This window comes from Staurois parvus, unplaced genomic scaffold (genome assembly GCF_062004578.1).
Source record: "Staurois parvus isolate SC_StPar_1 unplaced genomic scaffold, SC_StPar_1.0 ptg000682l, whole genome shotgun sequence".
Taxonomy (NCBI): Eukaryota; Metazoa; Chordata; class Amphibia; order Anura; family Ranidae; genus Staurois; species Staurois parvus.
In genome coordinates this window covers 3,304,845-3,376,933 of record NW_028318478.1, presented here as the reverse complement: position 1 = coordinate 3,376,933, position 72,089 = coordinate 3,304,845, and the positions used below count along the sequence as shown (strand labels likewise).

General features: G+C 40.7%; 1 protein-coding gene across 1 annotated transcript; it reads left to right on the top strand.

Annotated features, from left to right (window-relative positions):
* The first annotated feature begins 24,951 nt into the window (after positions 1-24,951).
* LOC149447547 (neuronal acetylcholine receptor subunit alpha-5) lies at positions 24,952-54,820 on the top strand. Its single transcript, XM_089652416.1, has 6 exons — positions 24,952-25,369; positions 36,402-36,559; positions 43,977-44,021; positions 45,714-45,823; positions 48,023-48,854; positions 54,481-54,820. The coding sequence occupies exons 1-6, from the start codon at positions 25,303-25,305 to the stop codon at positions 54,652-54,654; spliced, it is 1,386 nt and encodes a 461-aa protein (XP_089508542.1). The 5' UTR covers positions 24,952-25,302; the 3' UTR covers positions 54,655-54,820.
* The last annotated feature ends 17,269 nt before the right edge of the window (positions 54,821-72,089 follow it).

Genomic DNA, 72,089 nt, shown 5'->3' with positions numbered 1-72,089 from the left:
ATGCTGCTGCTGCTGCGGCTGGTTAGTAGTTTCCTCACTGCGCTGGTGAAGAAATCTACTCATCATCGACTGCAGACTGAGGCAGCCGCTGCTGGTGGAGCTGCCACTGCTCCTACCACCCCACCCCTCCCCTGCTGCCATGGCAGCGGAACGCGAGCACACAGGGCCCACAGTGTCTGAGGATGGACGTTGGCGCAGAAAGGCAGATACCAACTGACTACATAGGTGGTTTTTATAGTACGTTATTTTGGCCTCCCTCTCAGCAGGTGTGAAAAAGGCCACCATTTTTGAACTGTAGCGAGGGTCCAACAAGGTGGGCAGCCAAAAGTCATCCCTCTGTCTGATGGTTATTATTCGGCTGTCGCTACGCAAGCAACCGAGCATGCTATGGGCCATTTGTGCCAAGGAATGCGAGGGACTCCCTGCCTCCATCTCCACAGCATACTGCCTCCTCCTCCTCTACCAGATGCTCCTGCTCCTCCACTCCTGTCCACTGAGTGGAAAAACCACCCATTTCACTCAATAATTCCTGAGCACCAATGTCCTCCTCTACCTCCTCCTCTTCTTCCTGTCCTGCCCCCACAGGGGTCATGTGGCGTTGAGATCTGTGCGCCACGTCTACCGCACCCTGACCAGCCATTGTTAACAGCATTTGTTCCAGGACGTGCAACAGAGGAATGACGTCGTTCATCCCATAGTCCTGCCGACTCACGAATAGCGTGGCCTCCTCAAAGGGCCTGAGCAAGCGGCAGGTGTCACGCATGAGCTGCCAATGGCTGACATCGAAGTTACAAAGGGGAGTACCTTTATCCGCTTGTAACATCAGGAAATCGGTGATGGCCTTTCGCTGTTCGTAAAGGCGGTCTAACATATGTAGGGTTGAATTCCACCTTGTTGCAACGTCGCAGATCAGGCGATGCTGTGGAATTCCGTTCTGCCGCTGCAGCTCAAGGAGGGTGTGCTTTGCGGTGTAGGAATGGCTGAAATGCATGCAAAGTTTACGTGACATTTTAAGGATGTCTTGCAGTGGGATGGTGGATTTTAGGAACCGCTTGACAACCAGATTGAACACGTGAGCCATGCATGGCGCATGGCACAACCTTCCTTGACGCAGAGCAGACACCATGTTCTTTCCGTTGTCGGTCAACATGGTTCCGATTTTCAGTTTGCGCGGAGACAGCCATCTGTCGATTTCTCTGTTCATTACACTCAGAAGTTCCTCCCCTGTGTGACTACGTTCGCCAAGGCATACCAGGTGCAGCACAGCGTGACACCGTTGCGCCCTGCACATGTGATATGCCGGTCGGGTAATGGGACTTGGCACGGGGGTGGCGGCTGAGGACACGGCGGAAGAAGAGGTGGTAGACATCTTTGCTGGACCAAGGACGTGCAAACGTGGAGGCAAAAGCGTCGTGACCTGTCCAAGTTGCTGGTGCGGCTGTGCCGGCACCACGTTCACCCAGTGGGCCGTAAATGACATGTACTGTCCCTGACCGTAGTTACAGCTCCACACGTCGGCGCTGCCGTGCACTTTGGCAGAGACCGACATGCTCAAAGACTGGCCCACCATCTCTTCTACATGTGAATGCAGGGCTGGCACTGCCTTTTTGGCGAAGAAATGCCGGCTTGGCACTCTCCACCGCGGCTCGGCACAAGCCATCATTTCTCGGAAAGGTGCTGAGTCCACCACTTGGAAAGGGAGGGACTGCAGCACCAGCAACTTGGACAGGAGGACGTTCAGCTTCTGCACCGTCGGGTGCGTGCTCGCAAACTGTTGTCTCTTGGAAACGGATTCCAAGAAAGACTGCTGGCGGAATCCGTGAAGAGGAGTAGCAGGAGAAGGAGCATCTGAACGAGCGGAGAAGGAGCATCTGAACGAGCGGAAGATGCCAACGAGCGACAACTCCCCTCAGCAGAGGTGTTGGAGCCTTGACTGGCTGATAGAGGGCGATTGACGTCGGGTGACGGAGCAAGTAACGGAGCGGGTGATGGAGCGGGGGCTGGGGCAGGCAGAACCGCCGTATCTTTATCACGGTTTTCCCAGGCCACCGAATGGCAACGCTGCATATGCTGACGCAACGCTGTAGTCCCAACATTGGCCCCCTGGCCACGCTTGACTTTCTGGCCACATAGTCGACATACGGCTACGTTTACTTCCTCGGGCGGCTTGACGAAAAATTGCCACACCACCGCTACTCCTCACTGGCTGACTGCTACTTCCTCCGTGCACACCGGCACCACTACTGGCCGTGGTGGTAGGCTGCAGTGGAGCTGGTGCTCTACTCCGTGGCCGTTTGCCTCCACTGACACTGCTGCGACCCTGCTGCCTCCTGGGCAACCCACCGACTGTTTTGCTCGCTGCCAAGCTGGCACCCTCTTCTCCTGATGATGCGGAAGCAATAGTCTGATGACGACGAGGCTGCCAAGTGCGATCAGCCTCATCATCATCAATTAGGGTCTCCTCCTCACTACTAGCCCCCTCGGCTGCGTGTGGGTCAGGAGACAGACCTGTCTCTAGACCGGCTACCGAGCCACTCTCCTCACCAGTACTTCTTCGCCTGGCTGCTGAAGAGGCGGATGTCTCCCCCCGTTCCTGACCGCCCTCTGTTAGCTCTTCCTCACTGTACAGTGGGGCTGAGCCCAAAGCATGCGATACTTCGCTTGGTGAGGTAACACCAAAGGACAGGGGCAGGTAGAGGACACGTGATTTCAGTGGGCTTGCTCCCGGGCCATGCCAACTAACGGTTGTGTCTGACGTACCCACCGACCGTTGGCTGTAGGTGTCAGAGGTGACCTGGGAAGAGGAAGACGACCGAGCCAACCAATCGATGACGGCAGGGTTGTCGGTGGAGACACGACCGCTGGATGACACCGGGAGCACTGGCCTCTGGCTGCGACTAGTGCTGCCTCGACCCCTTCCTCTGCTGCCACGTCTGCTCGCTCCTGAAACATTGCCTCCTCTGCCACTCCTCTGCGTGTTGTCTGACATACTCTTTAATTCTATAAGCACCTCAAAAATAACGTAACGATTCTGTGTCCCTGAGTAACAATTCTGTGTCTGTCCCTGAGTAACAATTCTGTGTCCCTCAGTAACAATTCTGTGTCCCTGAGTAACAATTCTGTGTCTGTCCCTGAGTAACAATTCTGTGTCCCTCAGTAACAATTCTGTGTCCCTGAGTAACAATTCTGTGTCTGTCCCTGAGTAACGATTCTGTGTCCCTGAGTAACGATTCTGTGTCCCTGAGTAACAATTCTGTGTCCCTGAGTAACGATTCTATGTCTGTCCCTGAGTAACAATTCTGTGTCCCTGAATAACGATTCTGTGTCCCTGAGTAACGATTCTGTATCCCTGAGTAACGATTCTGTGTCCCTGAGTAACAATTCTGTGTCCCTGAGTAACAATTCTGTGTCCCTGAGTAACAATTCTGTGTCTGTCCCTGAGTAGCAATTCTGTGTCCCTCAGTAACAATTCTGTGTCCCTGAATAACAATTCTGTGTCCCTGAGTAATAATTCTGTGTCTGTCCCTGAGTAACAATTCTGTGTCCCTGAGTAACAATTCTGTGTCCCTGAGTAACAATTCTGTGTCTGCCCCTGAGTAACAATTCTGTGTCCCTCAGTAACAATTCTGTGTCCCTGAGTAACAATTCTGTGTCTGTCCCTGAGTAACAATTCTGTGTCCCTGAGTAACAATTCTGTGTCCCTGAGTAACAATTCTGTGTCTGTCCCTGAGTAACGATTCTGTGTCCCTGAGTAACGATTCTGTGTCTGTCCCTGAGTAACAATTCTGTGTCCCTCAGTAACAATTCTGTGTCCCTGAGTAACAATTCTGTGTCCCTGAGTAACAATTCTGTGTCTGTCCCTGAGTAACAATTCTGTGTCCCTGAGTAACAATTCTGTGTCCCTGAGTAACAATTCTGTGACCCTGAGTAACAATTCTGTGTCTGTCCCTGAGTAACAATTCTGTGTCCCTCAGTAACAATTCTGTGTCCCTGAGTAACAATTCAACAATTCTGTGTCCCTGAGTAACAATTCTGTGTCCCTGAGTAACAATTCTGTGTCTGTCCCTGAGTAACAATTCTGTGTCTGTCCCTGAGTAACAATTCTGTGTCCCTGAGTAACAATTCTGTGTCTGTCCCTGAGTAACAATTCTGTGTCCCTCAGTAACAATTCTGTGTCCCTGAGTAACAATTCTGTGTCTGTCCCTGAGTAACAATTCTGTGTCCCTGAGTAACAATTCTGTGTCCCTGAGTAACAATTCTGTGTCCCTCAGTAACAATTCTGTGTCCCTGAGTAACAATTCTGTGTCCCTGAGTAACAATTCTGTGTCTGTCCCTGAGTAACAATTCTGTGTCCCTGAGTAACAATTCTGTGTCTGTCCCTGAGTAACAATTCTGTGTCCCTCAGTAACAATTCTGTGTCCCTGAGAAACAATTCAACAATTCTGTGTCCCTGAGTAACAATTCTGTGTCCCTGAGTAACAATTCTGTGTCTGTCCCTGAGTAACAATTCTGTGTCCCTGAGTAACAATTCTGTGTCTGTCCCTGAGTAACAATTCTGTGTCCCTGAGTAACAATTCTGTGTCTGTCCCTGAGTAACAATTCTGTGTCCCTCAGTAACAATTCTGTGTCCCTCAGTAACAATTCTGTGTCCCTGAGTAACAATTCTGTGTCTGTCCCTGAGTAACAATTCTGTGTCCCTGAGTAACAATTCTGTGTCCCTGAGTAACAATTCTGTGTCTGTCCCTGAGTAACAATTCTGTGTCCCTCAGTAACAATTCTGTGTCCCTGAGTAACAATTCTGTGTCTGTCCCTGAGTAACGATTCTGTGTCCCTGAGTAACAATTCTCTGTCCCTGAGTAACGATTCTGTGTCCCTGAGTAACAATTCTGTGTCCCTGAATAACGATTCTGTGTCCCTGAGTAACGATTCTGTATCCCTGAGTAACGATTCTGTGTCCCTGAGTAACAATTCTGTGTCCCTGAGTAACAATTCTGTGTCCCTGAGTAACAATTCTGTGTCTGTCCCTGAGTAGCAATTCTGTGTCCCTCAGTAACAATTCTGTGTCCCTGAGTAACAATTCTGTGTCCCTGAGTAATAATTCTGTGTCTGTCCCTGAGTAACAATTCTGTGTCCCTGAGTAACAATTCTGTGTCCTTGAGTAACAATTCTGTGTCTGCCCCTGAGTAACAATTCTGTGTCCCTCAGTAACAATTCTGTGTCCCTGAGTAACAATTCTGTGTCTGTCCCTGAGTAACAATTCTGTGTCCCTGAGTAACAATTCTGTGTCCCTGAGTAACAATTCTGTGTCTGTCCCTGAGTAACAATTCTGTGTCCCTCAGTAACAATTCTGTGTCTGTCCCTGAGTAACAATTCTGTGTCCCTGAGTAACAATTCTGTGTCCCTGAGTAACAATTCTGTGTCTGTCCCTGAGTAACAATTCTGTGTCCCTGAGTAACAATTCTGTGTCCCTGAGTAACAATTCTGTGTCTGTCCCTGAGTAACAATTCTGTGTCCCTCAGTAACAATTCTGTGTCCCTGAGTAACAATTCAACAATTCTGTGTCCCTGAGTAACAATTCTGTGTCCCTGAGTAACAATTCTGTGTCTGTCCCTGAGTAACAATTCTGTGTCCCTGAGTAACAATTCTGTGTCTGTCCCTGAGTAACAATTCTGTGTCCCTGAGTAACAATTCTGTGTCTGTCCCTGAGTAACAATTCTGTGTCCCTGAGTAACAATTCTGTGTCCCTGAGTAACAATTCTGTGTCTCTGAGTAACAATTCTGTGTCTGTCCCTGAGTAACAATTCTGTGTCCCTGAGTAACAATTCTGTGTCTGTCCCTGAGTAACAATTCTGTGTCCCTGAGTAACAATTCTGTGTCCCTGAGTAACAATTCTGTGTCCCTGAGTAACAATTCTGTGTCTGTCCCTGAGTAACAATTCTGTGTCCCTCAGTACCAATTCTGTGTCCCTCAGTAACAATTCTGTGTCCCTGAGTAACAATTCTGTGTCTGTCCCTGAGTAACAATTCTGTGTCCCTGAGTAACAATTCTGTGTCTGTCCCTGAGTAACAATTCTGTGGCCCTCAGTAACAATTCTGTGTCCCTGGGTAACAATTATGTGTCCCTGAGTAACAATTATGTGTCCCTGAGTAACAATTCTGTGTCTGTCCCTGAGTAACAATTCTGTGTCCCTGAGTAACAATTCTGTGTCCCTGAGTAACAATTCTGTGTCCCTGAGTAACAATTCTGTGTCTGTCCCTGAGTAACAATTCTGTGTCCCTGAGTAACAATTCTGTGTCCCTGAGTAACAATTCTGTGTCCCTGAGTAACAATTCTGTGTCTGTCCCTGAGTAACAATTCTGTGTCCCTCAGTAACAATTCTGTGTCCCTGAGTAACAATTCTGTGTCTGTCCCTGAGTAACAATTCTGTGTCCCTGAGTAACAATTCTGTGTCCCTGAGTAACAATTCTGTGTCTGTCCCTGAGTAACGATTCTGTGTCCCTGAGTAACAATTCTGTGTCCCTGAGTAACGATTCTGTGTCCCTGAGTAACAATTCTGTGTCCCTGAATAACGATTCTGTGTCCCTGAGTAACGATTTTGTATCCCTGAGTAACGATTCTGTGTCCCTGAGTAACAATTCTGTGTCCCTGAGTAACAATTCTGTGTCCCTGAGTAACAATTCTGTGTCTGTCCCTGAGTAGCAATTCTGTGTCCCTCAGTAACAATTCTGTGTCCCTGAGTAACAATTCTGTGTCCCTGAGTAACAATTCTGTGTCTGTCCCTGAGTAACAATTCTGTGTCCCTGAGTAACAATTCTGTGTCCCTGAGTAACAATTCTGTGTCTGTCCCTGAGTAACAATTCTGTGTCCCTCAGTAACAATTCTGTGTCCCTGAGTAACAATTCTGTGTCTGTCCCTGAGTAACAATTCTGTGTCCCTGAGTAACAATTCTGTGTCCCTGAGTAACAATTCTGTGTCTGTCCCTGAGTAACAATTCTGTGTCCCTGAGTAACAATTCTGTGTCCCTGAGTAACAATTCTGTGTCTGTCCCTGAGTAACAATTCTGTGTCCCTCAGTAACAATTCTGTGTCCCCGAGTAACAATTCTGTGTCTGTCCCTGAGTAACAATTCTGTGTCCCTGAGTAACAATTCTGTGTCCCTGAGTAACAATTCTGTGTCTGTCCCAGAGTAACAATTCTGTGTCCCTGAGTAACAATTCTGTGTCCCTGAGTAACAATTCTGTGTCTGTCCCAGAGTAACAATTCTGTGTCCCTCAGTAACAATTCTGTGTCCCTGAGTAACAATTCTGTGTCTGTCCCTGAGTAACAATTCTGTGTCCCTGAGTAACAATTCTGTGTCCCTGAGTAACAATTCTGTGTCTGTCCCTGAGTAACAATTCTGTGTCCCTCAGTAACAATTCTGTGTCCCTGAGTAACAATTCTGTGTCTGTCCCTGAGTAACAATTCTGTGTCCCTGAGTAACAATTCTGTGTCCCTGAGTAACAATTCTGTGTCTGTCCCTGAGTAACGATTCTGTGTCCCTGAGTAACAATTCTGTGTCCCTGAGTAACGATTCTGTGTCCCTGAGTAACAATTCTGTGTCCCTGAATAACGATTCTGTGTCCCTGAGTAACGATTTTGTATCCCTGAGTAACGATTCTGTGTCCCTGAGTAACAATTCTGTGTCCCTGAGTAACAATTCTGTGTCCCTGAGTAACAATTCTGTGTCTGTCCCTGAGTAGCAATTCTGTGTCCCTCAGTAACAATTCTGTGTCCCTGAGTAACAATTCTGTGTCCCTGAGTAACAATTCTGTGTCTGTCCCTGAGTAACAATTCTGTGTCCCTGAGTAACAATTCTGTGTCCCTGAGTAACAATTCTGTGTCTGTCCCTGAGTAACAATTCTGTGTCCCTCAGTAACAATTCTGTGTCCCTGAGTAACAATTCTGTGTCTGTCCCTGAGTAACAATTCTGTGTCCCTGAGTAACAATTCTGTGTCCCTGAGTAACAATTCTGTGTCTGTCCCTGAGTAACAATTCTGTGTCCCTGAGTAACAATTCTGTGTCCCTGAGTAACAATTCTGTGTCTGTCCCTGAGTAACAATTCTGTGTCCCTCAGTAACAATTCTGTGTCCCCGAGTAACAATTCTGTGTCTGTCCCTGAGTAACAATTCTGTGTCCCTGAGTAACAATTCTGTGTCCCTGAGTAACAATTCTGTGTCAGTCCCTGAGTAACAATTCTGTGTCCCTGAGTAACAATTCTGTGTCCCTGAGTAACAATTCTGTGTCTGTCCCAGAGTAACAATTCTGTGTCCCTGAGTAACAATTCTGTGTCCCTGAGTAACAATTCTGTGTCTGTCCCTGAGTAACAATTCTGTGTCCCTGAGTAACAATTTTGTGTCCCTGAGTAACAATTCTGTGTCTGTCCCTGAGTAACAATTCTGTGTCCCTCAGTAACAATTCTGTGTCCCTGAGTAACAATTCTGTGTCTGTCCCTGAGTAACAATTCTGTGTCCCTGAGTAACAATTCTGTGTCTGTCCCTGAGTAACAATTCTGTGTCCCTCAGTAACAATTCTGTGTCCCTGAGTAACAATTCAACAATTCTGTGTCCCTGAGTAACAATTCTGTGTCCCTGAGTAACAATTCTGTGTCTGTCCCTGAGTAACAATTCTGTGTCCCTGAGTAACAATTCTGTGTCCCTAAGTAACGATTCTGTGGCCCTAAAGTCTCTGTGGCCCTAACTCTGTCCCTAATACAGAGAGGTCTGTCTCTCTTGAATGACCGGAGGCTAATGGAGAATTCTAAGATGGCCGCAATTTATAGCTCCACCATTACACAGTGCTGGCTGGCTGGCTGCTGATTGGCTAATGTGATCACATGTCATGAATGAATGCATTATGGGTCAGCGCGCCTTGTCTGCGTGCCTTCCCAGAGATCCCCGCTCCGTCGCCACACATGTTGCCACCATTTTTGGAAAAAATTGATTCACTGCATCCGAAGTCTGCTAATTTTCGGATTCGGCGCGAATCGAATTTTTCCTAATCTTCTAAACGAATTCCACTTCGCCAAGTTCGATTCGCTCATCTCTAATTATAATGATTATACAGAATATTTACCTGATATGAATGACAAAGCATAGACAAAATCCCATCATGTTTTCATAAAAACAAACCAATTTACATTTTTTACCAATGTGCTTAATAATTTGAGTGCAACTGCCTCCCCCTACGCCACAGGGTACGCCTCGAGGGCCACAAACTAACCCCCAAACATGGCGGTCCACACAGGGATACACCAGACAGCCTCTTCACAAGCCACTGACAAATAGCATCATGTAAAACAGCACAAATATACTGTATATGAAGTATCCATATATATAACTTCCCACACAGCTATCCATAAGTATCCCCATCTAACAGAGGGCTATAGAATACCATGAAAACCATTACAAATAATATATGAAAAGAGATCTATATAATCTGATTCATTCAGTTAAGTCCATTAACCTCAAAAAAGATCCTACTGAGGCCTTACATTTTAAGCCAATTCATGACTTATCTCGCAAACCTCGCTCTTTGGTCAATTTGTATTTATGGCTACTTAGCAGACTATTGCCCATCCTTGGAAATCCCCTACTCTGCAATTTGAGGAGGTCAGGTCCAGAACCCAAGGTTTCTTCATCAACGAAAAATTGACGGCGGTGTTGGAAGATAAACATAAGTTCCTCTCTGTTTGGCAACCGTGGGTGGATTTTCATCCAGTTCCACGCTTTACCACGAAACTTACAAATCTCTGAAGTGTTTGGTTTTGGCTCTCCATTCCCCTTATGTGGGGATCGCGTCTCCCGGCTCTCCCCCACCTTGGTGAACTTCTTTTCTCTGCTAGCCTGTTTCTTCCTTTTCTCTGTTCCTTTTCCTCTTCTTGTTTTTCTCTTTTCTATGGTTTGGGGGGGGGTCTGAGGGGGTCTTCCTTTTCTTGGCCCCTTGGCCCTCTCTAGATCTACCTTTCTCTTTCCTTCCATATAGTTTGTTTATATTAGACCTATTGTCTACCATTTATTGTTAATTTACAGGCCTGTTATTGTCAGAGACAACATTGCTTCATGAGGGCGTGACTCTCTATGTGTCTTCTCTCTGCTTTTTGTATGTATTTCTTATACCTCTGCACGTGGTTGTGGGCCTACTGGCCCTATGCCTTATGTAGTGTTACTTAGACCCTACTGAGGGTCTTATATGGGTATCTCTGTGTCTGTTGTATGATGTCTCCCTTTTGTTTGCTGTCTGTTATCACGTTGTATCATATGACTTGTAATGGTTTGTATGTTACTTTTAATAAACTTTGAATATCACTACAAATAGCAAGCTAACCAAATACTGAAATAAAAGAGTGACCACAACATATGCATAAAATGACATATCAAGATCATGTGACAGTGCTGACCAATTATAGTCTGTCTGGTCCGTAATGGTAACACTGAACGGAGAGGCGAAAATACAAGTCCAGTTCACATTGTATATATGTATATTCCATATATATACAGTTGTGGGATGCATACCTGGACTAGACATTGTTATACTGTGGTGGAGAGGATTGCACAAATCACTTTGAGGACTCTTCACATAAGACTTATTACAAGAATTGTATGTGCTTTATCATTACCACTGGTTTTGTGTTCTTACACAGGATTGATGAATTTTATGGATTTTATATGTTTTACAATTATTACTATGTATTTATAAGTATATATTTATGGTGAGGGATGTACATGGAACACTTTATTTAGCACATTCTTGTTGGATGCACTTATTTAGGGTGGCACTGTATATTGTTTTATAGAGGTTCTTGATGATCCCATCCAGTGTTGCTGCAAAAAGTTAGAGATCTTGTAGTCTCCCAGGTTTCTAGCCAATGAGTGCATGCAGTTCCCTGTGAATAGAAGACTTGAAGATTGCAAGCTCCAAGGAGCAGGGCCCTCCTAGCCCTCTTGTATTGAACTGTATTGTTGCTGTATTGTCTCTCATTATATTGTAAAGCGCTGAGCAAACTGTTGGCGCTATATAAATCCTGTATAATAATAATAATAATAATAAGAGCATTTTTAGATATTTGGCCAGCTGACCAATACTTCAGTACCAGCTGCTCCACTAAATCTACTTAAACCTGTGAATCACGTTCTTCCAGTATACCATTGTTTAAAAGTTTAGCCCACTTGGTCAAGGGCAAATAAGTGCTGAGTCCAAACTCGGGCAAAGTAAAATTAACTCCTTCTTTTGGAGCACGTCTGCAGAGGAAGCCTTGTTGTCCGTCTTAGAGAAGTTGACCCAAACCACAATCCTTAATAGGTACTGAAAAAATATCTCTTCCCTATAAATAAACACTCAGCACAGTAAAGAAGAGAATGAAAGGAAGGGGGGTGAATGGGAGAGGGGAGGTTTTACTATATACTACTTGGAGTCGCAGCCTTGGTCTGCCTTGGTGATTGTAGTAGGACACCAACTGAAGCCAAGGTGCTGCCAGTCTGCAAGAGGAGACACTGTAACACATGAGCACACATCTGGCTGGTCATATGTATACCCCCAGGTAAAAGATCCCATAGGCTGTCTACAATGAAACTGTGCTGACACAGCTGAACCTGCTCACCACAAGGAATTGCCTGCAATCACTGGCTACTAACTGGGGAGACTACAAGATCTATATTATCTGTCACCCAGCCAGCAATTTGCTTGCAGTAAAACTACAGGAGTCCTAACTACTAGACACTAGGCTAATAATGGAGCTTGTTCCAGACTGTGGGAGATTTAGGCCATCAGCACGGGCTGCTCCTGGGTTTTTTGTTTTTTTTAGTTGTACCTAGTGTCCTACTCTGGCAGGTGACTTATTATTAGTATTTATTGCAGGTATGTATATAGCACTGGCAATTTACGCAGAACTTTACACATATTGTACATTAACATCAGTCCCTGTCCTCAAGGAGCTTTTAATATTCAACCTAGTCCTCAAACTGGGGCCAATTTAGACAGGAGCCAATTACCTACCAGCATGTCAAGCCATTGGTGATGATCTAATGTGAAGCAGAGCTGTGTCCATCAGTGAACAAACTGACATTTGGTTTATATGCTAGTAACCTGTAGTTGGTTTCATATAATCAATACAATGCAATAAGCATTAGAAAGTAACTTCTGACCAGCAATACCATGGTCATTTATTAGAACTAATAAGGTACCTGAAGACCACCATATATCACCAGCATGCCAAGTATACAGCTGTAATATTTGCTGTGCTACTGGAAGCCTTGACTTTGTCCTTGCTGCAGTCACAGAGTGAAAGGAGTTATTATTAGAAATGATTATTCAATCGAAGCTCGGGATGGTTACAGACCACTGTCCTAGAAACACTGCCAAATTAATGTGAATATTTGGAGAGGATATCTGAGCTAAAATGGTAAAAATAAAAACTCTTTATGGCCCAATAAAGAGTTTTTATTTTTAACATTTTAGCTTGTTTTTTTCAGTAGAATGACCAAAATAGTATGTGTACTGTACTATATGCCAACCTATTGCTGTATTGTGTTCACCATGTTAATATTCATTTTCCCAGGCAAAAAAAATAGAACAATCAATTTTCTAGTAAATATGAGCATAAAAGCAGTGGTGTATTTAGTTCTTGTGCTGCCCTGGGCAACACTAAAATTGGGCACCCCCTGACCCTGGCTGGGAGGGGACCTAACTGACCCTGACATCGCTAGTGGCAGGAATACAGTGATCAGTGAAAAATTCTATTTACTGACCCTGTACTAATTTGCTGGGTGATGGGGTGATCAAACTGTTAAAAGGGGTGTTCAAAGAGTTAAATGTGCTAATCTAACATGTGTGTGTAAAATGTAGTGCTTTTACTCGATGCTATGTTTGTTCTTCTCTCACTGGACAGCATAGAGGGCAGCGGGGGGCATACGCATGCATATGCACACCCGGAAATAGAAAGCGACGTAAGATTACATCACTTTGTGGACACAGCAGACATGGAGGGGGGAGTGGCAGCGCCCCCCTGTGTTGGCAAAAGACCAGCAATGTAACTGCCGCCCATCCGCAGTACATTGCGGGCGGGCGGCCCGAAAGAGGTTAATGGGTGTTCTTATATGTTAGAGAATTAGAGTAGGATTGCATGATGCAAATGTTTGTGACTGAGACCTTTGTATTTTTATTGATAGAAAGTGTAGGTAGGTCCTTTTCTTAATGGCTAGTAGGGGTGAATTTAGTTTGCCATTGTATTTATGGCAAACTGCAGGCCATATATAGGCTTCAACAGGTTTTCTTGGGTTTATCCTTGTCCATCCCTGTGACATACACCACTGAAATATTGAAAATTTTGAAAAAAATACCTTATTTTTGTTTCTGTTATAACATTTTGCAAACAAATGTTCTTTCTTCATACATTTAGGCTAATATGTATTCTGCTACATTTCTTTGGTAAAAATAACACAAATCAGTGTATATTATTTGCTCTGTGTGAAAGTTCTGGAGTCTACAATTTATGGTATATTTATTTTGAAAATTGATATCCAGAACTCATTTCTTGAGGCCCTAAATTGCCAGAACAGCACAAATACCCCCTAAATGACTCCTTTTTGAAAAGTAGACAGCTCAAGGTATTTGGTAAGAGGCATGGTGAGTTTTTTTTAAATTGTAATTTTTTTGTCACAATTTTTTGGAAAATGAAGAAGTTTAACTTTTTTTGTCACCGGTGCAGTACAGCATCATTATATAACTGGTGTGGCAGTGATCAAGGATACTGACTGGAAACAGTATGTAAATAAATAAATAAATTAGAAAAATATTCCTCCTGCGCTTCAATGGGGCTCTAACCCTAAAAGCTGCTGACACTATCCTTATACCCAATAAGTGATGTGACTCATATATACAAAAAGTGCAGCGCTAAATAAATACTGAACATCAATATAAACTGTGATACACTCAATCCCCTTAAATGCACAAAAAGGGGTATACAAACAATTGTGCAACATGTGAATTCCCTCTACGGGAACATAAGTGCAAGTGGTAAATAATGCAATAGTGATTCACACAAACAAATCAATAAAATATATCACATAAATCAAAACCAGTCCACACACGGTGCATATATATATATAGACACTGTATTACTCTGAGGGAGGGGGGTATCAGGGTTTTTGGGATTTTCTTCACACTGTTATTGCCGATGATCACTGTTATAAGCAATACTTTTAACTGTCAGGAATGGTTTTCGTTCATGACAGCTTCCTTACTATTGTCATGCTGTGATTGGCTGCAGGTAAACACACGATACAGGTACAATGTGATAGCTGTGGGCCAATCACAGTAGTAAGTCAAATGTCATGAATGGAAGCCATTCATCACAGTTCTGCTTACAGGCAAATCAAGTGATCGCCATGATTGGTTATAGCGATCACATGATACCCTGGCTGCTCACAGCAGCTGGGTACCAAGCACCATGTGGTTATGGGATAGCGCCGCTGCGTGGCCCAGGGGCGCGCAAATGCATATGTACTAAGCCCGGAATGAGTCAGCCTGTGAGTGAGTTCACGTTAGGACAGGCAAGGAGGCTTTATCAAGTTAAGGCTTCTGGAGCCCTCCCACCTCTCCAGGAACTTGAGAGCTTTCTGGAGAAAGGGGTGGAGGAGGGGAGGAGGCCCAGACCTGCATGTTGGAGGAGCTCTGGCCAATCCGCTAGCAGGAGGCTGGGCATTGTGACCAGGGCAACCCTCAAATGTGGCAGAGCCTGGGGGGAGGGGGTAATGTAAGGAGGAAGATGGACTGAGAGGAAGGCTGGAATGGGGAGCATTGAAGGGGGCCCCAGGGAGGTGAGCCCACCTGCAGGCGGGATTCTGGAAGGGAGGATCTCCTCTGTCCCATTGCCTGCTTGGGAGGATGGCTTGTGAAGCAGAGAAGAAGCCAGCCCAGCATAAGGCCTGAAGGCAGCCACCAACTCACCAAGCAAACAGAGAAAGACAGAGTGAGTACTCCTACACGCCCTTAGCCAGACAAGGGGAGAGTGTGGTCAGGAGCAATACCCAACTAGTCTTCAAATGGGACCGCTTAACTGCAAGCTCTTGGGTTCCCTTACTCAGGGATATCCTCAGGCAGCTGGGTGAAGAGGAAGAATCATCCAGGGTCTGAGGAGGTACACCTAAGAGCCTTTAATGCTCTTAAAGGAGAGACTGTTGCTACCCGTATATTTGTACATAGTTGCTAAAAAGTTGTCCTCAAGTTCACAGTTTCCTTGGGCATCTCGTATACCCTTAGACCCCTTCCAAGTTCTTAACCCCTTAATAAAATGACAAAACCAAGCTCAAGGACAGTTTACTGACTCTGAATGCAGAGTATGGAAAAATGTGTGTTGCCTGAGCTTTAGGGGGACCCAGAACTCAGCAACTCCTAAAGGGGTAGTGCTACAGAAGATTTTACCACTATTCCTGTTTTGGTGATAGAGTTAGGAAGAAATATAACCATTGTCAATTTTATTTTGCACTTTGTGCTCCATTGAGGAATTTTCCCTTCACCTCCTCATCCATAGCCAAAAGAGAAAGAAAAGAATCCCTGGTTGTAACCTGAGTCACTAGAACTAGTGCCCCCATTGGAAGATTTTCCCTCTATTCCTGTTTTTGTGACAACCCCAAAGGTGGGATTTTCTTTCACTTTCACTCTTGGTCATAACAGTCACCAGGACAAATAGAAATCATCCTAACTGGGACACAGACAGCAATAAAAACCTGACAGGTGTTCTAATCCCTCTCCTAAAACTTAAAACTGTGAAATAGTTGAGATCGAACGTGGAAGATCATTGAGATCACAAGCTTTACAGTAGACTCAAAAGTAGACAAGTATCTTTCTTGAATCAGAGATCATATGGCGAAGATACAATGTGGTCACCAAACCGCTCTTAGCATGAAAAGCATACTGTTGGCCTATAATTCTGCTTCTCTGTGTATTTGACAGTCTTCCCAATACCGGTGATGAATCGTTAAAGCAGTGTTCTGTTGACAGAGCAAATCAATGCTATCCTGTAAAATAAATCCTAGGGTCATTCAGGGTAAGCCATTTATTAAGATTCAAACAAAAGTGTATGGATTTGGGAGCCCTGCCAAATTTAAACAAACAAATGGTGCTTCCTAATAAAGTATAAAACCCCTGTCTAGGCCCCCCACTCCCTACACCCCACCCTGGTCCAACCTGAGCCATAATGATGAATCAAGGATAGATCCACTAGGTACCCAGTAATAGTACAGATCATAGCGGGCAAAGAAAATCGGATGCCCAGAGTAACCCACCAATAAAGCAGAGTTCCACCCAAAGTGGAAACTCCACTTATCTGCTCCTCCCCTCTGCTGCCACATTTGGTACCTTTAGGGGCAAAGGGTGTACTGAGCCAGACGTTTGCCCCCCCCTCCCCTCCTCCCCCAACAACCCTCTGGGACATTTCACAGGTCCCAGAGGACTGCAGTCCATTCACAAAGTGCAGCACAAGGTACTGTGTGGGGAATGGTTGTGTGTGTGTGTGTGTGTGTGTGTGTGTGTGGGGGGGGGGGGTTGTTACTGGCAGGGGGGAGGTGCGAGACCTGCGATGCCTACTGTTTTTTTTGTTATGGTTTCTAATAAGTATATTTTTAGTGGTAGTTGTGTGGATGTTTGCATTCCTTTTTCGTCTCTTCATTTTTGACATTTACTGAGATTTTCAGTTAAAGAGGAACTTCATCCCCTGCTTCAATTATTTTTCTCCTATTTTTACCTTATGGTACATTGTTCTCAAGGAAAATACACAATTACCCTGGCAAAGTACCTGCTCCCCATGTTGACCCGGGGTCAGTAGGGGGCCCCATGAGATGCCCCTGGTACCTTTCATAGGCTTTTTTGGGTGTGGTTTGAGTGAGGGCGAGGACACAGGGGCCCTATGATTCCCTATTGCCTGGGGGCTCCATGAGTTGTCAGTCCACCCCTGCAGTATACATATATTAAACAAGTACAGCAAAACAAACACCTGCAAAACCTGCTCTGATAGCCAAATATTGATCTTCCTACACTGTGCACAGTGAAATAATTACCAACTGCAGTGCTGTCTCTGTACCCACAGGCTCAAGAAATGTAAATCCGGCCCTGTCCAACGTGCTTCACTGGGATGTATTCTCATCACACTGTAGTACCACAACCTAATTTTGTCATAGGCAGTGGTGTATTTTGGTTTTGTGCTGCCCTAGGCAAGACTAAAATTGTCACCCCCCATCTAAATTTGTCCCACCCTTTCATCTGCAAACTCCACCCCTTCCTCTTTAGGCTCCACCTCTTCCTATTAGAGCTCTGCCCACTGACAACGATGGGGCATTATTCCTCCCACTGACACCAATGATGGGGCACGATTCCTCCCACTGACACTAATGATGGGGCACTATTCCTCCCACTGACACCAATGATGGGGCACGATTCCTCCCACTGACACCAATGATGGGGCACTATTCCTCCCACTGACACCAATGATGGGGCACTATTCCTCCCACTGACACCAATGATGGGGCACTATTCCTCCCACTGACACCAATGATGGGGCACGATTCCTCCCACTGACACCAATGATGGGGCACTATTCCTCCCACTGACACCAATGATGGGGCACTATTCCTCCTACTCATACCAATGATAAGGCACTATTCTTCCCACTGATACCAATGATGGGGCACTATTCCTCCCACTGACACCAATTATACTTACATCGCTGTGCTGACCCCTGCTCCAGGCACAGACACTTACCCGTCAGCAGTCTTCCTTCTTCAGCCGCTCACCTCCTCTTCATTGGCTCCAGCTGCTCCCTCTCTCGATCTTCAATCTTCGCGCTGCCACTCAGCTCCTCCTCTCCAAGCTCCACATCCTCGCCTGTGATTGGCTGCCTGTGTGCCTTTTCTGAGCTACAGATCTGGCGCCCAATCACCGGCGAGGAGGCGGAGCTTGCAGAGGGAGGGACAGGCTGCCCAGTGATCCCAGGGGTGTGGCCAGATTCGAGGGACGGCTTGCCATCCCACCCACATCGCAATCAAGATCCAGGAAGATGAAGACACCGGATGCACACCCTCTGCACCTCTCCTCCAGCAGCGCCTTGTGGACCGGATCAACATGGGACACAAAGTCAGGTAAGACACAGCAGCCCCTGTCCCTTTCCCACAGAAATGTCCCTTCCGTGGGAAAGGGGGGGCGAGGTGCTGTCGCCGTGCCCCCCCCGAAAAGTGCCGCCCTAGGCAAATGGCTTGTTTGCCTCACGGCAAAATACGCCCCTGGTCCTAGGGCAATATTTAGAACTCAATGACTATGACATTCACCAAACATTCAGTGCAGGTAAACTAACCACTGTAATTTAAAACACATGCACCAGGAAGATACTGGAAGATACTGCTGCAGTGAAAGTTTTTTGCACATTCACTGCTTTATAAATATACACCACAAAGATTGCATTGCCCTTAATAAAAAGTACCATGGAATAGTATGCCTTCAGCTACAAAAAGGTTTGAGAAACAAATTAAATTTGAGCAGCCGCTCAGACACTGTAGCACCGTTCACTTGGTTGAGTGCTTTTAATGAACTTAGAATATGAGCATTGTGGAAAAAATAGAATGTAAAATTGACTGTAAAATATTCCCCAGAGTGATATTTTTTGCATTAAAGCCATTTTTGTGTCATTGGTTATATGTGGTCCAGTGCAGATGGTGCTGATATAGAGACGAAAAGGAGACTGACAAAAAACACTGATATATGTTCTGTATCCTTGTCAGCTTGTATTTAAATTCAGGCAGCTTGACTCCATGTCACATTGTACCACCCTCCCAATACTGATGAGACATGTTAGATGTGTCTGCTTGTCAGGATTCAAATTACTATTGCATACTCTGCTGCACAAAGTAGAGATTCAAACATCTGCGTATGGTTTACAGTGTTCGGCCAAATAAGTCACAATGCTTGACTAAGCATAAAATGCACCTTATCAGTATTTTCAGCTAATGTATTAATATTTATTTGCATATCGTAATTTACAGATTGTACAATTGCTTTGATATTAGTTTTTTTCTTATGTGATCATTTTCCTTTTTGATGGTAGGTGTATGCAAAATAGTTTTAACACACACACACACTTTGCAATTGATCTCTGGGTTTGCCACCCTATTTGTCCAAGGCAAATCCTGCAGCGTCAAGATTGGCAGTCCCAGTACATTTCTGTGCAGGTCTGCCCTGGGGAATTTTTTAAACCACATTGCCCTCAGTTGCCTTTGATCTATGGTTAGTAGGCTAAGAATAGCCAAAAATTGGGCTTTTGGATATGCCAGTCCCTTTACTATAAAAGGCACCAAGCAGCCAAAGGGGAGATTTACTAAAACCGGTGCAATAAAAGAAATGTGCTGTGTTCTTATATTCAATGGGAACTACAGTATTTTGATACCTGACATTTAACAAAGAAGCAAAGAATGGTGTATATATAAAATTGTTGCTTGTTTTTGTTTACTTTGTATTTATTCAGTACATACAGACTGCGCTAAACGTTTTCATACCTGGCTTACAAATACAGCATTTTCACATTATATAAACATACTAAAATGGCTGACTTCTATTTTACCCTCATTCCATTTCACATATTGTGTACATACATCGTTAATGAGTAGACACGTAGTATGAAGAATAACATTTCTTGAGGTATACTGATATCTAGATACCTGTATGTGACCTTGTATTTATAAAGATGTTCTTTCCACAATAAGTCTCATCAGATTACACTGGGGGAGATTTACTAAAACTGGAGCACTCAGAATCTGGAGCAGCTGTCCATGGTAGCCAATCAGCTTCTAACTTCAGCTTGTTCAATTAAGCTTTGGCAATAAAACCAGATTTTGCATGAATGAATGCATTTGCTAACAAACACAAATCCATTCATAAATGTAAAAAAAAAAGATATGGTAAAAACCGTAACATAAAATAACCTTTATGACTTTTATGGTACATTCAAAGCAGCAACTACATTAGAATCAGTGGCTGATGTGCAGTGGGATGACAGCAATGCTGCCAATTACAATCGATCACATTGCTCACTTTTTATTTAAACAAAGTTTATTGAAATGTCACACAATGGCATTTCATTAAGCTCTATTGGCTGCAGAAGATTGCTTCAGACTGCATTGAAAAAAAGTAAGCACCATTTCTATAAAAAAGGCACTAAGGAGCCATGGGGGGGGGTAATTTACTAAAACTGGTACACTTAAGCAGGCCATAGCTGGGTCGAAAGTTGACTGAAAAAAAACCGGCCGATTTTCGCACCGTTAATGGGTTAATTGGTCGGCCGTTTTTCTGGATTTTGCCAGATTTTTTTGATCGGTAAAGTTGGAAAAAAATCATCCGATTTTGCAGATCAGACAATTTTCGCGGCAATGATGGGCAAATCGGCCAATCTTTTTACCGATAAAAAATCTGCGCATGAGCTGTGACCTGCAAGAAAAAGAAGAAGCAGAAGAAGAAAAAATATAAAAAGAAGAAGAAGAAAAGAAGAAGAAGAAAAAGAAGAAGAAGAGAATGAAGAAGTAGAGAAAGAAGAAGAGAAAGAAGAAGAAGAGAAAGAAGAAGAATTCCAGTCCGCTATTATATGTGACATGAAAAAGTATTGCGGTTGCAATAATGTATCTATTTGTATCTGGAAAAAACATCTGTATCCGAAATGGATACAAATAGATACAATGTTGCAACCGCAATACTTTTTAATGTCAAATATAATAGCGGGGCTCTCTGCAGGGACAGAAGTAATTAAATGCTGGCCGTAGACGGGAAGAAAATCGACTGATTTTTTTAACTGTTGATGGTAACATCAGCCTATTGAACCACCGATTTTTCATTTTTTTGTTTAAAAAACGGCTGGTTTTCTCCCCATCTATGGCTTGCATTAGAATCTGGTGCCGCTGTGCATGATAGCCAATCAGCTCTAATTTCAGCTTGTTCAATTAATCTTTGGAAATAAAACCTGGAAGCTGATTGGTTTCTATTCAGAGTTGCACCAGATTTTGCATGCTCCATTTTTAGTAAATAACCCCCATAGCGTCAGTGAACTGGAATCTGTTATAGGGAAATCTAGGAAACCGCATAGGGAGAGATTAGTGTGAGTTAGGAAATTGTGTTCACGGCCGGGACAAGGGGTGGGCAGGAGGTACAACTGCCCTGGACACAATAGTTTATTGCAGGGATGGGGGATCCCCGTGCCGAGTTCTGTTACAAGGCTGACAGCAGCATCACTACTCCTGTCAGCCCAGGGCTGGGAGTGGTGAGGAGAGGTGAAGAGAACCAAGAAGAGGTGTGGGCTCCACTCTGTTTCCCCCTTCTCCTTCCTGCTAGTGCAGCGATTCTGTATAACCATCAACACAATGGCATGACTGGTACATTGTTCACTTCTCCCTGAGCTTGAACAAAATAATCACACTGACAACAAAGATACTTTTAACTATGTTGATACTTTATTATTTAAGTATCGGCCACAGCTTGATATCTATGAATAATGAACAATCAACCAATAAAACATATCTAGCAGTGCTGAGTGGCGTATCCACTTTTTTTCCTTAGCAGGAGCCAATTCAGCCCCCAGCCATCCAGGTTAGGCTCAGGGGCTTACTTGAGCCTCCTGATACCAATTCCACTGCCTCTACCAGCCACCTGCTACCTCAGCCTGCAAAAGGTATAAACACCAGCTGTGACAAAAATATCACGTGAGAACAAATTTACTGGACTGGAACCAATAATAACAAGGTGTCACTGAATTAGTCACTTTGTAGTTATTTATTCATCACCCTGCAAGAAAAAACTGCACGTCTTTTTTTTAAAAATGATTTATTAATATATTAATATTTCTTATTTCGGTATAAAAGTCATAAGTAAAGCCATAACAACAAAACCCAGGAACAAAAACTTGGGGTGAGAGGGTGGGGACTTTTTTCTTCATGGAAGGGCGCCAACTGAGTGACCAGTATGTCACGGGACTCAATATGATGCAGGAGTCCGCTCCATTTTTCTTCCTCCTACCAATAATCTGCCACCACAATCCAACCCTTCCCCATCCTGTCCCTCTGCCATCACTTAACCCCTTTATTACCCGACAGACTAGTCTGAAGGGACCATCCCCAGTCATGATGCCTGCTGTGTTTATAACACAGGGCATTGCTTTTCATTAAGTTCTATTTTTAACCATTTTTTTGTCTAACGTATTAGCTACTAAATAGCTGGTTTACCTGACATAAACAACCAATTGCTTCTCCCTAATCTGTGCAACTACATACTCCACTGTGACTGACATTTGCTCTATGCCTTTTGTTTTGGCTCTGGCACAAGGAGACCAGCAGAGGCAGAGAACACAGCAGGAAGGTCCCTAAGCCCAAAGATAAAATAAAGATTAGATATACACCAGTTAAGCCTATTATTCCTGATTAAAACTGTCCTGTTGCTGGTCAGTTTTACATTGCAGTATTTTACTTGTTGTAAAACCCCAGCCAATTCACTTTGTCCCTAGTAAATTTGGGCCTAGCCTTGCTCATTAAAATTGTCCTTCTGCTGGCCCATTTTACACTACTGAATCATCCGTGGTCTGTTAATTCCTATAATAAAACACCTGACTGTACATCGGTAGTACATTTTGGCCTATTATCCTTAGATAAAACTCTCCTGCTACTGGCCAATTTTAAACTGCTGTATCCTCTGCAGTATCTTAAATCTTTTTGTAAAACCTCAGCCTCTGCTCTTTGTCTTTAGTAAATTAGGGCTTAGCCTTGCTAATTAAAGTTGTCCTGCTGCTGGCCATTATTATAGTGTTGGGTCATCTGGAGTCTCTTAATTCTTGTAGTAAAACACTTGCCTGTACTCTTTTTTTCTCTAGTACATTTCAGCGAATTCTCCCTTATTATATTGCTACCCAATTGTATACTGTAGTCTGTTATTTCTAATGGCAATCAGCAGGACAGTTTTGCATGAGCAAGAACAAGGACAGCCTCAGTGAATTACTGTACTGCCAAATTTCAACCTGCTATGGAAAGTGGGCCAATCACCATTTGATGAAAAAGCATGTGTTGCTGGTAACAAGTGCAAAGCTGATTGTATAGGACAAAATCAATTCTCAGACAGATTTGTGCCACCAGTTATTGCTGTTGTTGGGACTGTCTGTGAAAATCGTATTGTTCTGTAACACTACGTACAGCTTTAAAGAATCCCCCAAGCATGTTATTTAAAGAATTTATGTATATCAATGTTGCCCTCAAACCACATGAAAAGACCCTCTCCCCATTGTTAGAGGCGTAGCTAGGATATTTTGCGCCCAGGAAAAACTATAAAATTGGTGCCCCAGCCCCCCTCCCCATTTAATCACATCAAGGTGCATTGAGATTACAATCAGCTATCACTTTTCATTTAAAGGCCTTTATGTACCTCTAGGGATATGTTGCCCTTTACTGTCTGAATTTTTAAATGCCTGTAAATATATTAAGTATGCACTTCCTGTCCCTGGTTGTTGGCTTTGAAACCCCAGAAGGAAGAAGTGGAGAGAGATCGAGAAAGTCTCAGCCACATGTTCTGTCCATACAGATAAATCCTAGACCAGATGAGACTATTATAATTGTATCCCTATGATCTATGATCTAATTTAGTTTAACTGCAACTGCAGAGTGCATAGGGTATCTAAATCATTGTAACAGACAAAGTATCCCTGCCCTGTCTTTGTTATTATTTCACATGTACAGTGCCAGATAGCTAGGTCTGTGCTACTGTATGTATGTAGCGGCCATCCTGCTGTATATTAATAAATTATAGACTTAGTTTGAGTTCCAATGCCACACCACAGTTCCTGCTAGTGAGAGGTCCCATTCCAGGCTTGTTGGACAACATTTGGAGGATACCCCTATGACCACTGATCTTTTCTTCAGGTCTCCAACACAAAAACGGAGGCTGCACCATTCTTAGAGGACCCTGCATCTGGACTTAACTACAACATTAATCTGGATGTATCTTTGTTAATAACTATATATACCCGGTTACATGTGCACAGTTCCACCAACATCCTATCAGACCCTATGCTGATAACACCCGTTTGTACATTGGATGTATGTGATGTTATTATTTATTATCAATTCTTCCATTTAGCAAAGGTTTTGGTTTTCTTATATGCCTGCAGGTTTCATGCAATATCCTGTTTGGGGAGGGCCATTTCTCATGCCACCATCCCCCCCCAAAAAAGGGCTACATACCATTATTAATTCAACTTGCTAGTTTTAAAGAAGAACTTCACCCAGGTTAGGGAAAATTAACAGTCAGTAGCTCCAAGTATTGTAGCTGTTGTCTTTTAAGAAACCCATACTTAACAGCCAATGCCCACGAGTCCAGAACTATCTCCCATGCAGCCAGTACATCTTGGGGTTCCTTTCCTTGACTCACAGTGGGCTCCATACTGCGCATGCACAAGACATATCCTGCCATGAGACTGGTCCTGCACCCTCTTTGAATTTGCAATGTTATCTCAAGTGGCTGTGGTTGGGCTGAGGTGATGTCTTCTTCATCTAGGAGAGGAACAGAGAAGTGAAAGTGGGAACCACCAAAAAAAGGTACTCGCTCCCTGAAAAAAACCCAGGCAATCCTTAGAAGGCTGGGGGAGAGAAAGAAGGTAACTTCAATTTTCAGGTGAAGGTCCACTTTAAATATGTTGTGTGCTTTGTAGAATTTATTTTCTATTTTCTAGAATGTGTTTACATACATATAATAGATGAATGTAATAGATAAAGTGAACCCAAGCGCATCTTCCCTGCAGAATTAATGCGCTAGGTTGTAAAATCTGGCTTCTTCCCCTAGCCTTGAATTTATAGCATGCCAGCCTTGTTAAATGTATGGTGCTATTCTTTCTACTCCAAGATTTAAAGCTTAGGATTGAAAAAAATGTTCCTCCTGAGCTACCATAGCACAAGCTGAGACCATCTGATCCCATCCCCCTTCATCCTTCTGCATTTATTGACACATAATGAATTTAGCAGAAGGCAGCCACAGCTGGTTTCACTAGCTCATATATGCTAGGGAAAATTATTTTACACTTGTTATCCATTGCAGCATCCTTGCAGTCTGCCTGTGTTTTCTGGCAACGCTGAGCACAGGTTAAAATAGGGGTCTTCTTCATACATAGAGAGGTGGAGAACAGCCTCTGAGCACATTAAAGAAGGGGAATTGAACAATCATTTCTGTTCTTCTGTTACACAAAATAGATTTTTCATGTCTGAAGATGATGGTGTATGGAAAGTCCCTTATATGGTGGATCTTCAGTTTATTCTACCTGAAAAGAGCCTGGGGTAAGTAAATGTATGCTTGTGCTAATGATCATTTTGGTTATTAATCATATGATACATTTCATATACATTACCATACAGGTTGTTTCCCATCACTGCACAGTGGTGCATTATTCCAGATTAAATATATAAAAGAATATTCCAAATTCTAAGATTGTAAAGGTGCCTTGTTGAACCATGGGATGGACAGGTTTATCGTAATTTCTACTTTCGATGACTGTGGATTTATGTATGCATGTGATTTGCTTTCAAATACAAAAACTGGTTTATCAATTGAAGATTTTGTAAATGATATTACCAGACATACTAAAAATGTTGCTGAATTTTATATTTTGTAAAGGCACACGACAAAGCTATGACAAATAAGTACCGTTAAGTATCAGTCACATGGCTAAAAATAATGATCATAATGACAAATAATAATTCTTTGTAGCTTAGTGTATTGATATTAGTGCCTATGTTGCATAGTTACATATATGTTTTTATAATTGTGTAATGTTTAATATATATGAATTTCTCTATGCTTCATAAAGTTCAAGCAAGCTGTACTTTTTATTTACAGCACTATCTCCAAGTACTATAAGTTAAAAAAAAATCACTGTTATATTAATTTGGAAAAAATGTCATACGCTTTAACTGATTTTTAGAGCCATTGCAGGAATGTTTTCATGTATCTTGGCAATAAACTAAACGCACCTGAGTGAAAATGGGAGTATTACGCTGTTGGCATATTAGCATGTACATGCGACTCCCACATACCTTGATGTTAGCCCACTGCAGAGACATTAATAACTTCTGATCGGCAGCCATAAGAAATGGCTTAAGTCCCTGGGATGAAATACTGCATTAGAAAACAATGATTTTGTGTTGTGTTATTTATTAATATTGATTTACCAATCCAATTACTTTGTATTGATGTTTGCATTGTCAAAGGGATTTAACTAAAACATAAAATATGCTATGTGATCTGTGGCTCTCATGTAAGACTCTAATGCATTACTAGCACTTATAGATAAATAGAACATTGCAATCAAAATGACCTTTCTATAATATGACTTTTGTAATTAATAACAACTGAAATCTGATTGGTTTGTATGAATTAGTGGGCACCACTAGCACTCTGAACAGCATTTAAATAAGACTTTACATTATACCTAATTCGATTAAATGTTTCTTTTTATATCTGCCCGGAGTTCCGCTCTAAACACATCACCACCCACTGATAATGTAGATGCAGTCATTTTCCTCTTCCAGTTATAAATATTCCACTGCAATTTTTTGAACAAATGTCAACATAAATGTGTGCTTTTTATGCAGTGAAAAGATAATTTAATACTGTGAAACTAGATGATTAAAAGTCTGCCATCATCATCCTTTCCCTTAGCCTCTGCATTAATAACAACTGAATAAAATCATACTAAATGCTAAAAGTCAGCATGTATTGCTTAGTCTGTCCAGGTGCAAGGCATTCATATGTTAAAGTCAACCTTCACTTAAAGGGTAACTCCACTTTCGTGGGAAAAAAATTAGCAAATAAAAAAATAATAATATACTGTATACAATTGTGACACAAGTCATATTGTAGTTGAACGCTATTAAAAATTACCTTTCCTTTTCAATCTGCAGTCCTGTAATTTTCTGGAAAATGCAATGTAATATGGCTACCTGGAGGTGTTCTGTACAGAGTGTGTACAGAACGCCCCATGAACATGTCATTTCCTGCTTCTGTGATCTGTTCATTGATTTTCCCACTGAGATACAAGTCAGATTTTTGGAATCCCCTGCAACGAAAATGTCATTTTTGGTGAGATACTCCCAAAGGGAAATCACCTCTATAGGGAAGCAGACCCCACTTTCCTCATTAGAGCCCTGCATATACAGTAGCAGTAGCTGATTGATAAAACCACTCCCATACAAATTCACTCACACATGGACTTGCACATGGACACAGACAAACAGTTATTTCTTCAGAATAAAAAAAAAGGTACGAATCAGTTTGTTAAAAATCTCTGTAATGTACATAGATCACCCAGAGGAGAATGCTTTTTTTTCTTAACAAAAGAGAGTTACATTCAATTCCCCTTCACAAGGTAAAATAGCTGACCATTTTTTTGGGAGGGGTTCATTCATCTATTTTTTCTATCCAGCCTACCCATCTCCCTCCAGTCATGTGCCTAGCTCCTGGAGCCTCCTGGGATATTGGGATATGCATGTCACATATCCCAGGAGGCATCAGCTTCCATACACTGCAGCTGGAGGAGGGTGTACCTAGCGTTTACCTAGACCCAGAAGAGACAGTTGGTTCCCAATGACATCAGAGAAGAAGATGGAGGCAGTGGACCTAGGTTTGTGAGAGTCAAGCTCACAGCAGTACAGTGCTAGATTTGCTGGGCAGATGAGTATGTAAATTCAGGACAAAAGGTAAAAATAAACCTATAAAGAAATGTACACAGCAGAGAGAGAAGTTCCTTGTTAAGTTTAATCTTGCAGACTAGTTTATAGGCAAACCTCGTAACAGGATATGGCCATACGTAGAGTATAATGGCAGCACCTTTCTTACCCCGGTACATGTGCCGGACAGTCTACCAATGTTCTTGATGGTCATTCTGACTGCACAGTCATACTAATCCAAGGGTTCAACGAAACCTTTCTTAAAGCTTAATTTCTGAGTACACAGTTGACATTCACATATAAAACTGTCTTCACTGTCAAAGGATTTTTAGTTTTATTTAGACACTCTCATAGTGCACACACCTCTGCCAGACAATACAGCTAGTAAGACACAAGTAAGACACCTCTCCTTCTGTTATACTGTACTTAAGGAATACAGTGGTGTCATCATCATGCCTGAAGTCTACTGATGGGACAATGAAGGAACAGTAACAAACTGATAAATCCCACACTTCTTTTACTCTGCTCTCTCCTCCTGTAAGCACATGTACATGCAGCAGAGCTTGATTGGCTCTTAGTGCTCTCCTTCCCTCTCCCATTCTGAGTGCTGCTGTGCAGGGGATGATAGGAGTGTGATATAAAGACAGATGCAGTTGCATATTCTAATTGCATGCATCTAATGTAATTGTATGTTAACTATTTTAAAAGAATTTACAACTGCATTTAAAAGTTTTTTCATATCTCCATGGCGTTCAACTCGGGTGGGAAAAAGATAATTTTATACCAGAGTTGGGCTTTAAAACTGGTCACTGTAGTTTTTTTGCCTTATGTGTTTTGTTGGGGATATTTTACTTCACTTCTTATCCTTTTGACACAAGAAATAGCAGGTAATGTCCTTAAAGTGAGAAAAATCCTCTCAGTTATCTTGAAAGCAAGTGCCCTCAGAGAAAGGTTGCCCCTCTTTTGATAAGGAGGGGCTGTGCCTGTGTCAAAGGAATGCTCTATTCCACGGCAATCTTTATAAAGATGGAAAGTTTTTGAAGGATAATGGAGAGCCAATGCGTTTTAAGGATCTCCCTCTTCTTCATCACGGCTGTGAGCATAAATAACGTGAAACTGTAGCAGAAAGGATAACTATGTGAAATGGCAGTTAAAAAAAACCCTGAAAATATTATGCAGGACCAATGTGAGGATTACAACTGAACAGAATAGCAATTACAGCTTTCAGTGTAGCTAGGCAGGCATCTGTGCAAAAAAAGGTCAAAATGTCATAGTCCTAACTATGAGCATCCAAAATTAACAGACTGTAAGGATGAGCCAAACCACAGATGCAGAGTTGTACTAGATAATCAGATCAAAGTACACAATAGCAGCCTGAAGGGGTAGGATATAGACAACTTCGGTCGAGCGGGTGCCTACTTTTGGGGTGCACACTACCTCATGTTGTTAACTTGCACCATTTTTATAATAGTTTTCTAATATTGTATGTAATATTGTATGTGTTCTGGTGTGTTAAGCTGCCTGGAAGTTAGGAATGGGTTAAGGCTGCCATGTTCATGGTGGGCTATAAATAAAAAGGGAGGAAACCTAGCTGGGTCCATGGGTCTTGGATGGGAAAGTACAAAAAGGACTGTACTCTTTGCCCCCCCCCCCCCCCCCCACACACACACACACTTTGGTGGGTACCCAGTCCGGGTACCAGAGATGGTTTATGGACTTTGCTGAAGGGACTTTTCAATCTAAGATGTATGCACAGGGCAGCCTGAGCTAGGATGTACTAAAAGTGTGTATGGAGAGTTGAGAAAGACATTATATTAATTTATTATCTGCAAGAAAAAAATTCCAAAAGTGCCTGGTCTGAAGTTCTTTAAAGATAGAGGTGCATGCAAGGCATATAAAAGAACAGAGCTTGTAACAGTGGATGAAGAAGAATTCAGGAGAGGAAATGAATAAGGGTTAACAAGTGGTGAAGTCTGAAAAATAAAAGGATATATTGATGTTGCCATGAGTACCCAGAGGAGTGTTTGAGGCTATAGCTGTCAGCAGGTGGGAGAGAAGTGTGACATGATAGGAATACTCCCTCAGAGTGTTCCACCCCAGACCCCAGATTTTCCTTTTTCTGGCTGCCTGGAGGAATCCCTGGACAGGAGATCCAATGCATTTCACTTTACTTTACGTGTAAGACAGTCCTGGGTAGGCAGCTAATCCAGTTCTCCACCAGAGTGTTCCTTCCCCTTGCTGGCCCAGGGGGTGTAGGTCTACTCACTCCTCCATCTACAAGCGGATTTGTCGGTGGCTGGTACCAGGCCTTCTAGCTGGGCAGCTCCTTCCCTGCTACACAGGTGGTCCTCTCTCTGGGGGCAGATGAGGTGCTGAGTTTTCCTGCTTTCCAACATATCAGCCTGGAGGTGAGCCCCTTCCCATCTGGACCTCCTCCCAAGCTCCTGTTCTCCAGCCTCACTTCTCCATTTTCCACCCAAACTCTCCTGCTATTGAGCAGGCTCAGTTACCCTTAAGGGCTGTCTTGGCCCCTTGCTTGTTGGGGATTGGCCAGGATCCCTTGACAGTGCAGACTAGCCACTCCCTACCTCCACCCACTGCTTCCAGAACTCTGACACAGAATTAATCTTTAGTAAATCTATGATCCAAGGCTAAAGAGGTCTTCATCTTACATGAAAAGCATTTTCTTCATTGAAAAACTCCTTCCGCCCATCATGAAACTGAACTTTCACTGGAAATAAAGTTATGCAATAGGTCTACAGAAAAAGCATTTTCCCCTTCCCCCTTTTTTTCCATCTGAGAAGGCATAATAGTATAATATAATATGCTTTGTATTGACTTACGATGGCCCTCTGAGAAAAGGAACTTAGGTTTAAAATAACATCCTTATGTTAAAAAAAAACTCCTTTATTTTTGCTTGTGGATTTATAGGGTGAGAATCGTCACCCCATAAAGAAGAACTATGTTTTAGTATTAGGATAAAACCTAATATCTCCTGGGAATGAGCAATCTGCGGGACCCCATCCTTTCTAATCTAACTGATGAATTGAAGATATTCTGGTCTGTGCGTTAAACTTTAGAGGGTAACTAAAATGTGATACCTCCACATACTCCATGTAATGCAGATGAACAAAGACAAAGTTGTAGTTCAGCCTGGGTGGCAACCATGGCTTTCTCCCTTGATACAGAAATGAATGTACTCAGTCACCCAGGGAAAGGAAATTGCAGGCTTCCCAGGTTAAAAAAAGGAAATTTAGTAAATTAAACTGTTTGTTTTGGGTTAGATACACTTTCAGCCCTGGTTGACACTAATGTGGTACGGGAAACACAGAGAATCCTGTGCGTTACCTGCACCGTATTGCAGTCACACGACGTCCATGCAATCTGTTACGGGTGTCAATGTTAAATTAACGACACCCCGAAATAGATTGCAAAATGCAGTGCGATTACCAGTAATCGCATGGGTTTGAACACCCATGTGATGCCAATCAGGTGTGGGAAAAAAGGGTCCTGCACCTTTATGGTGTGGATGCGATGCGATTTGAGCCATACAAAATGTATGACTTAAATCGCAACGCACAGACATCGTATGTGATTTGCACAGGAATGCGGTGCGGTTCCTGTGTGAATCACATGCAATGTGCCGCACTGCATTAATGTGAACCAGGGCTAAGGGTCTGTTCTGCTAATTGCACCTCCTCCCTCATTTATACCTATGATATATTCATTGTTGCACTCTCTAATGTCAAATAAATGTCCCTTGTAATAACAGTGATGGGTGGATCTAGGAACCTAGGTGCAGAAATGCTAAAGCTTTAACCTTTAAGAAACATAAGGTGATTGGTGAATGTGTTCAATAGCATGGTAAGTACTTCTTCAGTCAGGATTTTGGAGCCCAACTCTAGGCTGCTAAGAAATTTACCTATGCAGTGGGGTTCTCCTCAGATTTCAGGGGCTAAATGCATGTTTGGCTATGGGAGAAAGGAATAAATACAAATACTTACCTTTTTCCTTGTAGAATGAATCAGTGCAAAAACAGTCCTTAGGTAGTTCAATTGGCAGAAGCGCTCAACGTGGTTGTTCAAAGGATAGGCACGAGTAGTCTACTTTAGTAAAACATCCAATTACTTTATTTCAGCAAATAAAACGTGTTTCGTGGCTTCCATGTAGCTCTTTCATGTGATCCGCCTAGATGACTTCACTGCCACAAACTCTACATTCCACCTAGTGGCCAATAAGGAATATTTCCCATGTGAGTCTCACTACCAGCTGATACTAGACACCAATTTTATCACCTTGCACTGAGGAAGTGGCAAGTTAAAGCCACAAAACACATTTTATTTTGTGAAATAAAGTAATTGGATGTTTTATTAAAGCTGACAGCTCATGCCTATCCTTTGAACAACCTCTGTCAAACTACCTAAGGGCTCTTTTGACTCTTTTTACAACTTTGTTCATCCACCTGAGAACCCTCAAAGAGCACCCAAGATGGGAGTTCCCGAGGGATAGAGAGCGACTACACTGACCCTGCGTGGATACAGGTTTTCTCCATTCGCACACTAGGAAGGCAGGATGTTCTCCTTTAGCTGGGTGACTGCAGCCTCAACAGTTGTAAGTTCATTTGGACCTTTTTTCCTTTTAATGTGGAAGCCCTGCATTCTCATTTTTTAATTAATCTACTACACAATAAGGGCTCTCCCGCGTACCTCTCTTTTCTTTTTCGGGGGAAAATCTGAGCTCTACCAGTAACCCCTGACAAGCTTCTCAGGATCTTACGGTCCCCGATCTACTAACACACCCTAGACTTTACCTTTTTCCTTGCTCTTGCAGGCTTTCTACTATCTGTGAAGCCAGTCTCCTAAAGCCACTTTACTTTGCTGCTCTGCCAGTGGTGGCTCTGTAATGTTATCATGGACAATGTAGGACCAGCAATCCTGCATTGTAGGGGAGGACAGGGAAGGCTCTTCCACATTCGAGAGCACTGAACAGTGGAACAGAGTGCAGGCTGCCAATTGAGGAATAAAGTAAACATTTGTACTTTTGCTCCAATCAAACAGGCATCTAACCCATGCAATGCATTGGGGGATCCACCACACGGGTCTATTTAACAGCAGCTTGGAGCGAGGCTTCAAATAAGGATACATGCTTACTAACAAACAAGTCAGAATGTATTTGTTATGTTTTAAATGTGGCCAATGCCATGAAAGACCAGTATTTCTGCTCAGGTGGAGGGTTGATTTTCTGTAATTACTGAACCTTTTCTTATACTAGATGTGACTGTATACTAAAGAATAACAGATGGATCCTGAAGGAGGAATTTTACAAAGAAAAATGGATTAGTGTGTAGGTTGGAACTTTGAATTGCACACACTCTGAAAAAGTGGAAATCTTTTCTTCAATCTATATGGAGAGTTTTTATTGTAGATATATGACGTCTGCGTTTCATAAGTGTTATGCTATTCAGAAGGAGAGAAGCTGTATGTACTAACTCTACCTTTGTTAAGGTACACAAGGAATTAGTATACCTATATACTGAGTCTGATTGTTTAAATCAGATTCTTTATTTATGTACTAACAAGATCATGTACACGTAAAAGACAGGTCATTATATACGATGACTTATACACTTTCACAAGGACATCTGGAGTATTTATTGAGCCCTATTAATTTCTGTAAACATGTTATTAGCTGTGGAACCAAATCCATTAGTTGCACATCTCATCTTGTGATGGTCAGTATAGAGAGAATTCAGGGAGTATCCGCTCTCTGTGACAATCTCACTAATTCAGATTTTCCATTTATTAAATTTAGGGCAAATACAACTAAGAACAAGGGGGAACAGATTATGGTGTAGGTCAGAGAGCTACAGGTTCCCTTGGTTAAGGATAACTTGGTGGAATGGGAGGATGGGGTTTGGGCTCAGGATACTGTATTGGGGAAAATAGTGAGGTTGCTTAGAAAAATGACTGTAGTCTTGGGATGTATGCAGGAAATCTGTGGTAAAGGGCTGAAAGGCAGGGAGGAGAGAGTAGGGAGAACCACCGAGGAACATGATGGGCTATCTGTGAGTAAAAGAAAAAGGAGGCAAGTGATGGGAATTAGTAAGGTGCATTTGCTTCTCATTCCACTCCAAGCATTAGGCATTTGCCTTTCTTTGAGCAAATAAACATATGCCAATGTTGCCACATTTTGTCGTGGGCATTCTTTTGTAAGTCATGTCCTTCATTCTCCTTATATCATCTACCCTGTTAAGCCACATCTGGAAGGATTCTCCCACTAGCAGGCAGGGATGTTGGCATTAGCAGAATTGAGGAGCTGTCTTAAGATTGATTTCTGATACGTTTTAGTGGGGATTGTGCTATGATGTAGGAGGAAGAAGGATGGATCTGCAGGGATGTGAAAGCCAATGAACTGTTGTGAGATTTTTATGACTTTCTCACAGAAGTCTGAGAGTTTGGGCATTCCCAAAAGATGTGTGGAAGAAATGCCTTTTTATTTCCACATTACCAACATTGATTAGGTAAAGAGGATATCAATTTGGAGATTTTAGTTCTGTACCACCCCGAGATGATCTTGTAAATACATTCTTGGATACTGGTGAAAGCACATTTTCTAGTGTTGGGAACAAGTCATGTTCCCTAGCCATAATGTAAGACAGGTGGTGGTCAGGATTTGGCATGATTAAGGAGTAGATATGTGACAGGGCATGTCTGAGAAGGCCTTCGTATGAGCAATGATTCTCAAAGCCTGAGAAGTTGTAGCAGTATTCTCTGGGTGATGGTAAAGTGGTCAAAAATGGCATAGTTGCAGGATATTCCAAAAGGGCAGGTAGAAAGTGGCTGTAGAGGAAGTCAGGTGTGTAATTGTTGGCCTAGCTACAACATTAAATTAAACTAGGCACACTACTGTTTAGGGCCGCACCCCTACACATGTAGCTCTTTACATGTAGACAGTAGCTCTTTAGATGAAGAACAGGCCAGACGTTTTAATCAATAGATGCACAGACTACAACCATGCAGTTGGTCCAAATCACAAACGCAGTGTTTGCATATAACCAAATATCATCTGAAATTTTGGATTCTTGCCACAAGCTGCAACAACCTGCACCAACTTTTAGAGCAATTGATACATGGTGTCATTTAGCCAATATTAGTCATGCCACATAGTGCAAATCTGTGAATTTTAGTGAACTTACTTGAATAATCACAGCGTATTGCAAAGCAACTGACTATAATTTGCTATTTAGCTTGGACCTAGCATTGGTCATACTTGTAAAGCATAGGCCACCCAATATTTTCTTGGACCCAGATCTTCTGTAGATGTGAATGACTAAATCCATAGGACCAACTCTTTTAGTATGTCTTTTAAGCTCAACATTGTTGATCGGCAACACATTGATTGCAATCTACCAATCAATTATGACCTTATGACAGGTAGATAGTGACCCCACTGTGCCAACCCTTCTCAGAAGTGCTTTCCTTTCTTATATGTAGTGTAGCACACCCTGTTTTACTACTTACTGACCTCTGCATTGCTACCTACTGACCTCTGCATGACTTAAAAATGACCTACTGGCCTCAGCACTCTGCAATACTATCCACCAACCTCTGGACTTATTAGTGATGTAAAGGCTGAAATATGCATTACTTCTTACTGACCTACTGACCTCTGCTTTAAGTATTACTGAACCCTGCACTCTGTATTACTTCCTACTGATCCCTGCACTCTACAGAGAAATTTTTTTTGTTTTTTTTTCAATCATACTTACATAGGTGTATGCAGCATCGATCCAATGCTGCATCTGTCTCCTGTCTGCTCTAAGGGTGAGAACTGAGTGTTCAGACACTGCTGATCCCTCAGTTCTCCTCGCCGCTCTGAGCAGAAACCATCTGCTTTGCTCCCCCAAGAGCTCACTGGAGCACTGGGCTAAGGAAGCGGCAGGAGCAGCTGGCTCAGGCTCTTAGTGGCCAGATGCTCGTCCAGAATCCTGGGTGGATCTTGACCATATGCTAATGGCCAAATGACTGCAAATACTCCTGAGTAACACCTGAGCAGATAATGATTTGATGAAGGAAAGTCAGCAACAGTCCATTATCATGCTGGTTGTCACCATATTAGATTCAAACTTAGCTGAAGGTCTGCATGTGTATAGACATCTTTATGCAGCCTGCAGTTCTCCAGAGATATAACTTATTTATTGATCTTTACCAAAATGTAAGCATGTAAGGCAGATTCATTAGAAGAGAAAGTTATATGTAGGAAATGTACTATTTTAGGCTCGGTTCACACTGGTGTGATTTCTGATGTGACTTAAGTCGCACAGAGTCACATGACAAGGGAAATCAAATTGTGTTCAATGGTGCCAGTTCACATCATTGTGACTTTGATTTTGAAAAAGGTTCCTGTGCAACTTTGGTGTGATTTCAGTGGCATTTGGCTCCATAGAATATGTTAACCGCATCCAAAGTCATATCAAGGTTGCACTACATGATCTCACTGAAAATCGCATCGGAATTGAGTCACATTAGTGTTAACAGAGCCTTAAAGGGAAAAAAATACAAACATATTTATTAATACAATTAGGTTATTAATGCAAAACCAATTGAATTTACATTAATCATTATTTTCTTTTTTTGCTTTATAGGAATATCTGAACCATCTTTTATAGCAAAGAGTGAAGATAGACTATTCAAATATTTATTTCAACAACAAGATTACCAGAAATGGGTTCGTCCAGTCGAACACTTAAATGACACAGTGAAAGTGAAGTTTGGTCTTGCTATTACTCAACTTGTAGATGTAGTATGTATGACACATTTTATTATGATAAATGCATAAAAGGATTTATATTTTATTAATGACCTGGATTTTATTAAAGGAACTTTCCTTGAAAAGATATTTGATTTAAAGGGTAACTCTACTTTAAATTAAAAAATAATATAGCATATACTATTACTACACAAGCTATATTGCAATTTAATGTTAATAAAAATTACCTTTCTTATTCAATCTGTGACCACTGTAATTTTCTGTAAAATGTAATACAATATGGCAACCTGCAAGCTCTCTGTACATGTAATTTCCTGCTTATATGATTGACCCATGGATTTTTCCAGATGTCTGCACTAAGATACAAGTAAACATTTAGGCACCCCCTGAAATAGGATGTATAGGAATTATATTTTTAGTGAGATACTTCCTAAGGCCTCATGTACACGAGGCGTTTGAAAAACCCTTCTGACCGCTGGAAACTGAATGCTAGAAAGCGTAGGCTAAAAACGCCAGTTTAGCCACATTTACCCACGTGTTTATGCGTGTTTATGCATGTTTGCGTTTAGAAGCGTTTTTAAAGGATAACCTCAGGAGACCCTCCCAAATGCCCAGAATGCACTGAAAACTAGTAAATAATTAACTATTTCAGACATTTTGTGAGAAATAGAGCAGAAGCAGAGAGAGCAGTATGTGTTGAGATGACCTGTCTTTTCTGTTTTCTGGTTGTATTCACTATGGATCCCATCATGAGCATAATGCGGCACGTTATACCAATTTTTCCTTCACGTGAAACTGGAACTGACTGCACTGATGTACTAGGTCCATTTGAATACATGGAATACACTGTGCATGCATTTTTGATGAAGAAAAAGGCTCTGGACAGCATGTGGACATGGACCAGTCAAAACACGTGTCTAAATGCAAACACGCATAAATGCATTTACATGCGTTTACAAGCATTTGGCGTTTGAAACGCCGGTAAACTCCTGAACATGATTTTTGTGCTTTCAAGAAAATGCCTGTAAACTCAACTGCCTGTAAACTACTGTAAATGACTATGTGTACATGGACACATAGGAAAACATAAAGGAGAGTTCAGGGGCTGCTGAAGAAAACGCTCAACTGCTCCTAAATGTCAGTTTAGCCCCTGCAGTGTACATGAGCCCTAAGAGTTAGTAACAGACACTGCTACTTTCCTCAATAGAACACTGAAAGTGCATCAGCTGATTATATTGAACAAACTTTCCCATTCAGGAATCAGTATTCCAAGGGCATAGCGGAACATACAGCTTCTTCTTAAGAACAGAAACAGGTTGGATTTTGCTACCAAGTTTTTTTTTTTATTCCTTGCAATGTACATGGATCACCCAGAGGGGATTTTTTTTATCTCAACAAAACGGGAGTTACAATTTAACCAGTTCAATACCGGGCACTTTCACCCCCTTCCTGCCCAGGCTAATTTTCAGCTTTCGGCATTCTCACAGTTTAAATGGCAATTACTCTTTCATGCACGAAACTACACAAATTAAATTTTTGTATAATTTTTTGAGACAGAGCTTTGTTTTGACTAGATCAGTGCAGTGTTACCATAGTGACACTGTACTACTTTGGGGAAGTGATCAGGATTTTTTTTACACTATGATTGCTTTTAACAGTGATGATCAATCATTTTTATAAAAGGCATCCATTCTTTCACAGCCTTTAATTGAGTATTGTTGTGATTAGCTGTGATTGGACACAGCTATCACATGCTACAGATGCACTGTGATTCGCTCTGTCTGTACCATGTAATTGCTGTAACCCATCACAGAGCTTATTACAAGAATAAACAATGACTGGCTATGAATGGAAGCCATTCATTATGTACAGCTGTCATGTAATTGCTGTGATTGATCACAGAAATCACATGATACTGGATCCGGCCCAGTACAATAATCTGTCATCCACTGTTTTTGGTGGACACAGCAGGTGACAGATCACACTGCAGGACAGCCCCTAGGGCTTGGGAGGCACATGACTGTGAGAATGTCATATATCCACCCAGGATGGGAGAGCTCCTGCTCAGTGGTCATTTGACAATAGGCCGGGTGGGAGGCAGTTAAATATATGAAATATGGCAAATATTAATAAGAAGAAATAATTATCAGCAATGTTTTTTCTTATCATCCATGTGAACAATAATAATTGCTTACACTTTATGCGTTAATGCTCTCTACGATATCAAGTTTAATGTTCAGAAGTAGGAGTTATATTATGTATTCAAATTTCGGGGGCAAATCATGTGGCTATTCTCTTAAGTAAAACTATAGTTTTATGGAAAATGTATTCAAATTTTATAATTATGATACAAGCCACATTTAAATGTATTGTTATGCTTATAATTATCTTTCCATTTACATATTTATAATTGCAATAAAATGGACATATCTTTTATCTGCACCATGGCAACTGACTAAAGTCTGTGGATGGGATTTCATGAATTCTCTGCTGCTTATTACTCTCTTAGTACTAAAAACAGAACCTGTGAGCAAATTAAATGTAGACCATAGTATAATATGTGATATACCCACCATGCTAGTACTACATTCCCACAGTACTAATATACTGCTGAGGACACCTTGCTGTGTTAGCTCTGGAAGACACTACCTTTGACAGCTCTAATAGTTCTTATATCAGTGGGGTTGCCAATTATGCAATCTATTATACATCTCTGGCACTGAGCATGTAACTGAACAGTGCATTACCACCGCCTCTCCTCAGGATTTAAAGATAAAAAGTATAAAATAATTTTAAATCTGAACTCCAGGCAGATATAAAATACGTATATTAATGCAGCTCCATATTAATATGTTAGAGATTCTGTATATAACTCTACAGAACAGACAGTGCACAGTCCACATGTGTTTATCTGCCGTTTCACTGCAAACAGAAAACAGGAACTTTATTACAGAGAAAAGCCATAGAGTTTTATCATAGATGCAGCTACAAACTTATAAACACTGCCATCTACTGGTTGAAGAATATATCTCTACTGAACAATGACACTGATGTAGTTGTTGTACAAAACTGCATGAGCATTGCATTGCAACATAATTTATACATCAAATGTATTTATTAAATACAAGCAGTGTAAGTACCTGTATTTGACCAGATGGCACTTGCAGTCCATCAGAACTCAGACTGGGGGAGGCCGAAGTATGACAAAGAGCCAGTCAGTTGTACTGCAATGCAAAGAGTATGCTGATAGGAGACGAGAGCAGATTGACCCCACCTGTGTGGTGCTTCTCCTCCCACTGTCCAGTCAAAGGTTGGGGAGGAGTCATGTAAGTGAAAGTGAAACTGCGGCAGTGAAAAATCAAGCTCCTCTCCCCTGCTAGACAGGGCTGTACTGTGTGGCAGAGCTGTGTACATCTCAATCATTTAGCAAGTAAAATGGCTCTCCTACATGTGTTTTTTATCTGTGTATTTAGCTGTTTGCTTGGAGTCAGATTTAAATAACGTTTTGAAAGAACCTTGAAATACTGTATATATAGTTGGCATTGGGGATTTATGTTTTTTTTTGCCATAACAGGCCTGAAGAGTTTTGCTTCAAAGCGTATCTAAGCCCAAGAATAAAAATGTTATATATTACAGCTTACCGGTTCTTAGAAGTGGTGACGTGCCCCCCCCCCCCCACACGTGCTCCCGCCATGTATTCCGGGCCCTGCTTGCCCATCTGCGGGCCTGGGGCCGACATGACAGTTGCTATTGGGTGGAGGGGAGAGAGGAGAGTGGGCATGTGTTCTCCCCTTCTTGCTGTGACCTGGAAAGTGACGTGTATGACATCACTTCCGGGTCACCGCTGTCACTTTCCCCTGGCTAGAACAACCGGGCAGAGATGTATTGCAGACAATCTGCATTGCAATACATCCAGTGGATCCAAGAGGAGACATGCAGGATCTTTTAGACCTTGCATGTCTCATTAAAGAGAACCTGTCACCTAAAAATCATCACATAGGGAACTTTGTGTCCCCTATGTGATTAAAAAAAAATAAAGTTACTCCTAAGCACATAACATCCCCCCTGTATAAGATAAATTACCTCCTGCCAATTTGGTGGGTATGGGGATAAAGTTTATATGTATGATGTAAAAAGATTTATGATGGTTTTGTAAAGGTATTTTTTGTTTTCCGAAAAAAAAATTTACTAAAAGATATAATTAAAAAAAAAATAACATCCCCCTCCCAAAAAAAAAATTTTGAGGCCCTCCCACCCCCATATATGCACGAACGTCTACTCATGAAAACATTGATTGCGATACACATGTTACATATTGCTGCGCATGCAGGAGTAAGAGCAACAATTCTAGCACAGAACCTCCTCCATAACACTAAACTAATGACATGTAGGGACTTTTGATGGGTATCTATTTACTTGGCACATCGTCTTTTATATTTTACCAAAAACTGGGTAATTAATTTCATTTGTTTGCCCTAAAATTCACTTTGGTGTGTTTTTTACTGATATTTTGCATTTCCTAGACCTTTGTGGTAAAATCTTGTGACATAAAAAATTGGAACTACCACTGTTTTATTCTCCAGGGTTTTTGCTTTCAGAAAATATATAATGTTTTGGGGTTATGTGTAATCTTCAGGCCCACAATTAATTTAAACGTGTGCAAAAAAAATGCTCTGGGAGCAAAATGGTTAAATGCAGGAGATACCCTCCTCTCTGGCAGGAGATTCTTCAGGGGGTTCCTACATTCTCTAAACATGGTGGTAAGAATAGGTAGTTAAGCTGTGGTTTTACTGTCTCCCTGACCACCCTTTTAAGCTTACACAGTGACCAGAGGGGTTTGTAAACATGCTGTGGCCATGGCAAAAAATTATAGCAGCACATGCAATGAACGAGGTTGCATTGTGGTTGTATGAACTCTAAAAAGAAATCCACAATGGCTCACATCCAAGGATGGCTACTGCATGTGTAAATGAGCCCCTATTCTTACATGTGTAAAGAAAGTGCTTCTGTTGCTGTCCTATCTAAACAATAACAACTGTCTTTAATGTTTGTAGGCAGCTTTATCCATTCCAACTCTAAGACACTCATCATAAAGCACTATCTAAAATTAACTGTACCTGCTCTTATGTCATTACACAATCTATATACAGTATATATTATTATAAATCCAAAACTGGTATAGAGGCATTTATGGGTCTTGCAGAGGAGATAGATCAAAACAGTAGCATTTCTGTTGTCGACAATAAAAACATTGTTTCGATTTATCTCCTCTGCAAAACCCATGAGTACTTCTATATCGGTTTTGGGTTTGTATGGATTTCTTTGTGGGTGAGCACCTGGGTATTTAGCTGAACCCGTTGGTGCTGAGTGTACGCATACACTATATTGGTCTAAGTATTGGAATACCCCTCCAAATCATTGGATTCAGGTGTTCCAATCACCTCCATGGCCACAGGTGAATACAATCAAGCACCTAGACATGCAGACTGCTTCTACAAACATTTGTGAAAAAATGGGTCACTCTCAGGAGCTCAGTGAATTCAAGAGTGTTACCATGATAGGTTGCCACCTGTGCAATAAGTCCATCCATGAAATTTCCTTGCTACTAAATATTCCACGGTCAACTGTTAGTGGTTTTATAACAAAGTGGAAACAACTGGGGACACCAACTCAGCCACAAAGTGGCAGGCCATATAAAATGACATGCTGAAATGCATAGAGAGATTCATGGAAAGGGTTTCCATGGCTGAGCAGCTGCATCCAAGCCTTACGTCACCAAGTGCAATGCAAAGTGTTGGATGCAGTAGTATAAGGCATGCCACCACTGGACTCTAGAGCAGTGGAGACGTGTTCTCTGGAGTGACGAATCACACTTCTCTGTCTGGCAATCCAATGGACGTGTCTGTGTTTAGTGGTTGCCAGGAGAACGGTACTTGCCTGACTGCATTGTGCCAAGTGTAAAGTATAGTGGAGGGGGGATTAAGGTGTGGGGTTGTTTTTCAGGGGTTAGTCTTGGCCCCTTAGTTCCAGTGAAGGGATCTCTTATGTCGTTAGCATACCAAGACAATTTAGACAATTCCATGCTCCCAACTTTGTGGAAACAGTTTGGGAATGGCCCTTTCCTGTTCCAACATCACTGTGCACCAGTGCACAAAGCAAGGTCCATAAAGACATGGATGAGCTGATTTGGAGTGGAGGAACTTAACTGGCCTACACAAAGTTCCAACCTCAACCCGATAAAACAATTTTGGGATAAATTAGAGCGGAGACTGCTAGCTTGGCCTTCGTCTGACATCACTGCCTGACCTCACAAATGTGCTTCTGGAAGAATGGTCAAACATTTCCATAGACACCCTCCTAAACCTTGTGGATAGCCTTCCCAGTAGAAATTAAGCTGTTATAGCTGCAAAGGGCGGGCCAACTCAATATTGAACCCTACAGTCTAAGACTGGGATGCTAATAAAGTTTATGTGTGTGTAAAGGCAGGCATCCCAATACTTTTGGCAATATAGTGTATATGGAGCCCCATATATGCGTATCTGTCTTTGTGCTGGGAGCGTGCCACACAGCTAACTAATGTACTAACGATCGGGATCCATAACTCCCAGTTCTGAGTCACCTGATCACTGTGATAGCCTCAGATTGGCTATCACAGTGATCAGTCCCTGTGAAGCCCACCTGTGCATTTCTCTCTCTGTTAATGGAGAGAAAAGGTACATTGTATCTCTCTCTCTGCTCACAGAGAGAGACAAATGCACAACTGTGTGTAAAATAAAAGAAAAAATAAAGAAACAATAGCTAAAAAAAAGGTTGATCTAGGTCAGTGCCAGGGTTAGTGTTTGGGTCAATTAAGGGTCAAAGGTCAAGGTCAGGGTCAACGTCAGCGTCAAAGGTCATGGTCAGTATATTTTGGGCAGGGATTTAAAAAAACAAACATTTTTTAAATTATTATCAGTGTGTTTTAGGTAGGATGAACAAAGCAAAATGCGCACTATTGTTTCTGGGCTGTACTATGGATACAAACAACAAATAACATTTGTGGTATTGCTGCAATAGTCAGAAGCAGGGAAATTTATTTTGAGTTGTTCTTTGGTTGTAGGTTATGGTAGTAATAAGAAATATGCAGCTAAATTTGAAAAAAGGATTTATTTTTTTTTTTACAATTTTGGGCCAGTTTTCTTTTGATAATAAAAATAAATCAGGAGATATCCATTATCATTTTCCACCAAATGAAAGCCCAATTCCTCCTGAAAAAACAGGATATAATCCACCTTGAGTCACAAAGTAGTTGTGATGATATGTAAATTTTTACTAACATGTGTCAAAGTTGCAAAATTGTGCTTAAGCACTAACATTTGTTTTACCCTTTGGTGTGAAGGGGTTGAACACAGAGTGCAGTGGCTACCCTTCAGACTATATATTAATATAAAATATCTCTGATCTGTTGTAGGATGAAAAAAATCAGCTAATGACCACTAATGTATGGCTGAAACAGGTATGTACTTACCGATTATGTTTTCAGGGATATATAGTGAGTGTTTTTAATAGTGACTACTTTTATTTAATCTGTATTGCTTTGTAGTGTACTGTTGACGCCTGACAACCATTTTTTGGTTACAGAGTTTCATAGTTGTTTGCCACTGCCTGCCTTTCCAAGGTGCCTGCCATATGACACCATACTGGACAGTGTCCTGGTGATTGCTTGGCATAGAGAGGTTACATGACCACTGCTGTCCTCTGGGCACTAGAGGGAACCTTGTAGAGGACTGACTTGGCCTCTGCAGTGGTCTCTGGGCAAATATCTTGGGAAAGCCCTGTGTCTATTAATGACACAGGATTCCTGAAGAATTTGGTGTCAGCTTATCTCAGGGTACAGGGAACAATAATAAACCTCCCTTCATTTTTTTCAGTGTCAGCAATAATTGCCCCCCCCCCCCCACGACCACTGATGTCAGGGGCATCCAAAATAACCCTCTACTTACTGGTGTCATTGAGTGCCATATTAATCCCATTTGCTTGGTGTCAGTGCCAGCAATAATTAACCTCCCTTCTTTGATGTCATTGTGTGCAAAATTGGTCCCTGCCTCATTGGTGTCAGGGACTAGTTTTGCACACAATGACACCAGAGAAGGGGGGTTAATTATTGCTGTTACTGAAACCAAGGAAATGGGATTAATATGGCACTCCATGGGATTAATATGGCATTTTTCTCTTGATCAGCATTGCTGGCTATTGATGGAGGTACTGATGAGGGTATTTTGATGGCAGGGAAATCTCCAAAATACAATAGCTCAGCAGGAGGGATTCAAGTCATTTTCATTCCTTCAAACTCATGTATTACCAGGCTTACTTAAACAATTTCTGTTTTCTCCCTCAGCCAGTTGGACAGCTCTGCCTCATACTTATCAGCCTCATCACAAAGGTTTTTATTGAAGGAGCTAAAGAGGGCATTGATTAGATTTCTCCTTGTCCTCAGTGATATTTGTTCTGTATACAATACAGAAATAATAATCTACTACATCATTTTTGTAATATTGTTTTTCAAACATTTATTACAAAAAAGATGTAGTTTGAACCATTCAATGTCTGTCTATCTGTCTGTCTGTCTGTCTTTCTATCTATCTTTTTTCTTTAACATATCAATTAAAACAAAGCTTCAAGATTGTTCTGAGATACATACAGTTGCATATCGATGCACAGTATTCATTTGCTTTGTATTTGTTTTGACTGTCCATTTTAAATGTATTGTACTTGTATTTTCCAAGGTTTTTCTCTGATTCTAAGCTCAGAACAGGCTGTTACTGCGTATGTGCCATTATTCATACTGAACACGTTTCACTGTAGATACTTTCCATACCTGCCTTCCCATCCATCATAGTTGTCAGTTCTGAGATCAGTCTTTACACTGCAATCTTTTATAGCATTCCTTAACCCACGGGGTGTTCCAGGCACATCATAAAGTGGTTTGACATAATCTACGCACATATATTTTACCCTTCATGTTAAAGGGGAGTCAGATAGAAGTGACATCTATTGTAACAGAGATGCTTCTTTGCATATAATCACTACTGAGGAGACTGGAAAGGCTTTCAATTTTCAATTTCTCAATGAGGTTATTACATTTCACTGACATTAAAAGGTTTTCACCGAGGTGTTAAATATTTACATTCTTTATCATTTCTTTCAGGAATGGGTAGATGTTAAGCTAAGGTGGTCTCCTAGTGAGTTTGCTGGAATAACATCAATTCGAGTGCCATCTGATTCTATATGGATTCCTGACATTGTTCTCTATGATAAGTAAGTGTCTGCATGTTTTCTATAAACAAACTATAGAAAAAGTCAGCAGTGTAGGCTTTCCTTTAGTGCCTGCCAATCTGCTACTGCTGACTAATGTTGTCCTCATGTTGCTTGAAAGCTCAGCACTGAAGCACCATGTCTACCGCTGCTAGTGTTGCCCTTGCAATAGGGGGATCTGTAAGTCATGGTAACCTCTGGTGAAAATCATATTATGGTCTGAATACAATAAAATTAAATCTGTTTTGTTGGTATGAATAATTGTAAAAAGACAGTCGCTACATAAATAATGTGCATATACATATAAACATTTCACAACATACCCCTATACCAAACCATTAGAGTTGATGTATTGCACCTATAGTGGGTGCTATATTTTCCACTAACTTCACAAAAAACATGAAAGACGCATAATCAATATGGGTCCAAGAGTGATTTAAAATTAAGAAAAAAGGTGACAGTCCTTTCTATTCCTTTACGCTGTGACCCAACAAAGAGAGTGACTATATATCTTCACCACGTGTCGGCAAGGTATATATAAATTGCTCACTCACCAGACCTTTTGACCCCAATTAAGGTGGTCAGATGCGCTTTTTGGCCATATAGGAGACCATCCTCTGAGGTTCTCCTAGAATATTGCTCCCCTCCAGCAGCTCTCCGTTAAAATGGCCATAAGCTATAGCTTGGGGATTCCCAGCATATATGGTGTTCGGTGCGAGCTAATCCTTAAGGAGATTTGGTGCCAGACTGCTCAGAAAATCCAGACAGATAAAAATCCTTATCTTTAGTATTTACTGAATGTACATTCAATTCATAAAACAAACGGTGTTTCACTCACATGGAGTGGTGCCTGTATACCGGCACCAGTATCTGCAGCTTGTGAATGCCAAATATGGCCGACATGTGCTCCAGGCCTCGCTTTCGCTATGGCTAAAAGTTCCCGGACCCGGAAGTGGCGTATTGACACTTCATGCTTTCAACCATTGTTGGTATGGGCTATGGCCATTTGAACCATATCATTTGCTCTTTGCACTGCATTGCACACTAGAGGTTTTTAACTAAAAAATGCTGGAAAAAATGCTGGATAAAAAAACATTGCTAAAAGCATTTTTTAGTAGCGTTCCACTAGCATTTAGAAGCTTCCAGGAGCATTAGCATTTTAGCAAGCATTAGCATTTATTAGCATTTTTACAGTATGTGAGGCGAAACAAAAACTAGAAAAAAAGCTGTTAGTAGTGTTTAGGAGCGTTCAGCATTTTTTTCTGCCAGAAAAACACTCCCAGAAACTCTACAAAAACAATTTCTTTTTCTGCTCTTAAACACTGAAGCTTGAAAAATGCTACTAGCCTAAAATAGAAAGCTCCTTAATGAATATGTAAAGTCATAAAAAAGAGGTTACAACCAATGTTATGCAAGAGTGCTAAGTCTTAAATCTTTGTAGCTATGCCAGTCTTTTGGTTAGGCACAGCGTTCTACGGCAGCAGTAAACACACAGGTTGCAAATACCAAGATTTGTATAGAAGAAACAGCCCAAAAGTACAAACAACCCAGGAGGGACACCACACTGGGAAACACTCACAGCAGTTCTGAGCAACTTGTAGAATGGAGTAGGTTCAGATGCACTGACAGCAACTGTCTCCGAGATTGGAATGCGGCTAGATTTTTTTTTACATATAAAAAAGTCATTTTAATATATATTTTTACATATATTTGTAAATGCATTCCAAAAATGTAGATTTGTATTTTTAAAGGCATACAGTATATTTGAAATGAATTTTTAAAAATATTTTTCATATATTCTGTAAAAAAAAACAAATTTCAACATGCAGTATATATATATTGAAATATATTTTGAAATATATTGAATATGGCCAAAATTGTAGCATTTCAAATATATGGCAATATATTTGGGAAGAATATTTTTAAAATATATTTCAAATATATTTTTCTTCCATGAGGGCTAGAACAGGAAAATATAGATAAAACTATATACAGTGCATAGCTATTTTATATGATATAATATTATGTTTAGATCTATGTCTGAAATCAGCCTTTTATCCAATTTTACTGTGTAATCTTAAATCATCTGAAACTGTAATACGTCTGTGTAAGAGGTAATATATTAAACAATCAGTAATGCAGATGCCTCTGAGACATGTCCAATCACAAAAATGCCCTTTATAACAATATTCTTTGTTCTAGTGCTGATGGACGTTTTGAAGGTTCTGTTACCAAAGCTGTTGTGAAATATGATGGCACAATAAACTGGACACCACCAGCTAATTATAAAAGTTCTTGTACTATTGATGTGACCTTTTTTCCTTTTGACCTCCAAAACTGTTCCATGAAGTTTGGATCCTGGACTTATGATGGGGCACAAGTTGACATCATACTTGAAGACTACGAAGTAGACAAAAGAGACTTCTTTGATAATGGAGAATGGGAAATAGTAACTGCAACTGGAAACAAGGGGAACCGAACAGATGGATGCTGTTGGTACCCATTTATTACCTATTCCTTCATCATAAGACGCTTACCCCTCTTTTATACACTCTTTCTTATTATTCCTTGTATAGGACTTTCCTTCTTAACCATCCTTGTTTTTTACCTCCCCTCTAACGAGGGTGAAAAAATTTCACTGTGCACATCTGTGCTTGTGTCTCTGACTGTGTTTCTTCTGGTGATTGAAGAAATTATTCCATCTTCCTCCAAAGTCATTCCTCTTATTGGAGAATATTTGGTGTTCACCATGATATTTGTAACTTTATCAATTGTTATAACAGTTTTTGCCATCAATATCCACAACCGATCTTCCTCAACACACAATGTAATGGCACCATGGGTGAGGAAGATCTTCCTTCACAAGCTTCCTAAACTGCTTTGTATGAGGAGCCATGTGGACAGGTACTTTACACGAAAAGAAGAGACAGGAATAGTCAATGGACCGGAGACCTCTAGGAACACATTAGAGGCAGCTTTGGATTCCATTCGTTATATAACACGGCATGTGGTTAAAGAACATGAAGTTCGTGAGGTATGATTATATGAGTCTATTGTTTATTAAATGTGGGTTTGTCAGCAGTAGTGTCCTTTTTACTCAAAGCATAACAAGCAGTAATCAACCATTCTTATTAGTTTTTTCAAGGAATTTCTAAAGCACTGCAGGGTATATTTATGCTCTATAAATGAAAAGGATAGATAAATAACACATTATTCTTTGAAAGTGATAAAATGATTTAATTAAACATTGGATTTTACTAATTTCAAGGCATATATAAAACCACCCTGGTACCCGCAGATCGGCGAAGCGGATGACAGGACGGAAGTCTGTGCTGACAGCGGGGTGTGCCGTTTTTTGTTTCCCTGCAAAGCAGGGAATAAATACTGGCACATCCCTTAGTAAATCAGCACAAGTAAACACACCAAGAATTGTTAGATACACAGTTAACCCTTTGATTGCCCCTAGATGTTAACCCCTTCCCAGCCAGTGTCATTAGTACACTGTCAGTGCATAATATTAGAACTGATCATTGTGCTAATGTCACTGGTGATGTCAGTGTCAGTCATTCAGTCAGTTCCCACAAAGTGTCAGTCAGTATCAGATTGCCCTCCGTACTATCACAGTCCCACTATAAGTGACTGATCGCTGCCATTACTATTATAAAAAAGTATTTTCTATGTATGGGTCCCTACACCTTCTGTTTTTCCCTATTCCTTTGCTTTTCATCCTCTATACATCGTCAGGAGCACTGTAAGGGTTAAGTATTGTATAACTATGACAGAGGGGGGTCTGTGCATACAGTGCTCCTGACAATGTAGTTTATGGCTTAAAGTGTTAGTAAAGCCACTTTGTTCATTTTTACCTACAGGTAAGCCTAAAATAAAGCTTACCTGTATGTAAAATGAATTTCTTCTAAATGTGCACCAATTAGGAGATGTTTTTTTTTTTTTAAAGCCGGCATATGCTCACTGAAGGAACAACATACCCATGCCATTCCTTCGGAGCACTGTGCCATGTCCCGAGACTCCTGTGCGCATGCGCGGGAGTGACGTCATCACAGCTCAGTCAGCCAGATGGATGGAGCTCGCAAAACCGTAAGGAAGACCGGGTGAAGGTGGAAGCCTGTACAGTGGTGACAGAGCGCCACTGAAGGGCTTTGTTTTAAGGTAAGGTTTACATAATGTGCTAGTATGCGTTGCTTGCTAGCACATTATGCCTTTACCTTGCAGGGGATTTTTTTATTTGGATGCAGTTTACTACTGCTTTAAGAACATGATGTCAGCCTGCACAGTGGAGCGGCTCCTGGCTACACAGCAGTTAGCTGGCAGAGCCGTGTTCTCACTATTACAGGCATTTTTACCCAGTGTTGGGATTGGCACCACCACTTGTGAACTTATGGATTAAATTGTTTTTATGTTTGACTTTTAATAAACGGTTTTATGCTATGTGAGCGTATGTCCTCTCCTGATTCCATGTGTATCCAAAACTGGGGATGATGGTCTGGTTCCGGCAGTGTATAAAAAGCAAGTATGTAAGACCCATCAAACCAAGAGTCAAAGGATCTGCTGAGTGGTTGGAAGATTGGTGAAGGGTTATTATTGAGTTATTGATATAGGCACTCAACAAAGCAACATAGAGTGTTTTTGGACTATTGGTTACACAGCTTTGATTATTTTACACATTGGTGGATCACATCAGCATAATGTGCAATTATTAAAAACATTTTGCACTGGTCAAAATTTGCACTGGACACTTTATGTTTGTACTTGTATTGCAAATGTAAAACGTTGCACCTGCTAATTTTTCGCAAAAGAGTGGATTGTTTACAGGTATCAAATATTGTTGATATGCACAAAGTCGCTTTAATTTTTACATCAAGAAATATATACTTATTTTTAAAAGTATATCTTTTTAATTGGATAGTTACTTTGCTATTATTATATGTTTTTTTCAATTATAGCACTATATATAGTAATGCATGTATATACCATTGGATTCCAGCCTGTGATGCCCCATCATTACCATGACATTTTCAGTTTCCAATGTTGTTATACTTTCACTGACAATAACTCGGTTTTGCAACACTACACCCAAATTAATTCTCCATAATTTTTAGACAGAGATTTCTTCTGGCGGTATTAGTATCCTCTGGGGTTTTTTTATGTTTTACTATATAAAGGAAAAAAGAACTACATTTTTGACAAAAACATCTGTTTGCTATACTTTCTGTTAACATGAATTGTTTCGTTATTTTTTAAATTAGGAAACATGCTGGTATTTAGGAGTTAAAACATGGAACTTGGTAATGTTGCACAAGATACAGTGCAGGTGAAGGGTTTAATGTACAGGTTGCATACTGTATTATATAGAGGGAGGATGGAGATGGTGGTATTAATGTGCAGATGTGCAGGTTAAGGTAGGTGAATGGGTTAATATACAGATCACATAGTGTAGGAGAGAATGGGGAGGTGAAAGAGTTAAGCTTTATTTGCTGCTGCAAATAAAGCATTCATTCTGTAGCTATGTTTCTGTTCCTTTTTTGTAGTGCTGACCATATACATATACATTACTGGACGAGAATATTTGTCCGAAAATCCTTTGCACCTACAATGAATGGACGAATGTTGTTCGAAAATCATCTTTTTTTAACACTCCATTTTAAAATGAACGTCATTTCTGAATGAAAGTCACATACACTGTCCAAAAAATGCGTTTGAGCGAGAAAAGTTTTACTTTCTGACCCTTCGAATTTGCCCGTCAATGCAGTGGAACACAAACATCGTTTTGACCCCACTAGCGGTTAGAAAATTAAATAAATTTTCTTAAAACAACAATTTTCGAATGAAAATCTATATGTGTATGGCCAGCATAAGTAAAACAGATGGGCCAACAGCTGTAAACACTTGCATCGTTTGCATATATGATCACATTGATTGGTCTCTCTACGACCAATCACAGTGCTCCCAAGATACAGAGCCACTCAAATGGGCTCTGCGCACAGTGGGGTTGATTTACTAAAGACAAATGCACTGTTCACTTTTTCAATTGTCATTTGCACTCTGTAATGGAATTATCCCCAGAGCTTAGAGAACGAGGTGACGCTGTGCTGACTTCTTTCATCTTATCATGTACAAGCAAAAACATGCTGTTTTTATTCATTTTTCATGCATGTGATTGGGTATTCTTTGCAAACTGATAGTTCACCGCATTTACTAAGCTCTGGGGAAACTTCCCTTACAGAGTGCAATTTTATTTCCAAATGGAACAGTAACTTTATTTCCAAATGGAAATTTGCCTTTAGTAAATCAACCCAGTGTCTGCAAACCATCAGAGGACAGTTTGGTTCACAGAAATTAATGGATGGAACCACCACCAAATGGTGCTTAAATAGTACCATTTATAAATAGTTGTTAGTAAGGTGGTTAGGTAAAAAGGGTTAAAGTCAATACCATCGAAGCTCAGCCGAAAAAAATGGTCACATATAAGCCCTGAAGACATAGGTGAGCGCTAGATGAATTCATGATTATTAGATTCCTCATTGTAACTGCAGCCTTAGCTTAGTAAACTTTGCTCATTTATCATGGTTTGCTGTACTCATGATAGCATGATTGAAGATACATAGTTAACAAGGCTGAAACAATGCAGATGTCTACCAAATTTATCTACTTACAATTCCTGCCATTTTGGTCCAACGAAAGGCAAAACAAACTACATTTTGATGCACAGGGCTAAAAAAATCTTTCCAGGCTCCCCAAGTGCAACCACATCAGTATTGTTCTGAACTCCTTTCTACACTGCTCAAAAAAATTAAAGGAACACTTTTTAATCAGAATATAGCATCAAGTCAATTAAACTCCTTGGATATTGATCTGGTCTATTAAGTAGCAGAGGAGGTTGTTAATAGTTTCAGCTGCTTTGGTGTTAATGAAATTAGCAACAGGTGCACTAGATGGGCAACAGTGAGATGACCCCCAAAACAGAAATGGCTTTTCAGGTGGAGGCCACTGACATTTTTTCCCTACTCATCTTTTCTGACTCTTTTTCACTAGTTTTGCATTTGGCTAGGGTCAGTGTCACTACTGGTAGCATGAGGCGATACCTGGACCCTACAGAGGTTACACAGGTAGTCCAACACCTCCAGGATGGCACATCAATACGTGCCATTGTCTCAAGAGCATGGAGGAGATTCCAAGAGACAGGCAGTTACTCTAGGAGAGCTGGACAGGGCTGTAGAAGGTCCTTAACCCATCAGCAGGGATGATATCTGCTCCTTTGTGCAAGGAAGAACAGGGTGCGCACTGCCAGAGCCCTACAAAATGACCTCCAGCAGGCCACTGGTGTGAATGTCTCTGACCAAACAATCAGAAACAGACTTCATGAAGATGGCCTGACGGCCCGACGTCCTCTAGTGGGCCCTGTGCTCACTGCCCGGCACCATAGAGCTCGACTGGCATTTGCCATTGAAAACCAGAATTGGCAGGTCTGTCACTGGCACCCTGTGCTTTTCAAAGTTCAGTGCAGGTTCACCCTGAGCAAATTTGACAGACGTGAAAGGGTCTGGAGAAGCTGTGGAGAACATTATGCTGCCTGTAACATCATTCAGCATGACAGTTTTGGTGGTGGGTCAGTGATGGTCTGGGGAGGGATATCCATGGAGAGACGCACAGACTTCTACAGGCTAGACAATGGCACCCTGACTGCCATTAGGTATCAGGATGAAATCCTTGGATGCTTTGTCAGATCCTACGCTGGTGCAGTGGGTCCTGGGTTCCTCCTGGTACACGACAATGCCGGGCCTCATGGGGCAAGAGTATGCAAGCAGTTCCTGGAGGATGAAGGAATTGATACCATTGAATGGCCCCCACGATCGCCTGACCTAAATCCAATAGAACACCTCTGGGATATCATGTTGCCTCCAGGTTGCACCTCAGACTGTCCAGGAACTCAGTGATGCCCTGCTTCAGATCTGAGAGGAAATACCCCAGGACACCATCTGTCGTCTCATTAGGAGCATGTGTCAGGCATGCATACAAGCACGTGGGGGCCATGCAAACTACTGAGTACCATTTTGAGTTGCTGCAATGAAATTTCAGCAAAATGAACTAGCCTACTGCATCATTTTTTTACTTTGATTTTGGGGGTGTTTTTTAATTTCAGTCCTTTGTAGGTTGATCATTTTCATTTCCATCAAACTATGGGGCATCCTTACGTTCCTAACACATTACCCAGTCCATATCAGTATAGATATCCAGCATGATATTTTTCCCCATTGAGATATGATGTGTTTTCAAAGTGTTCCTTTAATTTTTGAGCAGTATAAATTGATGGAAAATGCTTCTTTCTTGTAGATGACATAATGTCAAAATGTGCTCTTGTGTTATGAGTGGTGTATATGGGTCGGACTCTCCCTTCAAAGAGTTCCTCACTAACTAAAGCAATGCTGAAAAGTTAACTTTCAGTTCTTGTCCTCTACATTGAATTCTTTACATCTGCTGTGTGCTTGTCTTTTTTATCTTTTGATCAAAGAAATTAGAAAGGCATATTAGGCAAGACACTCATGCAATTGTTAACCTTTTTTTAATATTTGTATTTTTAAAAATGATTAATGCATACATACAATTTCTCATACATAAAAAAATAATCATATCTAATTTTCCAGGTTGTTGAAGATTGGAAATTTGTGGCTCAAGTATTGGACCGCATGTTTTTATGGACATTTCTTCTGGTTTCAGTCATTGGCTCCATATTTCTATTTATTCCAGTCATACACAAGTGGGCGAACATCATTGTGCCCATACATATTGGGAATATGTATGGAGACAGACCTACATGAACTTTTTCCTGTATATTTCCTAAAATACCATGCTGAATTATTTAATGTATAGCTCATATATTTGCTGCTGTCCTGACTATTTTGAAAATTAATGCTTTAAAGAAAAATATTTTTTATTTAAATAGCTTGAATATTTACAATTTAAATAAACAAAAATGAATTCTAATTGTGTTGATCTTAATTTTTTTGTGAAACGTATAGAAGGTCTATACTGCAAGATAAATAGCATCTCTATCACAAGAGTTTTGGTGGATTAAACACAGCCAATCAAACTGATAATATCATTGATTGCAATAGGTTCCAATAGGCAATATGGAAATAGTTAAAGAGTATGCTAGGACCCCCCCAAAAAAAATATACCGTATGCTGTACATCTCTGCTATATATGCATATTTCCTTTTTTCCCTTTAGAAACACTGCAAGTACAGAAAAATGCCTGTTGATCTGCCAGAAATGCACTCAGCTCTCAAATGCATGTGGGCTAAGACACAGCACTTCTGTGGACTGGGAGTGCCAGCCCTGCCCAATTATCTTTTGATAAACTACTCAAATCCCTTGCTCTCTCCTATTCTCTACAACATAAACCTTACTAGAGATGTCAAATTTCCAGAAAATTTGAAGCCATGAGAAAAAAACATTTTCTCTGTATTTTCTCCAGACAAAAAGCTGAAGGTTTTGGAAAAATTGAAAAAAAAAATCAGCGTGGGTAGTTTTACAAATTCAAAGTAATTTTGTTACACTGGGACCATGAAATGCCATGTATATAAAAGTATTATGCTTGAAAGAAAAGTACAGCTTATTCAGTAAATAAACTAGACTTGCTTTTTAAAATTTGTGATGATCCAGAAGCAGCAGAAAGAGTGTCTCCGGAAAGAGAACTCTGGAGAGAAAAGCTACTTGCACTTTCATTATGGTCCTCATCATTTAATTCCATGAAGTATATATCAATGTCTTTATGGCACCTCTGAAATTCAAGGATGTGTTTTGTCATCCTTGTAGCATTTGGAAAAGAATATTTCTTAACACAATATTTGCAAATTGCAGCTTTGCTCTTAGCAGAAATTGCACTGTGGAAAGGTTTCCAAACTCTAGATGTTGGTTTCACCATTTCACTGAGAGGAAGAAAAGAAAAAGCAATTTACTGACCAGACTATAGGTAAACATTATGCTGTGATGGTGGAGAGCATTAATAGGAATCATGTAAAAGTTATAAAGATAAACTAATTTGCCAAACAAAGTTACCCTTTTACCTGTCAATTAGAGAGAAGCGCCACGCTCCCCCCCAAAAAATATACTACAAATATTGTAGATGCTGACTTTTAAAAAAGGACACTTACATGTCCAGGGATCCAGCGATGACTGAAGCCGAATCTTCAATCAGCTATGGGTGCAGGCGCCAGAATCTTAAAAAAGGGAAACCAGCAGTGGAGCCTAGCACCTTCACAGCAAGTTTCCTATTGCACATGTGCAAAGCACGCTGTGCTTTGTGAATGGTCTCACATTCTTCTTGGACCTGTGAAGTGTGAAGGGGAAGAGGGGGGGGGAAACTTCCAGCTCAGATCACCACAGCGCATCTGACTGGAAGTGGGAGCGGGTACCTGTCAAAACCAGGTATCTGCTTCCCCTTCCCCCCAAAAAAGTGGCAAATGTGGCAGTAAAGGGAGGAGGGTGCAAACAAGTGGAATTTCCCCTTTTGGGTATAGTTCCGTTTTAAGACTTGAGATAAGGACAAAAAATATAATCTATTGTATCCTAACAATCACACAACTGTAGGACATACAAGATGGAGCCCACGAGCAAACTAAACTGGAGCCTTCCCACTGCAGTTCCCCCCTAGTGGCAGAAATGCATATTCCTCTTCTAAGAGAATTGCACTGAGAAGTACAGTGTTACTTGAATGTATTCCAGGATTTGCTTGTCTTCAGCTGGGAGAACTTGTAATAATTAAGGAACTTACATAAAGTCTCAGAAATCTTTCATTAATGCCTTCATGTTATAGATTGAATACCATGATATATATATATATATATATATATACATATATATATATATATATATATATATATATATATATTATTTATCATTGTAAAATTATTATTTTTTTAATTTTGCCAGAAAAAAAAATGAAAAAATGTTTTTTTTACCAGTGTTTCCATTTTTTTCTAGGACTTCCCATCTCTAGACAGTACTTAGTCTGTAGTCCAAGATAAGTATTTGGAGGGCTTATCAGACTCTTTGAGATATCTCAGGAAATGTGCACAGGACATCTCTTCGTTCTGCATTCCCCTGACCTGTTTTCAGCCAACAGCATGCTAAAGCAGAGTGGAAATGCAGAAAAAAGTACATACAAATATCTTTTAAATACCTTACCTGCCTTAAAGCCAATATCATCCTAACTTTATGTTTAAGCTCATTATGAAGTGCGTTGGTTGCACTGAAATCTCAAACAGTGTCGTCAGCCCTGCCTGAGTTCTCTGCTGCTGAACTACAATTCCTCCCTTCCCCTCTCCCACCCTTCCTCTTTCCCTCTCTCTCTCTTACTCTCCCTCCTTGTCCCTAGCTCTCATCTTCACTTTCTCTCCCCTTCCTAAACACCCTTTCAGACTCACTTCTACCCACTCTTCCCCTCTCTCATCTTCCCACTATCTCTCCGTCTATCTCTAGCTCCCTCCCACTATCTTCCTTTCTCTTTATTCTCCTACCCTCCCTCTGTCTTTCCCTTCCTCTCCCCCCTTTCACCCCTACCTTACACTCAAACAGGCTCTTTTCGATGATTTTAGGTTCAAGCTGCCTCCTGGTGACATAGATCGTTCTGCATGCCTTGTTTTTCAAGGCCTTGTTGACTTGCTTGAAACGTCGTGAATAGTAATTTTTAAGATCAAAGTGTGTGTTACTGTTACATTTATTACGAATGCAGTTGTTTAATGTAAAGGAAGAACTCTTCATTTGTTTTGTGTTCCCCTTTGGCACACCATGCTTTTTGTCTTCCATTAGTACACCATGATTTTTTTTTCCTTTAGTACACCATGATTTTTGTTGTCTTTGGCTAAAGGGCCAGTGTCATTGACACACTATGTTTCCCCAGCATATCCAGGCTGCCTTGTAGGCCTCTTTTTGTTGGTGACTGTAATAGGAGGTCTTCCACACTGAGCAGGACCTTCTTCTCTGTGTCATGTAGAGTTTGTCTTGGTGTCATTTAGAGTAAAGCTGGACATACATGACTCTGTTTTTGCCAATCAGCCAGAGGGCTGATAAAAAAAAAGAACCAGCAAAGTGGATAGAGAAATCCTCCCCACTGTAACACTGTGACATTCTGACAGTAACTCCACCACTATCAAAATACACTGATCAGTGCTGCAGCCAACTGGCAAGGAGGATTCCTCTGTCTACCTTGTTTGTGTAAATGAGGGAATCTGCTTAATGTTTTTTTCAATCAGCCCGCTAATTGCAGTGCTGAATGAACAGACATTTTTTAACAAGCTTGTTCATCAGAAGTCGATCATTAGGTCTTTGCTTAACCAGTCAAATTTCAATCAATCTATGGCCAGCTTTAGTTCTGAGAAGTATTCCAGAGGTGCAGCCAGTTCTCTTTACTCCTTCCTCTCTCTTTCTCTCTCCCCTTTCCTCTTTTCTCTCTTTCTCCCTTTCTTTTTTTCCCCTGATTGCTGCACTCTATACATTGTGTTACTTGCTCCAGACTCCTGTATGCTGTACACAATGTTGTGCATTACATTACACTACAGTCCTGACCAAAGTGTTCATTGTTTCAGTATTTTCTGGTTTTAAGTTCTTTTTTGGGCAGGCACCGACAACATGAAATGTAGAAGAAAAGTTAAAAAAAAAATTGATAATTTGTCCTGAAGTTTATATCTGTCTGTGAGACTGTCAAATGTGGCACAATAATTAGTATTGTGTATGTAAAAGGACCATGGTATGCTTGTGCAATGTATACAACTAGGCTCAAAGTCTACTCAATCATGCCCCTTTAAGCCACTCAGTGTTAGGCACTATTTGGTCATGCCCACCGTTCTCCCCTTTTGGCAAGATCAATAGGTATTTTTCTGTACTTGTAGCATTTGTAAAGAAACAAATATTTTAAAAATGTGCATTAATTGCAGCAATGTACTGAATGTTTTATTTTTATTTTTCCAGACATACACTTTAATGCCACCAACCACATGGACACAGTTGAGTTCTTCTGTATGTTTTATGACTGGTTCATACCTTTATAGTTATATCAGTAACCAGACTTTTAAAATGATAAAAATACCATATGTGATGATCTGCTTAGTTGGTTGAATATTTGTTTTATTATTTATATGTCTTTGAAACGTTATCCATGGTCCAATAAAATTACTTAATTGGTACATTTACAAAGTTTAGATCCTTTATAATGAAAGCAAAATAAATAAATCTATTATACTGTGATCAGTGGTAGCATATTCTTTAAGACTTTCTAAAAAAAATTAGAGAATAATAAAAATCATCCAGAATAACAGTTTTTTTTTCTCCAAAGTTAAAAATACCACAGTGCTAAAGAAAAAACAATAACAGCACATCAACAGTCTTTTCAATATGAAACTGAACACAGACTGGACTAATTTATCTAACTGCCTTTGCGAAGAAATGTGTTACCTTACAACAATCGATCATATAAAAAAATGTTCATTTTTATGTTGTCATTTTACAGTGCACGTTCAATGCTACAAAGCATTTGCCCATGACTAAGCTCCTACATGGTTTCCATAGGGGAGAACTCACGTAGTGCTTTTCTTACAAAGAAAAATAATGTGCTTTTATACATGTATATATAGCTTGGGTGAGGGGCTGAGGGTTCTCATAGATGAAGTGTATAAAACAAATAGTAGTGTTCGAGGCATTCACAGTACTTGACAAGGATATAGATCTCAGAAAGCAGTTTATATTGAGTGCCTGCTGCATTGGTGTCGACCAACCCATCTTTCTCTAGGCATTGAGAAAGGTGGGCTATGCCCTACCAAAGCATTGAACAGGCAATACATTTTGCTTTGTGAGATATATCTGCTTGAGTTCCTCAACCTCTACTCAATGTTTCACATATATGTATATCTTGCAAAAAAACATGCTTTGAAAGATTGTATTTCAGTCTATTACAGTAGCCAATGAGTATTTTCACTAACTTCATAAATTAAGCATGTTGTACATGTTTTAGCCATGCATTGCCTCTCATTTACTAATTCACAGGGCACTACTTGAAACCTTAGGGCATTTTTGTTTAGGTCATTATACTATTTCATTTAGTCACACAGTACATAGGATCTTTTCCCAAGGTAACATGTTTCTTATTTAATATACTATGCCCTGTTAGCTGTTTGACTGACTCAAGAAATTAGGGGCTGCATATTGGTTGATATGTTTAATAAATTCTATTCCTCTCACAATGTACTTGCAATATCAAAATGCTTCTATTTTTTTATCCTTGAGCTGAAAGTTTGGCGTTCATGTAATTAGATTTATTACATAATTTAATTTACTGAAAAAGCAAGCTTTCAAATTATGTTACACATCTAACTTATTTTAAATTGTATTTCCAGCCTACTGTTATACAAGTTATAAAATTATGTGTCTCATATCCTTGTTGTTCTAAAACTTGAAGATTTTTTACTTTTATTTATGCATTCTATGCAGTAATGTAAATAAACCTTCAGCGTGTAGCTCTCCTCGTAGCCCCCCCCTAATAATGGCCAGAGCCTGATCTTGATCTAGCGATATGCACAAGATCAGCGGCTCTCCTGGGCCTCTCCCTCCTCCTTGGCTGAGACACAGCAGTTGAAACCATTTGCTCCCACTGCTATCAATCACAGCCAGTGAGGAGGGAGCGGGGGGCAGGGCTAAGTCGTGCTCTGTATGTTCTATAGACACACAGAGGCTGCTTGGGAGTAAGCACTGGGAGCACTCATCAGGGGGGAGGAGCCTGGAACACCGGCGGGGGACCCGAGAAGAGAAGGATCCGGTCTATTCTGCACAAAGCAGGTAAGTTTGACATGTGTGTTATTTTTTTTTTCTAAGTGAACATTTAGTATCACTTTAAAGAGAAATATCATCATATGACCCTCTGGCTTCATTCCTTTCTCAATCACTGAACCACAATATGTTTGGGTTAGTGACTCAAAGTATCGAAGCACAAATGTCAGCATGGCAGCCAGGCAACTAGCATTTATAGAACGAAAAGTTGGCAAGTCCATGTTTTTTCAGGAAAGGATTCCTGTAAAGTGACCCTTTTCAGCCTGTCCCCCAGACAACGTCATCTCTGATGAAATGCTCAAGGTAGAGCCTGATTGCCTGGCGGTCGATGTCCAACCTGCAGCAACCCATGGGAATGCCACATTCAATATTACTGCTGTGCCATTGAAGCCTGTTGACTTTTTTAAATTGTGTGTTTCTTCTACTTCTTAATAAATTCTGTCAAACAGTTTTACACTATGGAAATGTCCCTTGCATCCTGTTTTTAAGCAACTTTGGAGGCGTGCTTTTGCATTTATTAACTGGAGGAGGTTAGATGCTGGATGGGATTTCTTAATTCTTTGAAGCACTGTCAGACCTATCTGTTAACACAGATGCCATTAATTTCTAGTAAGAAGCTGTAGTGTGTGTTCTGGAATGGATAAACTTTTTTCTCACTGACTGGAGTTTTGTAATACAGGAACTCTTTGTAAAACACTTCTTGGGGTTTTCTTTATTTGGCTCAAGAAGATTCTCTGCACATTTACTGCTTTCCTCATTATTTATGGACTTTGGAAAAAGTCTTTTCATAAGATTTGTTTTGTTCTTTTTCACTTGTTTGATTCATATTACATAACAGATTTTCAATTTAAGTATATATATTATTAACTGTTATTTACACTATTTATGTGTTTTTATAGCTCTGCACTTTATTTTTTAATTCATTTATAAAAGAAGGCCAGCCCTGTAAAGAAGCCTATCTATACTTAACTTTCCATCAGCCCATGCCTTCAAACAACACCACTTCACTGCAGGTATTAGACCCTTCCATCTGGCCTGTTGGACAAGGTCACTTTATGAAATAGCATTGTTAAGTTTTATTTGTGGTGTAAGCCATCATACAAGATCAGCATGTAAACACAACTGAGAAAGAATCCAATTCATGCTTGAAAAATGTAAATGTTATAAAAATGATCTCTATTATTATCAGATAAATGTATGTAATAGTTTTTACATTTTAGACCACACAGACAATATCTGGCATCACATATTATGCAAATAATATAGAAGGGTAATCATGATAAAAATTGTATCAGAACCTGCCTGCAATATCAGGTCCTTCCAGTTCCTATTGCTTATGCTCACCATAAGCAGGGGGAACAAATAAAATTACCTTTTTAAACTAATTTACAATAGCTGAGAACAAATTTCTCTAATCATAGGAAGGGCTTAGAAGGAAATCTGCATTGAATAAAGCTATTATTTTGCTGTCTGGAAGACAACAAAGGAAACATTTCTTGCTACAGCTACAGCATCTGAAAACATTTCCTGCTACATCAACATTTTAAGAACCAATATTTTTTCTCCTAAATTGGAATGGATAATGTGTTCACCTAAACATCATTTATTGTATTGTGTTGGTACATAATTTATTTGAGTGTTTCACTTATTGTCAGGTGCTTGGCTCTCTACCTTTGCTCCTTTCTCCCTGCTTCTTTCTTCATGGTTTAAAATAAAACACATCCAACTATACTGCACGTTGTATACATAAATTCATTTAAAAAAAACTATAAAAGGACACTCATGGTTAAAGGTACATCTCAGGGGAAACCAACTTGTCAGTATTTTCAACATAAAATATATAGCCTTAAATTAGCCTTAAAAGTGTCCTTTTATTAATATACAGTCATGGCCGAAATTGTTGGCACCCTTGATATTTCTCCAGGAAATCATGTATTTCTCACGAAACGTATTGCATTAACACATGTTTTGCTATACACATGTTTATTCCCTTTGTGTGTATTGGGACAAAACAAAAAAAGGGAGGAAAGAAAGCAAATTCGACATAATGTCACACAAACCTCCAAAAATGGGCTGGACAAAAGTATTGGCACCCTTTCACAACTGCGGATAAATAAGAATGTTACAAGCATGTGATGCTCCTGTAAACTCACCTGGGGCAAGTAACAGGTGTGGGCAATATAGAAATCACACCTGAAAGCAGATAAAAAGGAGAGACGTTCACTTAACCTTTGCATTGTGTGTCTGTCTGTGCCACACTAAGCATGGACAACAGAAAGAGGAGACGAGAACTGTCTGAGGACCTGAGAACCAAAATTGTGGCAAAATATCAACAATCTCAAGGTTACAAGTCCATCTCCAGAGAACTAGATTTGCCTTTGTCCACAGTGCGCAACATTATCAAGAAGTTTGCAACCCATGGCACTGTAGCTAATCTCCCTGGTCGTGGACGGATGAGGAAAATTGATGAAAGATTGCAACGCAGAATAGTCCGGATGGTGGATAAGCAGCCCCAAACATGTTCCAAAGACATTCAAGCTGTCCTGCAGGCTCAGGGAGCATCAGTGTCAGCGCGAACTATCCGTCGACATTTAAATGAAATGAAACGCTATGGCAGGAGACCCAGGAGGACCCCACTGCTGACACAGAGACATAAAAAAGCAAGACTACAGTTTGCCAAAATGTACTTGAGTAAGCCAAAAGCCTTCTGGGAAAACGTCTTGTGGACAGATGAGACCAAGATAGAGCTTTTCGGTAAAGCACATCATTCTACTGTTTACCGAAAACGGAATGAGGCCTACAAAGAACAAAACACAGTACCTACGGTAAAATATGGTGGAGGTTCAATGATGTTTTGGGGTTGTTTTGCTGCCTCTGGCACTGGGTGCCTTGACTGTGTGCAAGGCATCATGAAATCTGAGGATTACCAAAGGATTTTGGGTCGCACTGTAGGGCCCAGTGTCAGAAAGCTGGGTTTGCGTCCAAGATCCTGGGTCTTCCAGCAGGACAATGACCCCAAACATACGTCAAAAAGCACTCAGAAATGGATGGCAAAGAAGCGCTGGAGAGTTCTGAAGTGGCCAGCAATGAGCCCAGATCTAAATCCCATTGAACACCTGTGGAGAGATCTTAAAATTGCTGTTGGGAAAAGGTGTCCTTCCAATAAGAGAGACCTGGAGCTGTTTGCAAAGGAAGAGTGGTCCAAAATTCCGGGTGAGAGGTGTCAGAAGCTTATTGATGGTTATAGGAAGCGACTGATTTCAGTTATGTTTTCCAAAGGGTGTGCAACCAAATATTAAGTTAAGGGTGCCAATACTTTTGTCCAGCCCATTTTTGGGGTTTTGTGTGACATTATGTCATATTTGCTTTTCTGCCTCTGTTTTATATTTGTTCCAATACATACAAAGGGAATAAACATGTGTATAGCAAAACATGTGTTAATGCAATACCTTTTTTGTGTGAAATACTTGATTTTCAGGAAAAATATCAAGGGTGCCAACAATTTCGGCCATGACTGTATATATAAAATGCTCCGCATAAATGAGTACACCCTTTTAAAAAGTAAACTTTTGACAAAACTGAGTTTTAAAGAACATTTGTTTAGCTAATTACGTGAAAGTAACGTTAATAATATAACTTAGATTACAAAATCTTCAGTTTTACTCAAATTAGTTGATGCAAAGATTAATACACCCCGCAATAAAAACTACTACATCTAGTATTTTGTTATGACCTCCATGATTTGCATGGACAGTACCAAGTCTTCTGGGTATGGCAACATATTGCAGCAGCTATCTTTTTCCATTCTTCAGGAACGACCTCTTTTAGAGCCTGGATGCTGGATGGAGAGTGATGCTCAACTTTTCTCTTCAGAATTCCCCATAGGTGTTCGATTGGGTTCAGATCAGGAGATATATTTGGCCACTGAATTACTTTCACCCTGTTCTCCTTCAGAAATACAACAGTGGCCTTAGATGTGTGTTTTGGATCATTGTCATGTTGAAAAAGTGCATGACGACCAAGGGCATGGAATGATGGTAGCATCTTCTCTTTCAATTTGGAGCAGTACATCTGTGATTTCATTGTACCATCAATGAAATGCAGCTCCCTGACACCAGCAGCACTCATACAGCCCCACAGAAGAACACTGTCATGACCATGTTTCACTGTAGGCACCATGCATTTTTCTTTGTACTCCTCACCTTTGCAATGCCATACAGTTTTGAAGCCATCAGTTCCAAAAACATTTATCTTGGTTCATCACTCCAGAGAACAGAGTCCCAGTAGTCTTTTTCTTTTTCAGCATGGGCCCTGGCAAATTCTAGGTGGGCTTATTTGTCCATGGGCTTTAGGAGAGGCTTCCTTCGTGGACGACACCCATGCATGCCATTACTCTGCAGTGTATCCCGTACTGTGTCACGGGAAACAATCACCCCAGTTGGGCTTTCTACTTCTTTAGCTAATTGCAGTGAACACTGTATGGCGATTTTCTTCAACCATTCTCATCAGAAGACATTCCTGTTGAGGTGATAACATCTGTGGACAGCCTGGACGTCTGTGTAAGATGGTCGCAGTTCCATCTTTGTTAAATTTTTGCTACAGTATTCTGACTGATAAGTAAAGCTTTGCTGATCTACTTGTAGCCTTCACCTTTCCTGTGTAAAGAAATTACTTTCTTTCTCAGGCCTTGTGACATTTCTCTTCCATGTGGTGCCATTGCTGATAGCATGAAATGGGAAGGGGTTTTCTTTGTTAAATAGCGTCCTTTTATAATCAACTGTGTGTGGGACACCTGTTTAATAAATAATTAGACTCACCTGTAGTTGAATTCTTGTTAATTAAGATTTTTTTCTTTAAAATTTAGCCTTATTCCTAAGACTTTCATTGGGGTGTATTAATTTTTGCAACATGGTCTTGAATGAATTTGTTACAAAAAAAACCTTTTTGTGTGTGCAAATTAACAAAACTTGTTTGCAATGAATGGCCCACATTTGTGGGAGTATTTTGTAGTATAGTGTCCCATAGAAAATGTTGATTCTGAAAGGAAAGGTTCTCTGAAATCTCTTAGGGTGTACTCATTTATGCTGAGCATATATATAATTATTGAATTATTATTTTTTTTAAGTATGTATATGGAATACAGTATGGTTGGATGGGTTTTATTAGGAGCTAGAAGTGTTTTAACCAGAGGAGTATATTAAGTGGGGCTGTTTTCTATGACACTTTAAGGAATTAATTAATTTGGAATAATTTTTATATTTATGTTTATTTTGAAAAAAGTTTGATTTTTTTCATTACTTTTCTTTGTGCTGAAAAAAAAATATTTTGACATTTTCCACAATTTGTTTAGGAAATTGACAAGTTGGATATTTGATTTTGTATTTACAATAGGACGTTTAAAATTAACGCATATATATATATAATACTTACTTTATATATATATTTAGTGTTGTACAATTTCTCTCTTCCTTTAGTAAATCACCTCTACGTTTTTAAATCCTGCAAACTGCAGTTTCAGTCTCTTTTTTTTATATTTATTATGCAGCACATTCCTCCAGTTAGGTTGTTAGGCTAAATTTAGTTTTTGACCTCAGTGTAGTCAATGGAGCAGTGATCTATTGTTTTTGTCTGGTCGGGGTTTCCTAGGCTGGGTTAAGTGATTCTGGGAGAAACTTCCAGAATATAGGGCATGTTAAGTCACATGTCCAGTTATGAATATTTATCATGCCTCAGCCAATCCTTGGAAGAAGACATCCAGAAGGTGTCTGGGGAGGTATTAAATGTTTGAGAGGCCTTTCCAGATTGTTCTTCCTTTGACAGACAATAAACTTCAGCTTGGGCTTCAGCAGGAGCTTGGCCAAGGTCCTAGAGATAGTTACTGAAAATCTTTGCTGGAATGCACTGTGCTGAAGTCTTGGTCTGGAGACGGATCCTTTATCCTCTTCACTGAGGAACGTCCTGTGGAAGCTGGGAGGCAATCAGCTCCTGGGACATTGTGAGTAAGACCTTTCATGTGGGACTTTCATGTGTGTCTGTCTATATGGATTTGTGCTAGAAGTTGTCCTCATGTTGATTGTTTTGGAGTATCTTGAACCCCTGAACCACTCTCCTGTTTCAAGGTGTTCAGCAACAGATTCTAAAAAGACATACAGTATACTAGACTGAGCCTGTGTTGTCAGTGTGTATGGAGCTGTACTGGTGGATGGCAGCCTCTGTACTAATGTTAACTTATCATTTTCGGCGGTCCCTCTGGGGGTGAGTGTTACAATTACATGTAGCTACATGTACCATCACATGAGAGTCTTCTTTATCATATTTAGTACAGAGGGTCAGTTTGGAAAACATTAATCAGCATATGTGATGTATACCCATGGTTCTTGATGTACATTTGGCAACAGATGCATAAAGGAATCATTTGTACATCTGTGCCCTAAATCCTTAAATAGAATAGAATAAACCCAATATTTTTTCTGATTTCTGCTGGAAATGCTGATATGTAAATAGTTTCTGTTTTACTGAAAGGTTCTGTGTTTTATATTGCTTTAGAAGAACTTGTACTTCAACAGTGCATACTACCTGGTGCCAGAATGAAACCTCCTGCTGCAACTCGGAGGAACTTCCAGCATGCAAAAATGTAGTGCATCTGTTTTGTCTTTGCTCACTGGTGGGAACATATGAGCTGTTTATGTTACCCTGCCATTTAACATCCACTGCAGAGGGCTTCCATAACAGCTATGGGTCTGCCTTTATGAGACTGTTTCTTCACAAACTTCTTCCCTTTTTCAAACTGTACCTGGTACCTACTCCGCTGCCCTTCTTTTCCACTGTGTACCCTGGGTGTAATGTTTTTGAGTTCCTTATGGCCCCTACAGCTTGAGCTCCTTGGGATTTTCTTTTTGTTGAATAATCAGCAAAGTGTGTTGAGATAAAAGAACTCCTCCACAGCCTACCTTTCTAACCACTGTGTTTATTATGCATCTGGATGGCCATAAAATGTGATCTATGTTACGCTGTGGTTGGGTATGTATTTATGTGGTTCTGTTCACAAGGAATAATAGGCTTTTATTACCTTTTATTTGTTTTATTAATACAATCAGCCTGATGTCTAGTTGAGTTGTGCTAATAAATGTAGATTTTTTGAGAGATAATGCACCTTAAAAATCCCATGAACCTTTTTTTGCTGTCTTGGGGGACAGATTTGGATTTCTACATCACCACACAGACTTATGTCTGAATCAAAAGTTTTTTCACTTTATTGCTAAGCACAAACAGACAAGCTCCCAATTCACAGAGCAACATTTTGAACCATTGCTTGCCCTTTGTCAAATTAGGAGCAAACTGCACCAGTTTATTTCTACCTTGAAGAAAAGGGCTAGACAGAATACAAAATGATGCTCATGCTACATCAAATAACAACTTGATTGTTTTTTACTACCAAGCTTATGCCATAAAGTGAAAGGGTTTTTGATTCAGACAGAGGTCTTTGTGCCAAGGTTATACATGCATTGCTTTAGATTGAGCACATTTGGTTCCATTGGCCCATTTCACTTTAAGCTGCCAGTTGGGTAACCCTCCCCTAAATCACACCTGATAGAGCTATGTGTTCCATACTTTGTGCTAATAAGGGCCAAATAGCTGCATGCAAATTGCAGAAATGAGTTCATATGATCAGTACTATAAACTAGTGGTTCTGGATGAACAAATTGCTCTGATGAATGATTTGCATGTGTAGTTAGGTTCAGGCTGGGTCATTCTCAAATCAGGGACATCTATTGCACAGGCTGATATTCCCTTCTTCCCCTTTAGTGTTCAGCACAGAGAAAACACATAATTTCCTGCTGACAGAGTGGAGAGGGCGAAAAAGAAGCAACGGATTTTGGGATCTGTAGTCCCTCAGCTGAGAGACACTGTGTTTTTCAGTATAGTCTGGACTACAATTACCATAGGAGAGGAAACTAAAGGGCATCCTGGGTCAAGCAGATAAAATCCCTCTGCAGTAGCCCCACTGGGACTCTTGGCGCAGGTACTTGGATGTTAACAGAAGGGAGCGTCAATTTCATTCCTTCACTATAAGACTAGGCTGCAGATCCGTGACAGTTTTTGCACAGGTACCGTGACAGTTTTTTCTTGACACAGGAGGCAGAGCTTCTGAAACGCGTTGCAGCCCCGCCCACCGGCCATTCACGGCACTTGTCAAGGTACCTGTCAACCCCCTCCACTGCTTGGTGGGAATTTTGAACTGTCACCATGAACCAGCGAACGGCTCCCTGCTTGTTCCCGCTGCCATCGCTGGTCAATCCACGATCCTGCTCCTCTGCCTGTTCTTCATTTCCCCATGCTGATTTAAGGTTTTTTACATGTAAGTCTTCTGCATTAAAGCCATTATTGTTTTTACCTTATTCTCATCTGGTGCCTCCTTTCCTCTGCTTCCACCTGTCACGGCACCTGTCATCCTCCCTGCCGGGCGGGAAGTTTGAACACACATTGCCGAGTTACGAGCGGCTCCCTGCATGGTCCCATGGCCATCACTGTTTCATCCACCAGATTGCACCACCATCCTGCTCCTCTGCTGGTCCTTCCACTCCACATGCTGACTAGAGGAATCCCAGATGTAAGTCTTCTATTTTACCTTGTTCATTGAATTTACTCTTCCTGACCTGGCGCCCTCCTTTTTCCTGGCATCATGTAGACTGGAGTAATGGATATGATGACACCATGGGATAGTTCACTCCCAGAACGTAAGTAAGTGTAAGATAATGTAAGTAAAACTGTTTCTCCTCTCCCCTAGACAAAGCAAGCTATTACTTCATAATTTTTTTTACCTCTCTGGAGGTGGGCTTTAAATTAGTTAATTATTTAAAATATTTTTGAAATTTTTAAACTACTATGGCTACCTGGGGCAAGCCATTATAAGGCTAACACTTATTACTTATTAGTGCCACAAAAAATTTAAATGCATTAAGCATTAACTATTAAATTACAGTACTTTGTGAGAATGTAGAATAGCACCAAGAGAACACAAAATATTGTGTATCATATTTCATATCTAAATTAAAGTTCTATTTTTAGATTTGTGTGTCGTTTTTATATCCTTAGGAATATGTATATATGAGAGTGTTCTTCAAATAGCTGGTTGAAACTGCCTAATTCTCCATGTGTATTTTAATTATTTACTAATTATATGGCAGGGTGTAATTTTGGGACTGTGGCAAACCAGATAGTGTAAGACAGCCCTGCTGTTTACTTACTTTGATTAGAGGTCTTAATTTCTTTAGGCGAAAAATTCCATTGCTAGTGTGCTGTAGAGAAGGTAGCATGCATTCAGTACCACTCGGTGGCATATTGAAATTGGAAGCAGGGTCTGGGGCTAGGGGAGGCTAGGAAACGGAGAACAGAATTTATTTTAGGAATTATATTCACCTCATTTATTTTTCCATAATCTGTCTTCTGTTTTGTTTTCCTCTCATACCACAAACTGCAGCATATTTAATTGTCTAAAGCAGTTGTTTGTAACTTACAGTACAGTACCTTAAAATGCACTACAAACCTTTAGGGTGACCATCAATAGATTCCACTAGAATCTTTTAGTATGTTAAACATTGTGATAACTTGCATGTAGCCTTGAATTTTATATGTGACGACACTGGTAAATAACCAGATTTATGGTTCTTTTGAATTTCAAGCAATGCACTGCCACTATTCTGATTTGCCTTGAGTTTTTTAACTTTTATATATCTTCTTTGTAAGCTGTATTTACTGATAAAACTTTTAAAAAATGTGATTTGGGCCCAATGTTTTTAAGGAGTCCAGCATTTATTTGTCATTAAACAATGTAAAAGCATGTGCTGTATATTCCGCTGCAATATGAAATAATACTATATGCTGCTGACAAGGCCAAGGTGAACTGAAGGAGTTTCACAGTGCATCACAAACACAATTCATTAAACCATGCCCAGATAATAGCTGAAGAATAAATAAATAGATTGATTGTACTGCATGGTGTTTGTGGCATGTTGACCTTCTTCGATTCCTCTATTTGTAGTGCAGAGATATCGGGACTGCTATTAAGAAAAGATGTGCGTTCTTCAGCTGCTGATGGGTACAGTGGTTTCATTTGCCATTTATGTATCCTAGCAAGAGTTATTGGTTTAGCAAGCTTAGCTGACTATCTTTTATCTTTTCTGGTTACAATTTATGCTATTTTTAAGGGATTCTAAAGTATTCCCAATCCAAATGGAAAATACAGTACTTGGGTCCATTAAGAAGTTGTAAGTCTCACCATGAAGGGAAGGATGGAGCAATAAGGTAATAGGGTTTTTCTTTTACAGGATCCTCTTGACTTTCAAGCCTTTTGTCTGGTGTTAATCTTCTGATCCCTTCAGAATTGGGTCTTTGTTCATGCAACTCCAAGTAGACCAACACAACCTACACAAAGTAATCATCCAAGGTAAACAAAGTGATTGTTTCTTCAGTTCAGGAAATAGGTAATAGTTCAAGGAAGCAAGGTGTGATGGGGTTGTTGAATAGGCTGAAAGCCACACTTGCACATATAGCAGCAGCTGAAGAATGAGATGGAGCAATATTGGCATGGAGTAGCACCCCTTTCTCCAGCATCCTCACCCTTTTTCTTCTAAGACATTCCTCATCTTGACCAAAAGTGAAGCATGGGAAACCTTTGTAACAATTTCACCCTAGCAAAGAAAGCAAACCCTCAATATATCCTTCGCAACCAAAAAAATGGACATATCGCCTTCCCAGTAGAGGCGACCACCTTCCATTAAATAAGCAATTATTGTAGTGAAAGAGTTGGGATTGGCTTCCAACAGCCACAAATTTGACAATCATACTCATCGATTCTGATCAGTGGTCAACATTCTTATTGAAAGCATAGGCCTAAAATGTTGAATGGCCTGTAAATATAAAATACTGAGTTGAGCTTAGCTTATTACTCTTAGGCTGAAGGAACAGCGATTGTTTCACGGCTTTCCTGAATATCTGAATTTTTAGCCCTTTTTTTAGCAAGTACGCTCAGAAACCTTAAATGGTCCTTAAATGTCCTTACTCATACAGTATCTCAGATCTTTTTTCCAAGAATGTCCGATGAACCTTAAAGTGCTCCAGCTCCCTTAGATTCTTAGACCAGTAACACCTTAAAAGCAATCCCACAACCAAGACCCACACCATTTTTAGATAATAAGTAACCCAAAACGTATTTCCTGCTTTCAAAGCAATTTGGTATGTGTTTGTGAAATATAATGCATGTTTACTGCATTAATTTATAAATTAAACTGAACGGGGGGTGTATCTCTCTGCACCACAAAGTCACCTGACTAAAATTTAACTTTTATTATGTAATTAAAAAGTATGTCTCAGCAAACAAAAGAAATTGCATGTGATCCAAAAAAGGGGAAAGAAGTGCTCCCAGATCAAAA

What these genes read in the sequence shown, in the direction of transcription:
- LOC149447547 (XM_089652416.1), top strand. Translation starts at nt 25,303, where the DNA reads ATGATGGTGTATGGAAAGTCCCTTATATGGTGGATCTTCAGTTTATTC. An exon ending in TTACTCAACTTGTAGATGTA is followed by an intron (nt 36,560 to 43,976) that starts GTATGTATGACA and finishes GATCTGTTGTAG; the next exon opens with GATGAAAAAAATCAGCTAAT. An exon ending in CTAATGTATGGCTGAAACAG is followed by an intron (nt 44,022 to 45,713) that starts GTATGTACTTAC and finishes CATTTCTTTCAG; the next exon opens with GAATGGGTAGATGTTAAGCT.